Raw genomic sequence first — 72089 nt, forward strand, 5'->3', positions numbered from 1 at the left:
ACTTAACTATTTTTACTGCTTTGTATGATATTACATTAATAATACTTGAGTTTGTTCCTGTCTGGATTCATTTCATGTGCAAACTAGATTTACTCTTGTATTAACAAATATTTCAGTTTAAGATATCATCCTTCTAGTAGAATTTGGAAATATTACATTCTATTTAGTCCTGTTTTGTTGTAAATGAGTAGCTCCTGCAAACTAAAGGAGCCGTTTGAGGGATTCTTTTTTTTAAATCATGGATTTTTTCTAATCACCTTTGGCTTGCAAACAATGAGAGCGTCCCAGATGAGGGCCTCTAATATTCCATCTAACTAGGATTCCTTTGTTTCCTCTTTTAAAAAACCTTGAATTAAGATCCTCTGCATCTGACTGCAGTGGCCCAAACCGTGTGTGCTCTCAGTGACACGGTGCAGCCTTTCTCAAGGAAATCAGAGCCTGGCAGGTACTTCCTGAACATTGTAGGATGAAAGGGGGTTTGGAGAGATTCAATCCTAAGAAACCTACAGCAATGAACAGGGGGAAATGAAGCTGACTCGTTAATGGAAATTCCCCATACTTCCCCTTGGGATTTTGCATTGGGGATGATAGGTATTGTCTCCAAAGCCATGAGTCAATGTATTCCTCACAGCCAGCGGCTCCCTAATCTGCTCAGCCCTCCCTTGGCTATGAAGAGCTAATCTGGGGCTGATACATTTCTGTCTGGGATTTCCTGGACAGAAATGCATGCACATGTGCTGTCTAATGGCATGTAGAATAAACCTGATGTATCCGGGACTCGTCAAACTTATTGCACATGTGTGAATCAACCATACATTGTCTGCTGAATAAATCCAACATTTCCGAGAAAAGAAGTACAAGAGCTACGCATCTACTATGCAGATCCCCCGAATTTGGGATGTATGAAAGTTCATCCGACTCTACTGCACAGAAATTCCAACTGCACTGCCCTTTTAGTCAGAAATCCCAGAGGAAGGGCAAATCCAGCCGTTGAATTTTTTGTGAACAATGAAGAAAAGGATAAAAATTCTTTTCTCCATCTTGGTGACAAAAAAATTTGTGCTTGCAAATATCTAAGCCCTAGCTAATCCCAGTGTAACGCATCTTCCCATTCTGTTCCTCCTTTGGCTAATTACTGACAGATCCATGGTTTTGTTCATTAGAAGATGTCATATGGCTATTGTACAGTATTCTTTAGAGGTTTTATACACTCGGTTCAGTGGCTGTGTCTCATACTTGTAGCATCTCGGGGAAAATACTGTACCTCTCCAAGCCTCAGTTTCTCCATCTATAAAATGGGTATGGTGATGCCTACCATTGTTTGTAAAGTACTTGTACCACCAGTATGCAGCAGTGGTTCTCCTATTCTTACAGCCATCTAAGACTTTTAATTAAATTGTGGATGGTTTTAAGTAAGACTTGTGCTACCTCTGCAGATTGTGCCTCTGTAAGTCACTCACGCCCACACAATGCATTTTTTAAAAGCCCCAGAAAACTCGTGTTACCTTTGACCTATTCCTGTTTCTAAAACGCAAGACATGAAAGTCTAGAACATTAACATAGTGCGCGACCCTCTCTGAGTTGGCTTCAAAAATTTTGTATAGTCACAGCTATCTTCAAAAAGTCTTTTTCCTCCTTTGAAAAATGATCAAGTAGAAACAAAGGCTGTTTGGATGACAAATACCTCTCACTAAGAATAATTTAAACCAATGAAAATATTTATAAAATTAAGTAGTAGGTGAGTATAGTGAGTCTGTTGACTTTATGTAACTGGCTATTATTATATTAAATACAAGGCATACTGTTACTACAAATCCATTATCATTCAGTATGTGGCTTCTTGCTCAAAGCAGCTAATGCAGTTATGAAGCTTTAAAAAGGATTAGTGACTGTCCTGCCTTAGAAAAGAATTCTTTTCCCTTTATTTTACAAATTGTGATTTTATTTTCAAAGCCGAAACAAAGGAAAGGCTGTACTCTGGCAAGGAGACGCACTGCTTAAGGCTGACAGCTGGAGTACTGTATATAGGATGGCAGTTCTTGATTTGTCAGCATGTTGCTAGGGGTAGGGAAACTGAGAGTATAGTAAAGTGCCTATTGAGATATTCCTGTCTCTCATGGTACATATGCACACTCGCTCTTTCCCTCCTCTATCTATATTCACTGCAACTTCTACCAAAAAAAGAAATAATAAAATCCTCTTGTCAAACCCAGGAAGACACATCCTGTGCCTCCTTTCTCCTCTCTGCCTTTGTGCACAGGTCGAAAAAGTACCAGAATGAGGGGCAGCCCAGAAACCGAGTCTGCAGAAAAAGTCAGACCGGCGTCCCGGGATGTGGGAAGAGTGAGCCAAGCAGCGCTCCCGGGGGGCAGCATGAAAGGCGGGGGGCGGTCAGCGGCTGACATGGCCGGGGGCGCTGAGAACTACCCTCTCGCCTTACTTCAAAGGCAGCTCTGTATCTGTGTGGGGAGCCATAGCGGGGCATGGAACCTTAGAGCTGCTTGGAGTTGGTGCAGGTAGAAAACGCAGAGGGCACGTATTCACCATGAATTCTTCCAATTTCTCCTGAGTGCCTGGTACAGGCAAAAGGAAATGAAAATTTGCCCAATTAGCTCTTTCCATGTACAATTACCTGGTTTACATACTTGAATTAAAATAATTACATGCCTAAAGCAGCCATCCAGCTTCACACACATTTGCAATACTCCATTGAGTTCCTAATTTCTCTTGAAAATCCACCTTTGATGATGAATGTCTAAAACCATTTTGGTGTCTGACGCAGCAGAATAGATTATGGAGCTTTTCTTACACTATATAAAATGACCACATTTACCATTACCTCTCAACATTTGCTAAAGGTATTTATATAAATCTACATACACAACAGCAGAGGACACAGCATTACCAGTTTGCGCATTTTTCTAAACTTCTGTGTGCTGCGTTAAAGGCTTTCGTTCAGCACGCAGCCTGATAAAGATACAGCCTCTGAAAGAAGCTGGTCTGTGCTGCTCCTGCAGCCCAGGCAGGAAGTCTGCAGCAGGAAGCGTTTTTTCACTCTTATGGTTTATAGTGTCACCAGAAGTCCTTGATAAAGCCATGGTTACATCTGTTGGGCGAGGATTTTGTCAGCACCAAAAGCTGTTATTAGGAGACCTGGGAGAGAGGTCTGCTTCTCAACAATATTAATTGCTAGTTATTGCAATATACTTCAGACAAACATGCTGCTTTTTTTCCTGTAAATATGCAGGTACATGTACTCTCCAATTATTATATATACTCTATACTCAATGTCCTGCTTTCCTAATCACAGAAACAAGCTATCTTCTCCCAAACTCTGTTATTAGAAACTTCGTTATTATAAAGCTATAATATCTTCTAACTTTGGAAGAACAGTCTCCTATCAAACAAGTCACATATAAAAAATTTTCTATTTAATCCGTGGTAACACCATTTCAGATGAATAAACCGAAAGGGGTTTACATTTCAATTCTACTCGTCATCTCATTTCTGATGGTTTAGTTTTTGCATTTACTTCCACAAAACAGGTCTCCTTCCTCTTTGTCTAATGTCAGTAGTTTAAGTTCAAAATGTCCTCAGTTGCACGTGTTACTGTGAGGCTTCACAGTGGATTGTCTGAAAACAGGGGTTTTAACTGTAGAAAAATTTCCAATTTTGTTAATTGCTTTTTTAAAAGACCTCTCAAAAGCTTCAATATGAAGTAATAGATAATTTCTTTTGAGGAAGAAAGAAAAAGTCATACAGGAAATACTGTAACAATGGCAAAAATGAAGCAAAAATCTGATGATTTACTTTGAATAATATCCTGACACAAACAGACCGCAGGGAAGGTATTACTCTGTCCCACATACAATACTTCCATTGTAGCAAAACACCGATCTCAAATTTTGAATTTCCACATGTGAGTGGAAATCCTGCTTGTTGACGGGCAGACTTTGGGGGGCTGCTGTGTCCATAAGCCAGCCTGCCCATCACCGCGGGATAAGGCTTCATGGAATAGCAGGTTTTAAAACCAAAACTCCTCTCAAGCACGCTAAAATGCAGCGAAGTCACAGCTGCTGGAAATTACTGTAGCTCCATTAAAGGCGATGGTGTGATATTGATATGGACCAGCTGAAGCTCTGCTCTGAGCAGCCCTAGCCCTGTCACCCCACTGCATCCCAGCAGTGAGGGAGGACTGGCAGGGAAGGTAAGCAGGAATTCAGCATTTTTTTACATATATTGGAATTTGGCAGGTTTTCCGATACCGGCTGGCTCTCGAGAGTTGTCTGTATCAGAGCCGGAGTATTGGCAAGGTATTGACAAAGCTTCCCTTGGGGGATGGTTTGGGGAATTTTGGCGCGATGCAGCACGGCAGGAGCTGTGGAAGCTGCGCAAAGAGCCTGCGCTTTGGGCTTGGTTTTGAAAGTTACTTGAAAGCTTCTTAGATCTGGGAAGTGTGGGTTTTTCTGTTCCCCCCTCCCCCAGAACATAGATGGCAAATGTTCATCACCTGTTTATCAGAGCACCGACTGCCTCGTCTTGCACAGTTGCAAGGACGTTATTTTTGCAAGAAGAGGGAAGCAGAAAAATGTAAATCAAATAAACATAACAAATGTAAGGGCAGGGATCAGGTTACCAGTCAGTTGTGAAAGGGGGGGGGGGTGTGGAGCTAATGTGTTTTGAAGTAAAATGATATCTTCTTATGGTGTCGGAACAATAATTCCCCAAACGGGGAAGCACATTCACTGTGTGTGTAAGAACACGCGAGGCAGCTCTCGCTCAGATCAAGGAATACTTGTTCTCATTAACCAGCATTAGAAACCAGTGAGATCTGGCAACATACCATGCCTTTGTCAACTGTCATGCTAATACCTCATTTTAAACAATTGCTTGTCTTTTTTCTTTTTTTCTCTTTTTTTTTTTTATAACCTTTCAAATGCACATTTTTGTCATACCAGCTCTATGGCACTCACAATACTTAGAAGACTCAGATTTTCCTTCCTGCATCTCTGATAGAAGGAGGAAGTGCTGATGAAGGTACAATAGGAAGAAACAAATAATGATAACAAAGAGCCATGCTTAGGGAATTCTTTTTGTTATCAGGTTAGGAAGAAGAAGGAAAAAAAAATGTTGCAACCCTCCAAGAATGGTAATACCACTTCAGGATTGATCAATATTAGCTTTCTATTTATAGAGCACCTTTCATTCTGAGGCTGTGCGGTGTTTATAAATTAATAAACACATGCAAGAATCCCATCATCCATTATTAATGTATCAGCACTTTCAGTTTATGAGAGACAATTATTATTTTTAGCACTGTGAAAGTTTTGGAAAGAATCAAAAAATTACTTTTTGTATCCCATTCTCTCTGCCCTACAATTCGGGCAGTTAAGTGCTGCAGCAGCACTACAGCCCAGTGCGAGGACATACTCTAAGGCAAATACTTTTGCAAAAGGATGTCTCAAAAAATTAACTGAACTCACCACGTTGTTCTAAGAGATTGCACCTGACAGAGTCTGGGGTAATCTTCCCTAAAAACCTTTACAAAATGAATTCTTCCTTAACTCTGAATTAATGTGCACAGATATCTTCAGTCTCTCTCCTACCTTAAGGGAGACAATTTTGTTTCCTTGCCCATGGGTCAGTTCTTGAAGATCTGCCTCCACAGCACAGTTATGGGCAGCAGTAACTGCCACCCTTTAAGGCAGTTTTGATCTTTGAATGCACTTGGAATATGCCATAAAAAGTAAAGGAATTAATCTAGAGGTGGCTCCTTCAGTCTGGGAACATCTTGTGAAACTCCGAGAGGTACTTCCATTGTTTTGATGATGTGCCCTGTTGCAAATATTACTGGTGTGCCTGAAATTTCAATGCAATTTAAGATCAAAACAAAGAAGAGACAAACTTCTTTAATGGAACGCAAAATGGAAAATGACCCCCAAAAGGAGAAGTGGAGAAAAAGCTGACATTTGAATTGCACCTACAGCATAGCACAAGTGTCAGAACTGAAATGTGGCCGTAAAACTCTTGTTTTACAGACTTGTGAACTCTGTAAAATCTTGGATTTTTGGTGTAGATCAATTTATTTTGTAACAAGTGTGAACAGAGCTCACCAACGGAGTGAGGAAAGTTGTATTACCAAATACAGAATTTAAACGTCATCATATCAAAATAATGCATTTAGGCTTCAATTTTAGAATCAGTTCAGTGTTCACCGACCTCTGCATGTGTGAGTTGTCTGCTCAGGGTTGGGCATTTAATATCAGACTTTTTTTTAATTTTAGAATGAACGGTGCCAGGGGCTAATTAGCATGGGTGAATATGCTCTTATTTGGCCATATCCAAGCAATGGAAAGAAGCAGTTTATAGACTGAGAGTGACAAGACTGGAAGCTCAAACGAATCAAGGAAAGGAGAGGATTAACAGCCAGTCCCTAGATCCGACTCTTGATATTCGGAGCAAAGGCCATGTGATACCGGCAAGGACAACTTGGAAAGTTACAACAAAAGTTTAGGGCTCTGGTGCTGATAACTGAGCCATTCTGGGCAGAGGGTATGACTTCATTATCTTCAGTTTGTTTATCTACTCAAGCAGCCTTTTTTACATCATTTCTATTTCACCGATGAATTTGTTTCCATTCACTGCACAGCATAAACGTATGGAGGGCTGAAGTTTGTTTCTGTTTTCTGTCCCGAGGAAGGGCTTGTGTGCCTGAAGGCTCTCCTCTCTCTTCCCACTACATCTAATAAAAGGTACTACTTCTCCATGTAAATCTTTCTTCTCTTTCTATCACCACAGTAGCAACAACGCTGCGGTTACTGCTATTGTGATATATTCCACCAAACAGCTAACGTGAGCTTGAGTAAATAACAGTCAGATCCCACAGATCTTTCACCCTGTGAGTTATAAGAAAAGAGAACATACACATCATGGTGTGCCGTCATTCTGAAAAGGATCCATTTGCAGAACAAAGTACAGGAACAGAACTGTAGGTTTCGAGCAAAGTGAGCTTCGAGAAAGGGATATATTTTCTTTGAGAAATCTACATGCTATTGAACAAGCTCCTGTTTACATGTCTTTTCCTACCCTACGTGTACTGTGATAAGTAAAAAGAAAAGACATGTCACGCTTCAAGTCTGTTAAAGTTCACACACAGCGAAAACAAAACAAAATCAAGGTCAAATAGAAAATCTTTAATAGCTGTACTGTCAACGTGCCTCGCAGGGCTTGAGATCTATGAGTTTATACAGACAGGATGTATAAAACAGTGAAAGAAAAACCCTGCAATTTCTTCCTCATTATAAAAATAAACTGCTCTATGTTAAATGTGCAGCTTAGAAAGTAACTAAACCTTCACGTTTTAGCTGAGCACAAAAATACCTACGAATGCATTTTTAAAGAATGCAGCACTTTGGTCTAGAATGCAAGGGGGGATGTGGGGGGGGGGGTGGTGGTGGAAAAAAAAAAGAAGAGCTGCTGTTGATGAGCGGGAGGCTGGTAACTGAATCTGGGCTGAGGAGATAGTCCCTGCTGCAGCAGCCGGGCACATTCTTGGGGGGGGAGGGCGCGGGAGCCTTCTGCATGGCCACTGCACCCAGCCGCTCCATGGATTATCTGATGTTGCAAGAACCTGATTGCTTGCTGCTTTCTCATCGCCCTCTCATCTGTGTCTTCATTTAGTAAATCGAATCATGTGAGCACGTTAGGCAAATCTGAGACCGTGTCTAACGACCAGCGCCTCTGCAGCAGGCGTTTCCTGTAAACACACCAGGGCCCGCGCCGCTGCGGGGGCAAAAACAGGAGAATCATCTGACATGATGGGATTTTCTCTTGCTCGTTGCTGAAATAATGCTGAAAGAAGTAATTTGTGCAAAGGGGAAATTCGAAAACAAGCCACAAAACACTGATAAAGCCTGCTCGTAAGAGATTCACTGTTCTCTAGTCTGGCTCATCTGAACGTCGCACAAACAATTTATTAACAATTTTGTAAGCAAAGAAGCAAAATGATCCTGATTTTACAAAGAGAAATTGTGCAGAAATTAAGACTGTAAGATTTTATGTTCCAATTCATGGCCTAGATGCCCCAAATAATTTTAAAGAGGACTTCTAAAATTTGCTCTCTAACTTTGAGCCATTATGTTACACTCTGATCGTGGTTTCAAGCTTATCTCCTTGGAAGCTAAAACACTGTGTATTTACTGTATTTATCTCTTCATGCCAGTGAACGGAGAATGTCATGTAATGACTTGACTGCTAGAGCAGGGGCTTAAAAAAAAAAAAAAAAACAACAACAAAAAAACCCCAAAAACCTGCCAAATTTTGTGAGCCCTGTGAGAGAGAAGACTTGCCCAAGATCATGCAGGAAGTCTGTGGCAGAGCTGGGACTGAGCCCAGATCCCTTAAATCCCATTTGTGCCTTAACCACAGGACAGGCCAGATTTAATAACTGCCTGAATACGAATCTAAAGTGAGAGAGCCCCTGTGCAAAAAGAATAAATCCTGGCCGATCTCCCGCTGCCTGGTATAGATGGGGTATTTTGCTGCTCAGGTCAGTTGTCGGAGACAAACATCCACACCAGCCCTCGAAAGACTTCACGTTTAGGTAAAGGCTTCCTGTGGCCCCATCAGCTCTGTTTCCATTCTGACAGCGAGGGTGTTCTCATGCGCACGATGCAGAAGAGCAGGCCTTGAGCCAGTTCGCCAGTTCGTTAAGACTTTTAGTATGGATTTTTACATAAAGTAAAGGCACCTAATGTAATTTAAAAGAACTTATAAATTTAAGTACATTAGGAGTTTGGGGACTGGAACTAAACTTTTCAGCTTTTGGCAATGTTATTTTAGGTTTTTTTCTGTTGTTATGGAGGAGATTATCACAATTTTGGGCATGCTGCCTGGTTCCAAAGTCTACTTTGGGGCTAGGTTTAATATTGCGAGACTGTGTAGCAACATATAGTGCAGAACAGTAAACACGGGTCTGTCAGTCTTTCCTGTGCATTTGTTGTAGAAGTTTGTACTTCATCCACAATACACAGATTGCCTTTCTGGAGAAGCTTCAGCAGCAAATGTCCTCAACACAAGGCAAAACAGAGGGAGAAGAAAATATAAGATTTATTTTCACAAGTTGGCCCTTGACTCGTATCAAACATTTCCAGTGTCGTGAGCATAAATCACAGAGGTCATTGTGCCTAATCTGTAAAAATAAATTGGATGTTTTCATTTTGGTCATGTAATGTGACATTATACGATGCATTTTGAGAAAAAAAAAAAAAAAAAAAAAGAAGAAAAGTCTTAAGATATTCTGAGCCTCTCATTTTTTCCCAAAACAGTCTTTTTATTATGTTTTCCGCAGAGGTACCGTATCTCAGTGGATAAAAACCATACGGCTTCTATATTCTCTGCTAAATCATGTTTACAGTCATCCAGAGTCCTGGCCCCAGTGAAACACTCCTTGTGATCAAGAAGGTCAGTATATTTCACCTGAAAAGTACAATCTTAAAAAGGGGTAAAAAAAAGTGAAAGCGGGGGAGGGGGGGAAGTAATGGGCTTTGGTATGTCGTGAGAACAAGAAACATTGCAAAACTCGACTCTGCAAGTCTTTTAGGAGACAGTTAAGAGCAAAAGCACAAGTTGAATATTTTTAAAAGTTTGTGGGCCCTGAAGGGTTTTTTTTTCAAGATTTCAATATAATGACTTTCAAAATGCTAAAATAAATAAGACAATAAAAAGATTGATTTTTTTAACGGTCATGATGTTTCAGAGAGTCATGTGACTCAGGACCTAGGGTGTAGCAAACCTGGGAACTCCCACACCCATTTTCAGCAAAATTCTGCTTTGTTCTTCTCCCATGCTGCCATTTGCAGATAATCGATACTTAAACTAATGCAGCAAGTCCCACTGAAGGGAACGGGCCTGCTCCTGTGCTTAAATTTGGGAGTGTTTGTGGGATCAGGTTTGGTCACATAGTACACATTAGCGTGCAGCAAGTTACAAAGAAACGTGAAGCCCTTGCAATAGAGTGGAATATTTTGCATGTGTGTACAAACACCTGGCTCCGATACATCATACTGCAAAAAAAAAAAAAAAAATAATCACACTTAAAAAAAACCCAGTTGAAATTGCTCATGGTGAGACAAGCCCTACATCAGTTTCCTCCTGTATCAATTCAAAACTCTTGGAGCAGTGGGAAGACCAAGACCTAACGCCTGAAATCCTGTAAAGAAGCAGAGTAAGGCAAAATCCCGCGGTCATGGTTGACACACCTGATTCACACAGAGGTTTTTTAACTCTCGGGGAACTAGTGAGGATGCACCATCTACCTATGTGCCCAGTTGAAGGGCCAGGTCTTCAACATATGTATTTTAAAAGTTTAACCTTATCAGTTTTGACCTTCTTTTCATTGAAAGAATTTGCTTCAAGTTACTGTGAGGCAAAATTGGAATTTGCCAATAAAGATATTTCATCTTCCAGAATTACCTGGTGAGTAAGTGTATTACCACATTCTGTAATGTTTTTGATTAATCTTTATTTGCCATGTAAGTGACCTAAATTTCAACCTGAGTTGCGTTGCTCATCTTAGACTGGGAGAACATTTTGAGAAAACTTTAAAAACCACATTAAAACCCCCCACACACATTTTAGTTGCAATTATTTCAGAAATGTCCTCCATTCAGGCAGGATGATTTTTATACTGAAGCAAATAAGCCCCTGGGTGTGATCTAAACCCAGTGATGTAAACTAAACTGACTTTAACAGGTCTCCATGTGTCTTTGGGGGAAAAACAAGAGGAGAGACCACATGGAAACTCACCTCTTTTTTATCCCATTTACTGGGAGAAGGTGCTAACCTCAGAGTCTAGCAGCGATTAAGCACTTTGCTAACAGTATTACAGATTGCATTTAACTCCTGAAAAGCTCCTCAGTTCCAAGTGGAATACTTCAAAAAGTATTTTAGGTCTTTGGCTGCTGCATTTAATTCCACATAGAGTCCGCACCTCCAGAGCAGTAAAGCTATGCCAGAACAGCCCAGCGCTTATGACTGTCAAAAGAAATGCAAAATACATGAATCCTTGGCCTCTTTTGGGTCGTTTCTGCCGCGAATTTCCATCTTTCTGCCCCATTTCCCTCCTCACACGAGGCAGCATCTCCGCGTGACCGGCTGGGCGGAGGTCAGAGGTCATCGGGGCTCCCAAAAGCAGGAAAGCGGTGGTTCGGGCCGCCTTACCCAACGATCCACCAGAGGAACCCGATGGAGGGCACTCAGGAGGGGCGCTGCTTTTATTTATTTGCAAAGACGCAGCTGTAGGGTCAACCCGGACCGATCCGGCCCGTAAGGTCCCCTGTGCTTTATGTCAGGGCGATACAAGGCTTTATACAAGCGTCCTCCGCGCCGTTTTGTTATTCAGGGCGATAACCATCGCCTCAAATCGCGACAGACAAAGGCCGCCGGGCCCTAACCGGATTCCCGCGCTCCCTCCTCACACCGCGGCGGCACAAAGGGAACGATCTCGCCGCGGCCTTCGCCTTCACCGCCCGCCAGGCCCAGGGACGAGCCGCCACCGGGCCGAACGGCCGGTCTCCGGCCGCCCCGGGACTCGCTCCTCAGGCCGGGGCCCGACCGCGCCGCCCCTCGCCTCGCCTCACGGGTCGGCCGCCCCGCCCCACGCCGGGGGAGGCGTGGCCTGCGCGAGAGGAGGGCGTGGCCTGCGCGCGAGGGGGGGGGGTGAAGGGGGCGTGGCCGAAGGCAGGGGGCTGCCCCAGAAACAGCTGCCGCGCGAGCCGTTTACAAACAGTGCCCCGAGCGCCAGCGCCGCCGAGTCCGGGCTCCGGCGGCACCGCGGGCGGCCGCCCCCGCTCCCCTCCTCCCTCTGCCCCCGCCTCAGGATGCCGGCCGGGGAGGCGGCTCAGGCACAGGTGAGGGGAGGGCTGGGGGTCAGCTTCCAGGGGGTCCGGCCCCCCCTCCCCTTCTACTTCCCCACCCTCCTCCTCCATACACCTGAGGGAGGCGCAGCCCCCGTCCCCTCAGCCGTGAGGGGCCGGTTGTGCGACTGACCGTGGGGGGGTCGGTCTCTTCTGGGCCGTTTGAAGGGGATCTGGGGGGTACATCCCACTTTTGAGGGGAGGGGTGCTCAGCGCCCCCCTTCAGAGCAGGGCCGCCCACCCCTGTCCCGCCGCGGCCGCCCCTGGGGGAGAGGAGGAGGAGGAGGAGGAGGAAGGGCAGGTGTGTGGGGGGACGCGGCTGCGGGCGGGGGGCAGGAAGGAAGGGGGCCAGGTGTGCGGGCAACCGGGGCCGTCTCATCCTCGCCCCCTCCTGGGGCGGCAGGTAACCAGCCCCTCCCGCCGCCCCCTCCCCGGGGGCCGGCCGGCCCCGCCGCCTGGGGCGGGCCGGTCGGCCAGAGGCAGCGGCGGGCGCGGAGGAAGAGGAGCTCTTCCCTCCCTCCCTCCCACCCCTCAACTTCTGCCTGTCCCCGATTTTCCTCCTCCTGCCCGGGATCGCCTCCCCCTCCCCTGCTTCCCTCCCACCCCCCCGCGCAAGTAGGTGTCTCAAACTTCCATTGTATACCTGGGAATTAGCTCCTCAATACTCCAGGCGTCCAGCCTGGATTTTGGGGTGTTTTTTTGCCGGGTGTGTGTGGGGGGGTGGAGCGGGAAGAGACTATTTCTTTGTGAGTCAAAGATGTTCCTGGAAGAAGGATTTGTAGTAAGTGGCTCATGGGGCGGAGGGGGGGGGGGGGCTGTTAATGAAAAGTTTATTGATCCGTTTTGCGAGTTTTTGTTTCGTTTACCTTTGTCTTCTAAAGACTAAACTCTTTCTGATAATTTCTTTATCATCGTGTTTCTCCCTTTTTTTTTTTTTTTTTTTGTTAAAGGGGAATAGGAAGTTTAGAAAATAAATAAATAAGCCTCAACTGACTTCTTAAGCAACAAAAGACGTTGCCAGGCGAGGACAATAAAATTCTAGAATATCTAGAGATTGAATTTCATTCCTGTTCCCTGATACCCACTGGACTTTCTGTTTCTGGGTGTGGGGTTTTTTTTTTTGTGTTTTTTTTTTGTTTATTTGTTTCCCACACAGAAAACCTCCAGCCAAAGTAAGGTCTGTATGTACTCTAATGAGCCATCCCATAAAATGTGCTGTGTGACTCCCAGTAAGTATTTGAATTGAAGTATAATAGTTTTGAAGTGGTGGTGAACAAAAATCTTTATGTTAGGTTATTGATCTGCTGATGAAAGGCGTTTGAATTTGAAAAGGGTTTAGTTTAGGGTTTTTGTGTCTGTAAAGGTTTTTTAAGGCAACATTTTTTTTTTCATTTCTGAAATGACCTTGAGAGCTTTAAAACTACATCAGTTTCTACCAGTGGGTTTGAGGGGGAGGCAGTAGCAGAAGGATCTAGTGAAAATCGAAAATAGAAATAGGAACTGAAGTAGATGCAGTGAAATGTTTTCTTATAGAAGTATGTGAAAAGGGAAGTTTTTGTAAGAATGTGTGAAAAAGAAAAAGAGGGAAATAACGCAGTTTCAGATGCAAGGAGAGAGAGGGAGCATATCATTCTTCACATTTTATTAGGCCCTGAAATGCAGGAGTGATACGATCTGGAAGACACAGAAATAAAACGCCTAACTACAAGTTGAATAGCAGGCATTGACTTGCTGACCAATGCTTACATGCTTGTTGGTTGGTGGGGGCTGGTTTTGTGTCTGCAAAGGTATCGGAGCACAGTGCTGTGACAATGGCTTGCAAATGCTTTAACGCCATGTTTTATTGCTCTTAGGAGCTCTTATTAACTGTAGGTTTGGGAATACGACTAATACTTTAATTTGCGATGTCCACACTAAAGTTTAAGCGTTTCCTTGGATAATATAAAAGGACAGTTTCAAATAAGTAGGATAAACTGCATTCTTTGGCAGAGGGGGAGGGAAGAGGGGAAGGGTGGAGGAGGTATTTTTTTTTCTTCCCCTTTACTAGTTCTGTAACTGAGTCAATATTTTAAGATCTGTAGCAGGAATGTGGCTTTGTGATCACTAATTCTGTAACTTATTTTTTTAATGAGCAATGTAGTAATTCTCTGCTAAATATTTGCATTTTATATCTCACCACTCGGTCTTGAAAGCAGTATGAGTTTTCAAGTTTTGTCTTTAAGTTTTTTTGGATGATGAATATGAAAAAAAAAAAACTTTAGAAATATGGTTATTACAGTGATTATTGATTGGCTTGGCCTACAGCCAAGGAACTCTTCTGCATGCACCAGAGTTGCTGATTTATATTCTATAGATTTTTTTTTTTTATATGTTAACTCTTTTGAATCGTTTAACAGTATATCTAGCTATTTAAGAACAGTAGATCAGTTTTTAGTTAAGGTTGTTCAATTATGTCTTCATCGCTTTGGAGTTGGTTGAATGACTTGACATGAGATTAAGCACAACAAAAGAAAAGGCAGGGGAACAACAGCTGCCTTCCAGTACCAGAGCACTAGTATTCTTAGCAGTTAAGCATTTTACCTTTTAGTATTACGTGGTGTCAGGTTTAAATGTTAGTATTTCTATTCCTGTTTACAAGAACCTTAGGCATTCTGATAAAACATCAGACACTCGAATCCTGGATCTTCGTGTTTTGGGGTTGGTTGTTTCTTGCATTTTTAAGAAAATTATCTTAAGATCTGTTACTGAGGAGTGAATTGATCTCATTAACTTTTCAGACAAAAGTAACAAACAGTCACCACTAGTTTGTACTTGTTTAGTTACTGTGTGGTAAGAACTTTAAGGTGTGTCCTTAATGGCAACTGACGATTCTTGCTGCGAAGCCTTGTTTATTTTAGGTAGATGTTTTATACAGAATTTCCAGTGGGACAAATTGCTACACTGACTGCACTTATTCTTTCTGAAGACTGGCTGTAAGCATAAGAGAATAATTTTGCCACGCTGCAATCAGTATGTATTTTAAAATTGAAGCCATTAAGTTTTGCTGTGTATTTTGAGGCTTTTCCTACTTCCTTTGTTTAAACATTCTTAAACTGTGCATATCATATATGAATTTAAAACATTCATGTGGCACTATTGGGGCCGAATTTAAATTTAAAATGAATACCTATGTCCTGGTTGATCAAAATAGAAAAAACATTTCTTTAAATAAGTGTATGTTTTCTGGTTTTGAATGTGGTAAGAAGGCTATATTTGTATCTTGTAAACAAAGTTTCATATTAAGTAGTCTTTGGAGAATGGCTTCTAGGCTTTGGATGAGAGGATTTTTTTTCCTTTTTTTTCATTTTAAGTGAATAACGCTTTTTGGTTTTGCTTTGTTTTAGTAAGGGTGGTCAGTCGAGATTGAGGGAAGGGGCTAGAAAGAGGAAGATAATAAACTTTAGCACCTTTTATCAGACTGTCTTACACAAAAGGTTACTTCATTTTGGTTTCCCCTTTCATTAGATCCCACTCAAAAATTCCCTTTTGAGCACTTATTTCTTATCTTCAGAATGTATCTTCTTGTTACTACCCTATCAACATAGTTCTAAATGAAAATAGAATATTATATTTTATGTGAACAAAGTGCTAAGTTATTACAGTGATCGGGGGAAATAATTTTAAAAGGGAACTGTGGGTTTCACTTGGACTTTCAAAACTGTGATTACATTAAACCTTTAGTTACAAAAATCTGAGAGTTTGTAATTAAGAAGTTCTGGGGAAATGTTAAGTACATTTTAACTTCCCTTTGTTCTTTGGGACTTTTTGTTGTCCCAGGTCTTTCTAACCTGAATCTTGATTGGGAATTCATTGTCCTAGTAAAAGATTCCATACACTGTATATGTAAATACCCTCCCTCTTTCCTGTGTTATGAAATGCTGTAACTACCGCTGGCATATGGAAAGAACAGCCCCCCCCCTTCCCTAAGGTAAAATGGGCTAAGCTTTCTTTTCTTTGCAAGAAGCTGAAAGAAGAGTTTGACCTTTGAACTCGCCCTCACACTTCCACACTGCTTTCAGGATGATTAAATAACCAAGGATATTTGCCTGTGTCTTATGCTTATTTATCTCACTTAAAATGTTCTAATACTTAACTGTTGAGGTATTGTCTTTAAATATAGCAAGACAGTACATTTCAGTTACAGCAGGGCTGCCATTTGCCAGCTCAGCCCTCTTATTTTTGAGACTCTTGATTTAGAACGTCAGCGTTCCAATCCGATACTCTTTCCACATCTCATAACTACATTAATTTCAACCTACTATTTACTTTTTATGGACTTTGGGTCATTTCTGATGACCTTTGACACCCCCCCCCCCCCCCTTTTTAAGGTGACTTTAGAACAAAAAAGTTTTTCTTTCCGGTGCATTAATATGATCAGGGGATTCTGCTGACTACTGTATGCATGCTTTTAGAGAGATGTGACTCATACCACAAGAGATTTGCAACTGAATACAAAAGTAAGGAAAAGGATATGACCAAGCTATGTAAGATTCTCAAGATGTGTTGTATTTTAGGAGTAAAAAAACTAAACACACTTTTCCAGCCTAAACTTACCTAGGTTTTTGTGCCCCTCCAAACAGAGAGCTACTCTCAAAACAATTTGCTTTTAGAAATCAACTTTTTTTTTTTTTTCCTAGTGAAATTCCTGAATAATCTTGTTTTGTTGCTGATGAAAACCTATTTATGCCAGTCCTGGGTGTATGTCAGTGAGGGAAAAAGTACTAAAATGTCTACTGTTATAATCATATGACTTTGGTCAGAGAATAGTTTATCACAAATCTAGCTCTTCTGAGTCTTCCTAATTTTTTTTTTTTTTTAAAGGGCAGCCACAAGAGAAGTGATATCATAAGAACAGACTTTCCATTTCAAAGTAAAACGATGTATGTGGTAGGGGAAAAAAGAGTTACAAATCAAAAACATAGGTGACAAACTTGTTTTGAAATATAATGTCTTTGAGTTCATTGCAGAAGATGGAATTGGTTATCAGACTGCCTTGTGAATTTCAAATGAAAGTACAAGAGGAAATGTGGTTATAATATGCAGGAAAATCTATGTAGATCAGTGTGACTTAAAGGTTTGAGCAGAAATCCATCCAAGTATAAGTGAATAATTGACTGGATGGTGATTTTCTATGTGCTAAAGATTTTATGTAACGAAAAGTATCAAAGTCTGTGTTTGTTTATGCGCAATGGCTACACTTGCATTTTTCAGTGTAATAAAGTGAGTACAGTTTACCTCTGACATAAACTACATCAGGGAAATTAAAGGCCCTTGTGTTTTGCTTCCACTTTATCAAGATAGTTGAGAACTAGCTGGGTGAAATCCTTGGGGTTACGTCAGCCTCTCTTTTGGTACACAGGTAGGAAGAAGCAAATTAGAGGTATTCCCAAAGACTGTGATGTTTAGTACTTTGTAAGGAAAATGGATGTAAAGGTGCTCTGGAGAAGCCACGATTTCTGTTTAGCTGTAATCTTTGTTTCTAATATTTTTTTTTTTCCTTATGGTATTAAAATTTGTATACGAAACTGCTGCCTGTTTGAAAGGTCAGTTTCTTTGGGTGCTAACTTTCCTTTCTGGGATGGTTTGGCACTGTGAAGCCCAGTATGTTGGACTGCATCATCACATACATCCCTTTGGTCCACTAGTGTGAGATAATGTAATGCTGGGCAATTAAAAAGTTTAGTCTCCATCAGTCTCTGGGTCTCTGGAAGATCTCCCACCTGCACGGAAGAAAGGAGGCAGCTATTTGAAGTGTCTATTTCTAGCACTTTTCTATTTTAGTATCTTCAGATGTTAGTCCAGGGGATGACTTAAGTAGAAATAAATGCCTTTTCCTTGGACTGTGTACCTTTTTCCATCCTTCAAGACTGATTTTTGCAAATACATGATTGTGGATTTTTTTGAAAGTGACAACTTCAAAGTCAGTGCTCTGCAGAGGGGAGGGTAAGAAGTTGCTGCTTTTTTTTCCAAGGTACAGGGGTTTGAGCTGGTTTTGGGTAAGGGTTAGATTCAGAGTTGAAATCAGGTGAGAGCACTAGGGAAGATTAATGACCTTAACAAAGTGAACTCTTTGGAAGTGACTACTTCTCTCAAATTCGGGAATAGTGAAAACCTCTTTTCCTGTTATTTCACCTATGCTGCCCAAAGGGATGCAACTTGCCTTTAATTGCTATGGAAGAACTCCTGGCTCTTGAGTAATAAGGAATTAAGTCTAATTTGGTAAACTCTGAATTCACCACTTCTTTGTAGTTGTGGCCGCTGGAGAGACCTAACATCCTTCTGCCAAGAAGTAAAAAAAAAAAAAAAGTCAAATTTGCTTTTAAGGTCTCTGAAAATACCTTCTTTCAAATGAAAACCAAGCCTAAACATATAAGTCAGTCCATGTAAGGTGAGACTGACTCAACAATAAAAATGTATCACTCATTCCACCAAGAGAGTCTTTACCTGCCATGGAGAGAACAATAAACTGTTTTGTAAAGTAAGGGGTCATTGCCAGTTTAAGTGCGTGTACCTTCTTGATTTAATGAAGTTGCATCATCTTATAGCAGTGGTGAAATGTGTCCCAGACTTATTTAAAATAGGATTGCTCTTGTGTCTCTCGGCCTTTCTACAACAGGTATTGACCACTTCGTATTGTGTAAAGTACACTTTGGTTTTGTGGTTCCTGAGAAATTCTCTCCTAATCAGAGGGGAAAAAAGGGAAAAAAAATCTGGCTGTTAGAGCAGTCCTTCTGAACTTTAAAAGTCAATACTTATTTGTAGCACTTCCTCCTTTAATGCCAAGAATTAGTCTCTTTTATATTTGCTCTTGCTCAGTGGAGGAAAAACATGTGCAAAATGATGCAAGCTTATATGTTCTCTGCTTTAAAAGGAATAATTACATCTTTTGATAGAAGAGGCATTCAGTTCACTGAGGAGACACATTCAGCTCATCCATCCTCTGCCAAAACACTGTTAGACATATAGCCTTAAAGAAAAAGGGACTCCACAGGAAAAGGTTTTTTAGAGAAAGGATATCCTTTGTTTCTATTAGTATAGATGTCTGAAACGGGGGGAGGGAGTTTTCCTAATATTGTTCATTATTAACTACTAGTTATTTTCCACTGGTGATTAAAATCCTGTTTGCTAGGCTTCAGGGGGAAAATGACTTGCATGTATGTCTGTCTTATCTGACTACAAAAGAGCTTTCAATGCAAACTCTAAAGTGTTTGTGGAGAAATGCCTGGATAATAACATTTCTGCATTCTAATATATATATGTCTCTGTTTCTTCAGTTCTGTTTTTATGAATTGTCTAGTATCATTGCATTGGGAAGCTCTGTAGTGCTGTTAAAGTGACTGTAACAGGAAAACAGAGTAGCCTCTCTCTTAGAGAGGATAAAAAGATAAGCCATGAAAACCCCTTTAAGAGTTTAAGTTTAGGATAACTTTGAAAACTTCAAGCCTGAAGGATGAAGACTAACAAGGGGGCTTAAGTTTGCAGATTTAGGGAGTGGAAATTCCAATTTAGGGTCATCTTTTATGTTCTCTTTTCAACCTGAACTGTCTTCGTTTTGATCTTTCCTGCAACTGAAACAAACAACTCTCTTCCTCCCCTTCCTCCCCCTAAATCTCCATTTCCTTTAAAGGTACTCATATTAGTTCTTTATCAGACTGAACTGTTAAACTATATTTAAAAACATTTTTGTACTTGAACACTTGGTACAAAAGCATGTGTGGATGAGAAACAATGTTAGGTGCACTCACGTGCTCCTGCATTAACAAAGAAATACACTGGGATGTTGTGTTAACATGATTTACTGTTAAAAGATAGAAGGGAGTAGCTCTTCCCTTCCCTAGAAAGCAATAGAATGCACAGTAATGAATGGTAAGTTACTGGCTTAATGTAATATTATGAAGAAAAGCTGACTCTTCTGCAAAGTAATGTTTTATCTGTGCTGACTTTTATAGCTTTCCAGTCTTTTAACTGAAGTCATAGGCAGATGGACAGTTGTGCTCTTTCAGAAATAAGGTCACAGTCTATGCAGCAAATAGTGTGTTGTCTTCCTGAGATTTAGGGGCTACTCTTCCCTCAAATTGGGGTAGGAAAGACATTTTTGTTCAATAAAGGAAAGCACGTTATTGCGTGAGGTGTGACATGTATGTGTTTCTTCTTAAATGGAGTAAGGAAGTTATGTGGCTGCCAGAAAAACCATAATACCTGTAGAAACAAACTAGAAATTTCTTGCTATGGATATTTGGAAATCTGACTAATGGTTTGGAGCAATTGGTGAATTAGAACATCACAATGACACTTTGCTTCCCTTTCTGACTAAACATGGGAGCCTGTGAAAGCCACAGCACACCGTTACTGCTGAGACAGTGGGGCCATTGTCAGTGATGGCTTCTGCGAACACAACAGACGCAACCTAGGAGACTATAGGTACTATCTCCAGAGTTTGGAGCTCTTGCATACTGTTAGCAACTACTTAGGGATGGTATTTCTGCTTAATATCCTGTGTGTGTACTAGGTGTGGTGCAACTGGCTTAACTTTATGCAATTATATATGTATATTTAAAAAAAAAAAGAGCTCTAAATCATGAAGTTCAACCTTGTCTCAGGGTTTTTCTTGATAATTTGAAGTTATATTTATTTATGCACGAGCTACTCTGCCTATACCTCAATATAGATGTGCCCAGGCAAAATAGATAAAAACTACCTCATGGACATTATTACTTTTGGTCTCAATGAGGAATAACTAATGTTAACTGGTTGGTTTTATTTATGTTCATTAGATAGAGCTAAAAGAACTATTCTGAACTTTTAGATTGAAATAAAAAAAAAGGTGCTTAAATAACTTGTGGTTTCCAATAAGCAATCAGCAGTATAAAAGCTATTTCATTTGCAGTGCCAAAGAGTGGCAACCCGTACTGAGGTATAAACATACCAAAAGATGTAAAATAAGTTTTAATATCCTGAGACTTCTTGACATGAGGAAAACTGAAGATTTTTTTTTAAGTGGAATTGAGTTCCATGGAAGTTTCTCAAGTCAAATTGACACAGTAATAATTAAGGTAGTTAATATGCAGCAGCTGGTGCTCTGAGTTTTTGCTTTCTCATTCTTTGCTGGCCCTGGATTATGGAAGACTTAAAACCTTGTGGAACCTTACTAGGATAGTGGAAGAAACTCTGGTCATCTATCAAAAAGTGATAGCTTTGCTACTGGCTTTGAATGTAAGGATCTGCTAACAGTTTGTTAAAGTAGTAATGTCTGAGTACATATCTTTTAGTATACAGAAAAGTAACTAAGTATCATATACTTAGTTTGTAACTCTTCTAGTTTTCTCACTTTTTTTTTTTTAAAAAGTGTTCCAGCAACTAGGTCAACTTCTGTAATTGTTCCAGCTTGCTTTTTACAGTTTAACAATAGTTTTGCTAGCACAAAATTAGCAAGGTGTAGTTGTTTTTCCTGGTACTAACTATGCAACTTTTATTCCCAGTGCTCTGTGGTGTTTAAAATGGGAAATTCAATGGTTAGACTTTGCTATTCTCCGAAAGGTGTGTCTAGAGTTTTTATTACATATTCATGGCAATTTTGAAATGCAGGAAGTAGAAATGCAATAAAATTACTATTGATAGGTCATTTCCCGAAGAAATTTTTGAGACTGTAATACGTCATCTTTTGGTTGTGTAATTTAATAAAAATAAATTAAACTTCTCTACAGGCACCTAATTAAAATTTTCTCTGTTTTAATAATCCATTTATATGCAACAGCTTTTTGGTGTGGTTCTTAGGTTGTCTGGCAAGTGCAATGAAAACAAGATGTTCTCATCTGTCCAGTTCAATATTTATGTATGTTTTGTGGTGTTTATAAATATAATGGGTATTGCTGCAAACCTGTTGAAATATTTGACTGAAGGCCATACAGCCAAATATGACTTGGTTGTGAACTGAAGTTTGCTAAATACCCAGGCTCTGGAGTATTGGAAGAATAAAGTACAGTAGATGGCATCCTGCAGTTGAGAAGAATTTGCCACTTCTGGAGAGACCATTCTAGGAAATGTCTGGGTGGTCTGAGCAAGACGGGTTCCTCCTGACCTGCTCATTCACCTCCAGGCAGCTGCAGCAAGCACTGGAAGAAGTGAGCCCTGGCCTGTGGTCCAAGACGTTTTCACATGGCTAGGGGAGTCAGAAGTCAAGATTTCTTGACTTGCTTTATTGTGAGGAGGGATAGTCATTCTTTATTTTCAACCTTGAGTTTATCTGTAGCAAATGTATCACTTTTCAGCTATTGGAGGGAAGGATTTCCTGTTTTGTTCTGTTCCTTTACTTAATATCTCTGACTGATACTGGTGTGTTGTGTCTGTTCTTTTGTCTTTTGACAGTAAAAGACAACAGAGGAAACCCCAGGTCCAGCATTTTTTTGTTGAGCTAATATACATACCTTCTGCCACTAATAGTTACAGTGCTCATCAAAACTGCAGGTTGTCCACTTTCCCAAGGAAGCAATAGTACAGAATTAAGGCAACTCTTGGACACTTCTGCTGCTGCCTACAGGGTTTTGAATAACAGGAATGTAATTAATCAGCATTTTTGGTCCTCAGATCCAAGGCATAATATCTTCACTAGGAAGAAAGGTTTTGTTAATAATGGATAAAATCCTAGTATAGATATTTGGTTTGTAGCTTTAGCATGTGTTAGCTTGTCTAAACAGAGTGTAAAATCATGCCTACTTGTAAAAGCCATATATCTAATCAGTGAAGTGTATAATCACCAGATATAAAAGTAAGACTAGAGCTTTGCAGCTCACCTTCTGACTCCATTAGTAATATCTTTTTTCTTCTCATTTTAAATATAGTTCTGTCTAGTTGCATCTGTATTTTTCTTCAGAAATGCTACCTGCATTTTTTTTTTTCAGTCTATAGGTACTATCTCCTGTATATGATGGTATATCCAAGAACAATAGTAGCTTGAACTGCAGCTAGGCATTTCAGATTCCTAAAACAGGAATATCTTGCTCTGCTTTGCAATGCTGCCTAGAGGATGAACTGTGGCCAGTTCTTCAAAAGTGTTCAGATCCTCTAATTAAAAATAGTGAAAGCTTGAAAAGCATTCAGCAGCTAATGCAGGTTGGTGGAGGTGTGTGAAGTACTTTGAAGAGCCAGGGAGGAAGAAGTCTCCAAACGACTTGTTCAAACCAATTGATACCTAAAACAATTTGGATCCAAACTCCTGTTAAACTCCTCTTGTGATCCTTGTGTTAAAGTTATATGCTCTTTATTTACATGTGTGGTTGTGAGGACAGGTTTAGTTTTTTAGACAGCTGAGTAATGTCTGCTTTTGTACACTTAAATGAGATGAGATTGAAACCCATTTTCAAAGGGCTTACCAGAGAAGATGTTATTGATTGATTGAGGTGGATTTTTCACACATCAGTGACCAACCTAGAGCCTTCCCAAAGATTTAATCTATGCCTGTCCCTTATTCTAATAAATCTTTAAGCATGTGGTTTGAGTAGAACCGTGTGTGGTGGTCCCTGTTACGAGGGTGTTTCTTCTATACTCATCCCATCCCAGAACGCTGTGGAAAATAGGAGACTGTGCGTTTCTGCTGGTTTTCTTCTGTTTTCTCTCTACAGTGACTTGTTGCTCTGTTATGTATATATTGTAATGCCACAAATTGGGGAGCCTACTAAAGCGTAATCGTCTTTTTCTGTATTTGTAGACAGTAGCAAGGAAATAGTTGATGATGAATCTCAGCAATTCAGTATGTGGGACTTTAGGCACTCTAGCGTCTGGCTCTGCGTATGCCAGAAATGCCTCTGGCCGCCTTACAGGATGATTTTTACACTGTGGCTCTGAAGATAAACTTTTATCTTCCCTGGATATTCATTATAGGTGTTCAGGAGTCTTTCAAAGGTGATGTTCATTTTTGGCTTCCAAATAAATTATTTTCAGGCAGATAGTCACCATTTATGCACATGAGCTTTGCCACAGCATGTTATCCTGCTGTGTAAAAAAATACCTCTAAAAACTACAGCAGAAATAGAACAAAATAGCAAGTTGAAACATGAAGTAAGACATGTGAACCACCACCCTTTGATATGTTTTCCTTATGTTTTACAAAAGGGAAGGCTTTTTGAATACTTCAGCTTCAAACTTTTGTTATAGCTTCTCCACCTGCCTATAGGTGCTGAGTGAAAGCCAGAAAGTCAGAACTCAATGGAGAAGGTAGAAAGGCAAAAGCAAAGGTGGCAACAGAAGCAATTCAGAAATGTTGCACCATAGACTGAACCTGCCTATTACAAAAGATTTTTGAGTCATTATGCAGAGAGGAAGTGTTAATCATGGCAGTGATAAAACTGAAAATGGGCATAAGGGGTGTAGTTAGAAAAGAGGGTTTGGCTGAAGAAAATCCATGTTTTGTAGCTGTCAGCCAGTGGCTTGTCCCCTCTTACACTCTCTACCCTACCCCCTAAGATTCCTCCCTTTGTGTTTAACTTAGCATATGATGAGTCTTTGGCCCATTCCTGAAACAACTTGGGTTTAAAAAGCTAGAATATTCTTGGATGTTAGAATTGATTATCATCTAGACCTGGATTAGAGGACTGAACAAAGAAGACACTAGGTTCTGGAGATGTAGCAAAAAAATGGAAGGCAAGCAACTGCCAAAAACAATTTTATTCTGTATTAGCTTTCTGGTGGGTTTTTTTACCTATCTTCATTAGGGTCCAGGATCTTGTTGTCTGCGTGATGGTGGAAAAGGAGCTGCTAACTTTTCAAATTAAAACCGAAGAGTATTCTCAGGGCCAGGTGGTATTGCAGTGAGTGGATGAAGTGTTTGAGATAGATCTATTACTCCTAGCAACGTGTTGTCATGTTTCCTTTCCCAGGTAGTTATCTTGCCTGGGCTTGACTGTTATGTGGTAGGTAAAGGTATCCAATATAGTTGAAGGCATCGTATCAAACCTTGGGTCTATAGATAGAGAGAGTTGCCTTTTTGCTTCAGCTGGTTAAAGGTCCTGCCCCATTAACCTCAATGGCTGATAGACATACTGGTTCTGCCAGCAGGTGACCTTACAGGAGAGTTATCTGCAAACATGTTTGGGCCACTGAACTGTATGAACAGTTAAAGTTCTAGTGACTGAGTCCTACTGAAATGGTTTAAGGTTTAATGGCTTAAGACAACCTTTTTCTGTCTAGCACACCTCAGCTGCATACATCGCCACATCTTTACCTGCTATAGCTTCTTGTCATGGAAATCTCTGTAGCCTTAACTATTACAGGGTTGTGTTTGAATTGTTACCCGTTCATTAGGTGAAATGAAACAAATGTTTCCATTTTTTTTTCCCAAATAAAAGCAAGGCAGAAGTGGAAGTTGAGATGAATTTTAAAATCCTACTTTGCCCATATGTCTTCTGCTAGAAGAGCAGCAGAGCATACTGTGTTCTGAGACATACTAATTCAAGTAATGTGAATCACTGGCCAGCTGTCTTTTATGAAATAATTTGTGAAAGTTTGAGTTAAAGTTTGAATGCATTCTTTTCATCAGATATTCATGTATTTGGAAATGTGCTTCATGTCAAAATGATTGCTCTTCAACTTATATGGTCTTTTTTTCACACCCAAATTTGATCAAGCAGAGTCCTGAACTCCACAATACTGTAATTTGCCAGCCCAAAGACTGGTGGCCATTAGTTGCTGCTAGCAGACATTATAACTCTTACAGACTTAGAGATTTAAATTAGAATTGTGAATAACTGTATTACAACCCCTTTTAATCTTGCAGAATCTTAAACCTTCCCTTTTGAGTATAATCAATAAAGAACACTTTTTGTTGCGTGCAATTTGAAATTAGAAGCATTTCCTTTTTAAGTGTCATAGTTGGCCTTGTGGATGATTTTAAATACTAAAATATTGTTCAAGAAACAGTATCATTAGTTTATTTCAAACTTTGAGATGATCTAATTGTACCAAACCCAAATTTTGTCAGAGAGGATGTAAATCTGTGTATGATAGTAAAAGCTTTGAGTAGTGGTATTGCTGAATAGTTCTTAATACAGAGATTTGGTCTGATGCTTACTGTGTACCAGAACTATGAAAGCTAATTCCAAGCTGTCTAGTCTTTGGCGGGGGTGGGGGGGGAACCGACAAACTTGCTCAACAGCTTTTAGAGAACAAACAAGTGAAATTTTACTGTGCCTCTAAACACTGGTTTCACAGGTTTGAGGAAAGGCTTGCTGCATTTAGTTGTTATGAATTCGGTAGTGTATGTATTGGAATTTGGTTTCAGCAGCTTTATGCAACTGGGTAATACTTAGTTCAGAATAGGTAGCAGACAAAGTATTGCTTTTCTATGGCAATCTTAATACAGAAGCCCAGGTACAGAGATGTAGAGATGTTCAAGACCATCCTATTTCAACTGTGGTAGGTAGAAGAGTGACCAGACAGCCTTCTAGCTGTCCTTCATTGGCTATTTATTAGATGTATACCATCTGTGTTCAAAAGCATTTGATAGTTCTCTAGCCCTAATGTTTTCATTATTTGGGAGACAATATTTTTTTTGTTTTGAAAAGACTGACGTGACTATTTTCTCTCTTCTCCAGGTGCTGGAGTTCTTTGTGGCACTGAACTTGTCCTTTAGTGTATTTTGCCCAACGCAACTATTTGAAAAGTTTATACAAAAAAACTGAGTGCAACTGACTGTTTCTACAGACTTGAAGAAATAGTTCAAAAAAACCTCATTCTGTCACTGAGAGAACCGATGGATACACTAGCAGTGATGTGTGAACGCAGATAAAAATGAAAAATAATTTTTTGCTTGTGGAAATTTTTTTTTCTGGCAGAGCTCTTTTAGCAGACTTGTAAGCACATGTTGGAGTACTTTACAAGTGTCCTTATTGTGATCAGTGAGCATCCCCAAAGAACTGAAACCTTACATTAAAACACGTAATAGGGAACAGAACGTAGGAAACATGCCAACTCAGCCTCTCTTGGCATACATGGATGGACCGGATGGAATAGCCAGTACCGTTGGTGCACAGATGGAGAATAATGATGCCTCAATGACAATAAAAGGAACAAACACAATTTCTTACAAAAGCTTGCAAGAAAAGTTTCTCATGCAAGCTGAGGGATGCATGCCTCTGGACTGCATGTTTTGTGATGAGACTTTTAAACATCCTGAAGAACTTGGTAAGCACGTTTTAACTCAGCATAGGCCCACTCTTTGTGAACCAGCTGTCCTGCGTGTTGAAGCAGAGTATCTTAGTCCTCTAGATAAATGTCAAGTAAGAACAAACTTGCCTTCACCAGACAATGAAAAGGACAGTGAAGAACTTAGTTGTGAAGTTTGTGGACAGACGTTTGATGAGGCTTTTGATGTTGAGGCACACATGAAAAAGCATAAAGATTCTTTCATGTATTGGTGTAATGTATGTGGAAGAAGATTTAAAGAGCCGTGGTTCCTCAAAAATCACATGAGAACGCATACTGGAAAGCCTGGTTCTAGAAACAAGCATCAACAAGGTTCTGAAAGTCCCATAACAATAAATGAGGTGGTGCAGGAGCATGTAACTGAAAATGTAACGTCACCTTACAAAATTTGTATGGTTTGTGGTTTCCTATTTCTCAATAAAGAGACTCTAATTGAGCACAGTAAAGTGCACACCAAAGAATCAGTACCCAGTGCTGAAAGCCCCCAAGTGACTGCTGAACCTAATGCAGAAGAAACGTCTCAAAGAGAGGAATTTTTGCGATTTTTGAACTTAAGACCAAACTTGGTTCCAGAAAATGACAAATCACAAAAGCCTGTGAAATGGATAGCTGAACTAGATCCTTTCAACACATATCAAGCATGGCAGCTGGCTACCAAAGGCAAAGTTGCAGTTGGCCATGGCCAAATTAAAGAACCTGGGCAAGAAGGAAGTACAGACAATGATGATTCATCTTCTGATAAAGAAGAACTCGGTGAAATTTGGAATGCAAATAAAGGTAGCCATACTGAAACTACAGGGAAGTCAAAAGTAAATAAAAACAGCAGTTATACAGGGAATGGTAACTTATCCCAAGACAAATTGAAACATCCCAGTGGTGAAGTGCCTTCTATGGAGATGGATTCTAAATTGTCTCAGAACAAAGAGAAACCAACACACTGTTCAGAGTGTGGTAAAGCCTTCAGAACATACCACCAGCTAGTCCTTCATTCCAGAGTACATAAGAGAGACAGGCGGACTGATGGAGAGACTTCAGCTGCCTCGAGGACGTGCTGTGCTGATATAATGTCAAGTCTGGATGAAAATGGAGCAGCAGAACGAATAGAAGGAGGCTCTGAAGATGGGTCTGAAGATGGGCTTCCAGAAACACTTAATTTAGGTGAGTAGCATTTTGAGCACGTAAGCTTGAAATAGCTGTTACTGTATTGTTTAGGAACTTGTTAAAGCTGAAGAATGTACCTTGCCTTTCTCAGTTATCTTTTCAAAACTTGGCCAGAGGTATGAAATGTTATGGTGGGGAAGGGGAAAAGAGGAAAAAATGAGAGGGAAAGAAGGGTTCTGACACCACCATTTTGACACCTTTGAAGTTGTGTTGGGCCTTCTTGCAGTTATGATTTGGGTTACTGGAATCATTAAAATAACTTTAATAACAATCAGTCTAGGAAAAGTCACTGCTTGCTTACACTGCTCCTCCAGCTCCCCCATACCTGCAATAGCAAGATGCTTAGTTTTACTGGATGCTCTTGAGTGTTGCACGTTTTTGTCCAGCACATGTTGTTACAAGTAGTATTTCTGAAGAAATCATTGCAGATTTCCTGCATCTTGTAATGCTCAATACCGGCAGCTGTTAAGATCCTGAGAAGTAAAGAATAATTCTAAACCTTTACTATCAAACTGTGGGTTATATGTTTCTTTTGCACAGTATGTAAATGGAAAGGCTAAATGTTAGAACCAGCAATTTTAAATTAGTTGTGTAAGGACATGCATGCAGGCTATTAGTACTTGGACAACATGTATGTAAGAGTGGTGTATATTTATCTCCTCTTCCTTGAAGGGTTGCTAAAAGTTCTCTTTGACAGAGTAGATGGGCTCCAGATTACATGGGGTTATTCTGCATTTTACTGTGACTTAGAAAAACAAGTGATGCTGAATGATTCCTTAATTGAAAAAGATAGCATGTCTGGGGGCAAAAAGGAATAGCAAAAAGTCTTGCAGCTAATCTACACTCTTGTGTGTGAAATGCTTTGGGTCTGCATTTAAAGAACAGACACTTGCATAATCTCAAGAAAAGACACAACGTACAGAATGTCCTGGCACACACAACTGACTTTTCCATTTCTGGTAATGTGCAGCCCTTTATTTTGCCTCCAGTAACAAAGGAATGGAATTATTACCTAATGTTAACTTGCTTGTTTTGTTTCTCAGTGTCTTATCCTAAACTACACCAGCTTTCATTGTGAGATGCTGAGTCACGCTTATTGAGACATTATCTGTTTGTTTAAAACAGCTATGGCTTGGCTTAGCCACAGTTTAGCCATACTTAGCGTTTCTAGTATAGAAGCTTTCCAACACATAGGAACTTCAGAGACCAGTTTTAAGCTATCTATTATGGATCTAACATTCTAGTCAAGAAGAATGTCTCCTTCCTTCTCTTCCCACTGTAGATTTCTAGTCAGCTTTGACTTGAATATTTTACTGAAGTTGTCTTGATGTTTTTTTCAATTCAACCTGACAAAGAAATCCTGTTGATTTGAATGGTGTATTGTGTGTAAGCTTTCTCCCCTTTCTTGTTAGACATTATGCTGTACTTGCCGCCCTCCAGTGGTCACTACTGCTGACTACACTTGAGCAGAACCAGTTTTTAATCTATGAATTTGTTCCTTGAATATATTTCACAGAATAGCAACCCCTATCACTTTCCTACTCCCTTGTTTGTAGTAAAAGGAGGTTACTCATTAGATCTGAGGATGTTGTTATATGGGCACAACACTCCATTGATTAGCACAGAAATAGTAATATTATTACAATTAAAAAGAAAATATATCTTCCTCCCTGCCTTCCTTTCCCAAAACACCTTCCTGCATTTTGCCATGGTGCTCAGGGCAGGTTTACAGTCTGAGTCATCACGCTTAGTAACTCAAGCACTCCCTTTAATAAGAGAATACAGTTTATAACTTGTATGAATTTTTGAGATGGGCCGTTCTCTATCAAGTTTGTGTAGGTTAGTAAAGATAACTTCTTTTTACTTCTTTGAGACCTAATTTTGCACCTTGTTTGTTCTCTGGGGCTTCCTCGTTACAGTCACTAACCACAGTGTTATTTGACGCAGACAGAAACCTTTTTAACTCTCGCTCTTTGATTGCTAAGTGTGCAGCAGTACACAACAAAAGGTGCTTGTAGACTGTAGGAGTTGACAGCAGTTCATCATTCTGTGTTTTTCCTTGAAAAAGACAGTTAAGATAGTTATGTAGAGTTTTAAATGAGACTCCAAATTTGCATTTGCTCTTCATAATGTAGCTATATTTTCTCCCAAAGATAAAAATGAAGATGGTTTGGAAAGAACAAAAGTTAAAAACCTTGGAGCCTCCAGAGAATGCAGCTATTGTGGAAAGTATTTTCGCTCAAATTATTACCTCAATATTCATCTCAGAACTCATACAGGTAAATGGGCTTCACCTTTGTGGGGGGGAAAGGAAGTCTGCTGAATCCAGTTGGATGGAATGTTAAGTTTTTTCTAATGCTAAAAAAAATATTCCAATTGAAATGTCTTAGAAGGAATTATCTGCCTGAGTGTAAATCTTTTTTGAATAGTACTAATTACATTAAGTACTATTAGGAATAAAATATATTTTAAAACTTTAATTCTTTCTGCTTTTAGAAGCCTAGCAAAAAGTTGGTGGGTGGTTTTGTTGTTGTGTTTTAGTTTTGGGATTGGTGGGTTTTTTTGAGGGTGGATTTTTTTTTTGTCTTATTTTTCAGTTCAACTTTTAGTTTTCCACAGCTAGGCAAACTCTTTCTACTCCTGTTAATGTATGTCCCTGTTTCTTTTGAAACAGTGCTATTTATAGATGAACTGTAGCATTGGTGTTGTTGAATAGCATACTTGTGGCGTGATCAAGGACTACAAATTGTTGGAGTTGACCCCCAGCTATACTTCTTGCTTATCTCTGCCAAACATATTGTCAGCTCCCATCTCCATACATAGCCAATGTGTGGAAAATATCTTCATTGTAGCCAGAAGATGTCACTGTAGTTAGTAAAAGCAGTAAGATGTAGCTGTTTAAATGATTTAGATGAGTTTTTAGAGTTATGAGTATGTGGAAGGGGAAAGAAAAATCTATTTTACTGTTTTGTGGTCTGTTATTCCCTTGTCTTTAATTGTATTCAAGACTTCAAATCAAATTGTATCAAACTTATTTACTGATAAAACTGTGTTTCAGGTGAAAAACCATACAAATGTGAATTCTGTGAGTACGCAGCTGCACAGAAAACTTCCCTGAGGTATCATTTAGAGAGGCATCACAAGGACAAGCAAGCTGATAGTGCAGCAGATGTGAAAAGTGACAACAAAGTTTCATTACAGAGTCAGGAGACGGAGCTCTTGCTGGCTGCTGATGGTGCTCAAGAAACCAAAAATTTGAAGAGGCTTTTTGACTGTGCCAAAGATGCTGGGGGTTGCCCACCTGCCAAGCAGCAAAAGGAAGTTCTGTCCTTGAACAATGCAATGGGCAGCACAGTCCTTTTAAAAATGAAAAATAATTCTAGGGAACCAAACAAAGGTTCCGTTTGTAACAATTCAAATAAAATACATGAGAATGTGTCCACTCCTTACCTGGAAAAACTAAAAGCTGAGAAGGAAACAAAGGAAGCTCAGCCTAGTGTTCCTCATAAAAGAGAGAGAGGGGCATCTGTGGCATCAGAGGGAGATGACGTCCAGTATGTTTGTGCTATAAAGGATGGAAAAAATGTGAATGATGTGCGAGAGTGCACTGAAAGCTACAAACACAAGCCTATGGTGGACTCTCAAGAAAAGCCCTTGAACTTATCTGTTGGGACTTCACAAGAATGTTCAGTGGTTTCAACTCGAGGCCCACTAGCACCCAGCACCTGTCCATTTTGTACTTACAGAACGTTTTACCCTGAAGTCCTAATGATGCACCAGAGGCTGATGCACAAATACAATCCTGACACCGTTAACAAGAATGGCTGTAGAAGCAAGGCTCTAGCTAAAGCCAGACGCACTGGATGCCCTCCAGCTCTGCTTGGTAAAGATGTGCTTCCTCTGTCTTTTAATTCTAAAAAGAGTAAGGCTTCCCCATCTACACAGCAAAAACTGTTGCAAACAGGAAAAGCTAAACAAAGTCACCCTCCACAGAACAAAGTCCCTCTCTATTCAGTGACTGACTCAAGCAGCACAGCCCCAAGTAACCTCAAGTTTCATAAACAGCAAAGTAATATTGGAGCTCAGGCAAATAACTATAGACAACCTCAGCAAGAAGTGCACTCCGGTTCCAGTATCTCTCCAGTACTGGACAGAGTAAAAAGATCTGAATCTAAAGTAAAAGCTCTGGGTGTCACAGTGTCTCAGTCTGGTGTGGTGAGCAGCAGTATGAATGGGGCTCTCGACTCTCACCTAAATGAATCTGCCTGGTCTTGTCATCGAGGAAGAGACTATCTTTGTAGTAAATCTGTGAGCAATGTAAATCTAGACTATGGTGAAACATCTTCTAAGAGAATGAAAACTAATCTGTTAGCCGTTGAACATATTGACTCTCCAATGGCTAATTACAGAAGATATGATATGAGCAGATCTCGTGTTGCAAACAGATATGCAAATCTGCTACCTCAGGAATGTTCTCGCACCAAACCTGCATCCTCTGTTTTGCCAACCAAACAAGGGCTTCTGAATTCAGATGATGTTGATCCTTCCAATGTATTGACTGTTCTCAAACCTTATGAGCCATATAGCTCTGGATCGCTTTACAGTTCTTGTGGATCTAGCAATGGCCAAGTAACCAGCTCTACAGTAGAAGGTATTGTATCTCCTTCCTAGTTAAATGTCTTGCACCATTACAAAGGAAGGTGAATGAAATATAAATAAGTGTGTACTCACTTTGAAATGGAGGAAATAAAGCTGTACTTAGTATTTCACCAAGTCCAGTCAATGCTTGGATTTTAAATTTAAAATCCAAGCTCAGCAAGTTCCTGGTGTGGGGAGTTAGGTTTGAATTTTAAAGAGGGATTTAAAGTTCCTCAAGTTCCGTCCTCCCCCCTGCTACAGGTCTCCAATAGCAAACATGTATTGTTTGCTCATCAGAGCACTCCAGACATGCTAACTAATACAGGATATGGAATGAGCCTTTCTGCTTAATACACAAGAAGTCTTGGACCATCTGGAATACTAATAAAACCTCTTACCAAAAAATCCCAAACTGTTGTGGGTGATTGTTCCCTTCAGTTGCAGAAAACGATGTATTAAAAATCATAGAACTAAGATTTAAATCTTATAACTGTTCTTCAATAGGTTTTTATAATGTCAGGTTTTTAGTAGGAACAGAATACTTTGTTAAATCAAGGCAACATATTTCTGCTATTCTAATTATGGTGTCTCATTGCACTAAGTAGTAATGCTTAGTGGAAAATTCTGGGCCTAGCAGAGATAAATGTTTTGTGATGTAGTTGGAAAACTTTTGGTACCTTTATGAAATACATGCTTTCTGTGTTTTGTTCTTAGTCAACATCTTCAAAACTTAGCAGGAGGCCAAGATTAAAAGGTGCTAGGTGATATTTAAGCAGTTGTCTGACTATTTGTAGAAGATGGTATTTATGACTCAGCTGAGGTCAGTATGGACTTAGCTATAAATATAGAACTTTGCATTTGGAAATGAAGATCCTATTATAAAAATGAATTGTGTATGTGTTGTGTAGTCTTAAAGTCCCTGCTAAGTTCTTAGACTCTGAATATACCCATTCTCTGGAAGCAGCAAGATTATTCTTCTGAAGTAGTCTAGGTTCATAACAAGCAGGGGTGTGTTACCTTAGGTCAGAGTGAACTGCGAAGTACTAAATCTGCATTTAGTTATGTGGCAAAAAAAATATTTGCTGCATTCTGGGTTTTGTTTGCTTGTTTTAACGTTGTGGGCTTCATAAATATTCAGGCTTGCTAGTGGGCTATGGAAGGATGAAGGAAAGCATTACAGTTCTGTTTCCAGTTGGGATAGGGAGTGGATAAAGGAAAAGCCAGCACCACAGTTGACTCACTGAAGTGGTTGTGAAATGGAGCTAATTCCTGGTTTCATGAGGAGCGTTGTCTGTGTACTGTGAATTGCTGTAAGGAATGTAAAATGGGCACTAGGTTATGCATAGAATGCAGAGGGACAGGCAGAAGGACAAATATTATTGCTGTCTTTTGATTCCTACTGATCTGAGAGCAGGAAATAACATACAGGTATTTTCTGAGCACAGAAGTCATTCATGCAGTTGTGAAATGTACAGTGCTCTGCAAGGCTTTTTTTTTTTTTTTTTAAATTAATGGCTGATAGCAGCTAAGAGCTTCATGTGTGATCTCAGCATTTGGTGGAGGATGTGACTGTCCTTAAGGACTGTTAATTTGCACTGACCGAATGACTTTGTTCTTTATGACATTGCTATCTGTTGAGCAGATAGAACATTCAGGGATGCTCTTGATGTTGTATAAAAACATATATATTTTCATGAACACGGGAAGGGGAAAGTTAAAGTCTTGCAGCTTCAACCAGCTAGACAAGAGAAACCTGTACCACAAGGACTAGATGGTGGGCAGTGTCTTGCTCCTTTCCAACACTACGGTACATTTTGGATAGGGAAATTGTTTTATTTTGCCAGTAGTCTCAGTGAGGTTGGCCTATTGAAATGGCAGTTAATGCAATGTTATTTTTGAACAATGACTTCACTGGAATCCACCTTGTTCTTCTTTTGAAAGCTCCACCTGTCTGCCAGAGAAATCTGTGGTAGGCTTTTCTTCCTCTTCTTTGGTACAAGCCCGGAGACAGTAGCCTGTAGTCAAGAACTTATACTGTTTCTTGTTATTTAGAGCTCTCAAAACTATGGCTGCAACTAATTTGGTGGTATTGTTATCATGGAAATAAAGATTTCACTGTTTGTTACACAGTGCTGTCTCAGGGCAAGAAAAGCAACTTTTTATGGCTCTTACCTACATTGGAAAGACTTGTGAAATAAGACACACACACACAACCCCCCCCGTGGGTTTTCTTAGCAATTTCAATAAAAGCCCTGTGCAATAAAATGTAGGCTTTTAAGGCTAATTTCCTAGTTTTCTGACCATGCTGCTCAGAAGTACCCAACCCAAACCTTGACAGCTGTTTGAGAGGGTGGTGGATAGCAGGCAGGCAAACTTCTCACTATTAGGGATTTAATGCGGGTGGAGACAGTAAAGATGAAAATTTTTGCAAATTATTTTTTTTGTTAAAAAGCTGAAGTGCAACTGTTTGTCTAATAGCTGTAACTCCTCAGAGATGTACTCTGTAAGATATCATACAAAGAGTACTGCAGGTGGAGACCTGCAGGTCTCTGTAGTCTTTTTATTGAACTCTGCTGATATTATAAAACACGATGTCAAAACCTTTTTCGAGGGCCTGTGTGCCTTGTGGCAACGTTATTTAGGTCCTATGAACATGTTATGTCGCATGTTAAATGCTGGATCAAGTTGTCATGAGAATATGTTCCACTTGGCAAACTTGATTAAAGCATGATGCCTTCCGTTATTGCTTGTAAGCTCTGCCATTCTGTGTTGCCCTGAAGAGACAGAAACATTCTGAAACCACTCAGTTTGTGTTATTTTCAAATTAGTTGCCTTTGCAATGGCAACATGCTATCAAGGATAACCTGTTGGCTGATTGATCTGGCAGAGGCTGCAAATTAAAGACAATTGCTCATGACACACTCCAATGGCTTCGTAGATTCTGCTGAAATATTAATTTAGCTTTGCCATTTTAATTTAATTAAAGCTTGCTAGGTTTTTTCAATGCTGCATTTAAAGCTTTCATGGAATATGGATGGCAGTTGGGCTTTTTGTATCCTGTGGGAGTAATGATTCTTGACTTTTTTTCTTAATTTTATGATGTGTTTTTAACTGCTTGCTTAAGCTAATAAGACTTAATATGGAACAGGCATTGATTTCACATATATAAATCATAATTAATGGTCTCAGATAAACATGAAATTACCTGTATACTAGACTGAAAGTTGCTTAACAAAGGTCTACAAGTAAATGTACATTAACACTCTTTAAAGTGTCAGAATTGCTATATAATCTATGATGGCAATAATGTAGTATACCTGTTTTTCCTCTCAAATACTTATATTCAAAAATTCACTTTTCAAACAAATATGTTAAGTGGATATGTAGGCATTATGCTGTAGAATGTACTGCAGCACTAAAATCTCCTTGAGAGAGAGTGAAGAGTGGTGAGTTAAGCAAAGATATTTCTTTCTTGCAAATAAAATGAGCAAAATCTGGAGAGATGGACATCGCATGAATACAGCTTAGAACAAAGTTGTTTAATATTTGTCATTCTTGCATTTACTCTGGATACTGAATTTCATATAATCTTTTAACAGGACTTAGGGCTGTCTTGGGCCCTGCTCATGAGATGATTTGTGATAGCATTTGTGATAGAATGTGTGGCATTCTGAGATTCTGGATGCTGATGTAGACTTGATCACAATTGACAAACTGAGTGCTTCAATTAGCAGGAAATAAGTCTAACTCTTCTAAATTTGTTTTTGTCAGGAAAGAGATCAGTGTCATACCAACACTTATCTAGCAGTGTGCTACAAAAGCGAAGTTATGAAAGTTTCATTGGTAACGCACACTTTCGACCAAGTGACAAGAAGAATTGATCGTTTACTTCAAGAAACGGTAAACAAACCTTTTGAACTAATTGTTACTTAAATGTTGCATCATGTACTCATCACATCAAAGGTTGCTGCCTACTATGATGAGACGTTATGAAAGTCTGAACCAGAACAGCTGAAAATACAAACTCCCCATCTCTTAAGAAGTGAATGAAATACTGGTGTAGCAGCATTAATTCTTTTGAGCACCACTAACGGCTTGCATAAAAAGTACATAGATGCTCCTTTTCTAAAAGAAATGGAAGGGCTCACAATACATGAATATATTAATTAGTTATAATACCAATGAGAAGTGTTCAACGAAAGGGCTTTCCCTTTAAGTCAGCACATGGGGATGGGGAAACACTGTGGAGAAGCAGAAATGAGACAAGGTGCCTGTTATCGCAGCTCCTGAATTCTATGAGAGGTTATCTTGGTCAGTCCTTCCTGAAAATGTAGATGTTACTCATTTTACAACTTCTGAAGATTGTGAGGATTACCTCAAACAAGAAGACTCTTTTTTTTTTTTTGTGGATTATTTCATAGGGAAGTAAGGATTTCCTGATAGTTCTTTGACAGTTTATCTTTGTATACTGGAGAGGTTGTTCCATATAGTTCTTCCTTTGTTTGACTTGAGGGGTGGGTGTCTCTTAAGGAAACAGGTCAAGTGAAAAGAATTAGCCTGGTCTTCTGAATTCCTGTGCTTCATTTCTTCAGTGCTGTAGCTGTATCTCAGAACTTAACCACCCCATTGTGTTTGCAACATTCTTAGCTGCTAAGGAGATAAGTACTCTATAAGACTATAAATAAATATATCTGTATGCTTTTTTCAAACCCAGAGCTACAGATAGTTTTCCTCATTCAAGTTTAAGGAGATACGTCTTGAATGCTATAGTGCCTCGACCAGCATGTACTTTTTTTATGGAAAGATTGTACATATCTGGGAGCAGAGCTGTCTGACATCTAGTTGACAGCTTTTACAATACTTTGCTTGCTTTCTTGATATTCTTCTAATCTTACTGTTTTTATAGTCCCTCTAATAAGCGTATTTTTGTCTAGTTCTGCTTTTTTAAGCTAACTCAATTTCCTGCTTGTATTTCTTCTTGGGGCTTGAGTATCTTCAAAAGTAGACTTGATTGCCAGCTTTTACTTGGCAAACAGAAGACACAGGCCTTATATGGCAATAGCAATTTCTAAATACACATGCAAGGGTGCAGAAGAAATTCCCTTTATGTTTTAAAGATACTCCTCACAACAACAAAAAAAGTTGTACTATTTTAGAGTTGTATATCACAGAACTATTTTTTTTTTCTTTTTTTCCCCTAGGTCTAAGGACACAAGTACATGTTTTATGGAGTTATACCTGCAGTTCATCCCTTGAGGAAAAATGAATGGTGAAAGCTACTGAACTAAGCTGTGATTGTACTGTATATAAAAACACTACAGTTTTATAATACTGGTTCTGTTAACATTTTGTACCAAATAGCCATAAAAAGTAGTCTAAACAATTGGGTTATGAAGGTGTGTGGAGAATGTATATCTTGACATTGACTTTTGAGTATTTTTCATTAGAATTGACCAAATATTAGGTAGGAATTATATTTTTACATACTTGAGCGCTGCTGAAGAGTTTCTCTTTGAAAGAATATATATTCATTGCACCTCAGGTAAACTGTAGATACTGAAGTTGAAATCCTGTTGGCTTAATGCTCCTTTTTCATAAAGTTGAAAGTTTCTCATCTGTTTTTTTTCTGTTGAACCATGTTAGTTTTTAAAAACAGCTTCCAAATAAATTGTCTGAAAGTGTCCAGTTCATAAATGTCGTGAACATCAAAGCAACGGTGCTGACATTATGCTGATCCACCTTGTGTATGTTAGGACCATAACATGTTGGAGTGATGTGTTTCCCTGGGGTTGTTTCCAGCATATTTTTAAATGCAAGGATGAGGCAATACTTGACATTTGGATTTTGGTGTGGCGTTCCTGAAATACGGTTGGATTCTTCTCTTGATATTGGTTGCTGTTCTTCAGAGAAGCCTCTCAAACACCTCTACCGCCAAACAAACTTCTACAGCAGAAAATACCCAGGACTTGCGTGAGAAACGATACTAATCTAAATGTTTCAAATGTTTAGTTTTGTACTAAACTCAATACAGTTACGTTTAGAGGAAAACTACTTTGCACCTTTGTCCAAACTGTAAAGTCACAAGCAGACAGACTTGCAATACGAGTATGGGATCTACAGACTTCAAAAGGGATGTGGCGATGGTGTAGCTGCTTGACTGTGCTTGGAAGCTTCTTGATGTCGAGTTTTAGCATCTACTAGGTGTCTGAAATAAGTGAGAAATAGCCTGTAAATGGGAGAATATCTCCTTTTATTTTTTTTGTAAAGACAACAAGAGTTTTTTCTAACGCACACGCAGTTTAATTTTTGTAAAGGGAAGATGGCCAGTTACCAGCCAGTAAAGCAGAATTGTTGCATATTTGGACTTGCATTCCTAATTGCTTCTCATCAAGCCTGTAGTTAAGAGTTAATTTCTTCTGTACCTGGCTTTGACTTCCATATATTTTAGTAAAACAAAAAATGAAAAATTTTGCACTGTTCATTTTGCTCTCTTCCCTCATACAGCAAATGTAAAATAGCAAAACCTAGAAACTCTTGTTTTTTCATTATGCAACTTGAGATGTTCCAGTTGTATGTCTTAGTTCCTGTATATGGGACCTATTTTTAATGTCTCTGTAAACTGGCGATGTATTGAAGTGCTGTGTATCAGGAAATTGTACACTATTTACCTTTTTTCCTGTTCATAAGCTGAGCCATATGTACATAATCTAGATTTTTGTTTTCCTAGTTTTGCACTTTTATAGCCTATTTTTTGAAGATGAATTCACTTGGAAAATGGTTAATCTATTTTTTTGCGTGATCTTTCAATGAGTCTTATAGAATGCATGCTGTAACTATCATCTGTGTACCTTACGGGGTTCTGTGATTTAAATGTACAGGGCGGTTTTTAAGATACTTCAGCAAACAGACCTAAGACTTGTTTGTTTTTAATCTTCCTTCATGCTGGTACAGTTTCCCTCAAGGCTTTTTTTGGTAGGTATCTTGGGGTTGGAGTGGAAAAATGGACATGAAGACTCTATTTCCTGGCAGCACAGCCCTGTACTTCAGAATACACTTTGCCCATCAGTATTAACTATTGGGATACTACTGGTTTTGTATGTTTCTTTGGAAATAACAGTGCATATATAGAGGTACAAATTGTTGATTTTTTTTTTGTTTGTTTATGTATTTATTTCATTCCATTTTGTTTTATTTTAATTGTCAAAACCGGAAGTCGTCAAGCAGTAGACACACATTACTCATTTAATTTATGATATATTTCACTTTAGTTGAGTATATTATTACATGTGGATGTAAATATAGACTTGGTGTTTTGCAAAACTGGTTTCTGTGTCTTGCTTTTAAAGCTTAAAATGAGTTGCCTGGAATTTTGTATTCACTTGACCTCTTGTCGTACTCTCATGGCTGGGGGAGGGGGAGAAGGAGAACCTGCTGATAACCAAACCCAAATTCATCCTCTGTTCAGTTCCTTATATGAAAAATACCGAGTCACTTCCCAGAAAAGCTGTCTGTGAGGCTTAGGAGGAAAACTTCAAATAATGAAGAAACTTTTCTTCTCTCTGTTTCTCTCTTTCAATTTCCTTCAAGAAAGGAAATTGAGTTATTGTATCCCTTCTTTGTGGTAATAATGAGGGGAGCATGGAAATATTTTTTTTTTTTTTTTTTTTTTTGGTGAGGCTTCAGAATTTGTATGGGCTTAAATGGTTTTTGAAACCAGATATGTTTTGAAAAATTTCTAGGTCTGATGTGTGCCTGGAACTCAGCTGAGGTGTCAGACCTCACCAACATCTGTGGAAGGTGGCTAGAAAAGACTTGTCAAAGACAAGTCACCCTTGAGAGAAAGGGAGCTCATCAGCTGAGATCCTCAATGCAAACCAACTGCATTTAAGGGCACCTAGACATGCCCACAGCCTCATGGGCATCACAGGTTCAGCGTCTGGTTCCTGTGTTTGGCTGGCATTTGTTGCCAGGATAAGGTTTGTAGAAGTAGGTTGGACAACTTTATGGACTTGAGTAAAAGCATTGCTTTTGGGGAGGGGAAAAGCTTTGAAGTGGGAGCTTAAGAACAGAAGGAGGTGGGGTGCGTGTTTGTCACTTGCTCTGCAAAGTGCCCTCAGTGCAGAGAGGTCTTGGAGTTGTGCTGCCAAAGATGTTCAGCTGGGTTTAGGGTAAGGTGAGTCCAGAAATCGCTGTGCTGCGCTGAATGATGAGGTGGTTAGACAGGGTACAAGAAGTAAGTGTGAGCTTTGCAAGTCATCTTTGCTATTACCCCTGGCTTTCCTTTAGTGCGGCTTAGGAGTGCTAAGGGTCCTTCTTTTTGCCTTTAGTAGCTTTGGATAAGCTCGACTGAGAGACAATAGATGTGTGTTCCTGTGACTTTAGGTGTCAGATGCCTATGTTGCCATACCGATTTTTGAGCTATGCAAGCTGTTGAATTAAAGTCAAATTAAAGAGCAAACCTCAGTAACTGACTGAGAAGGAGGTGTTAAAGATACGGAACCAGTACAAGGATGTTCAACTGAAGGTTGAAAGGTCTTTTTGGCTTTAATTCTCCTGCCTCTTCAAACAGTGTGGGATTTTGGGGGTGGGTTTTTTAAGTTGCCGCCATGTCTGTTTTCTCCTATAATTGGTTTCTCAGTTGTGAGCTATGTTAATACTGCTAAGACTTTTCCCTCCACTATTCCTTTGAGATAACTGGTATTCCCAGCCCCGGTTGGGTTCATTTGAAAGGTTGACACTGTCTTCGGGGAAAGACCAAAAACAAATGGAGCCAGTGAGTAAAGCCAGGGTGGCTTTCCGCTGTTGTTGGTGATAAAGCTGCTTCAGTTGCGGGGTTGGTGGGACGTGCTCCTGACTCTGTGGTCTGCTGTGGTTCCCCCCCCTCATGCCAATGAAGCCCTGCGGTAACTGGTTTGCAGAATAACCTGCAGAGTGCCAGGGTCTGTCTGTGGTCTCCAAGCAGAGGATCGGAGGACTTCAGCCACTGTCTGACACGCTGGAAGGCACAACTACAATAAAGGGTTCTCTAACTGTTCAGCTCAGCTTTATAAACACTTGATTGAGCGATCTTCCTCCTACGCTTTTAATGAATTGCCCGTTAAGATACATAGTCAGGCTGCTGTATGGCTTCAAATTATGAAGAAATAGCACACATTTTCTATTATGGGGAAGATCTAATATTAAATCACAAAACAGTTTCTTCTTCCCCTTTGTGAAAGAGGAAAATATGCAAGTGTGTTACTGAGCAGATTTCTCTCTTCATTTGCACACACTTAAGAAAAGTGCATTTAATTAGGATTAGCAAGTCTCTAAATTGCAGATGGTTCTCAGGGGAAAAAATAGTTATGAGTGCATTCATGACATTAAAATCAGTACATTTAATTCAATTTCATCTTAATATTAATTCATAACATCTAAAGTAGTAGTTCCTACAGAAGATATTCATATGACTTAGGATTACTGGGGAAAATTAGAGCTATCCTTTCCAAACATGCTACAGCGTGATTGCCATGTGTAATTATGCAGATTGAGTAACTACATGCTAATTACAAGAGTGCCCATTTTGACATGGATTGTTATCTGTAGCAAGGGTCGGTTATACGACAGGCCGTTTTATTTAGTTTGGAATTGCTATTGGTAGGTACCGAGTCCAGTGTTGGGCCATATGTGAAATCTTGTGAAAGTCAGTAGCTGTCAGCAGCCCTTGGTGTCTGAGTCCAGAGACAGGCTGCTGGGTCCAGCGTGGTGTTACAAAACAAGAAGTTCTGTGTTGTTTCACACTTTTCAGAGTGCCATGTTTGCCTCCCTTCTGACCGCAAATCTGTAAGTATGCCATCTCTTTCTTTATGGTGTTAAATGTAAAGGTGTGGTGTCTTCCCACACCACCCGGTCCTAATTTTATTATTGGCTGTAGTTGAACTGAGCCCGATCTGCTTAGGGAGATACAGCAGCTTTATGTTCCTTCTGTATATATTTGTATGAAAGCAAAGTATCATACTTAGCTCTGGACCAAGCTGGATCTTTCTGCAGGATAAAGATGCTTGGAAGTGGGGATCTCTGGATGTTGGTAATACCTCTCCCTCTTTAGCTGTTTCCTCCCTTTGTTTCCACTGAGGTTATCCCTGGCTCCCTACATGCAAAATATCATCACTGGTGGCTTCCAGGCTGAGCTGGGCTTTGCAGCCTCCAGGAGTCCATCACTTCTCTTGTTTAACACTTCACTTCTCGATTTCCGTAAACCAGGGAAAGGTGGTTACCTCCAGGCTGTGATGGAGCACTTCTCAAAAGAGGCATCACCTCTCCACTTGCTCTTATTAACGGTAGGAGCTTTCGGGTGGCTCTCAGCAGCATCTTGATCAAGAGATGGTGCGGAAAAGTCAAATCACAGCACTGCGTTTCCTCCTCCTAGTGATCGCTCAGAGTGTGTTTGGGCATTAGATGGCAGTGTTAGCAAAGGAGAGCCACCAGGAGCAAGCCCTGACGGAGCAGCTCGGAATGCTGAAGGTGCTATATATCTTAAGGCCAAGTTTACTTTAGATTCCTAAATTAATTAGCAATTGCATAACATAAAGCAGATAAAAATAAAACAAACACAGAGCTGCCCCAGACTAGACCGTACATGCAGAAAGATGGTGACCTATTTAAATAAATTTTGTGTAGCAGAAATCACAGTGTAACCAGAAAACTTCACCGACAAGTGAGATGAACCAAAGGAAATCTGTAGATACAGAAACATTATCTCCAATTTTCTCTTCTTGCCCTATCAATATTTACTGAAATGTGTTGCTACAGAGCAGATCTAGTGTGCGGTTTAGCTGCTGGCTACCATTATTTTTGACTGCTCAAGATTTTATGATTAATTAAATGATGCATTTTATAATGTGGTGCACATCACAATGAGACAGAGATTTCTCTGTGTGAAGCTTAGGTACAAAACTATTTGCATGAGCAAATCCGGTCTAATAAATAATTATGGAACACTTTGGCATTTAAAACTCATTTTACACATATAAAATGTTTTCATTAATCCTGTCTGAAAGTCATGACCTAATTACTGATTTTTTTGTCTTGTTGAATAATTACTTGCAAAGAACCTTTCCACGATTTCATCCCTCCATCTTTGGTGCAGTTTATTGGATCAAGTGGTAAATACTGAACGGGAGGAGCCTGTGTTACCTGTGCGAGCCGAGGAAACAACGGACTTCTTGGTTTTCTGATAATTCTGGAAAATCATGAATTAGTTTTCACTTAAAGCACAAAATGCTCCCTCTCATCAAATAAAAAAGTTCACATTTTGTCATGAAATGTGTTATTTCGGTTTAGGGTACTTCTGAATTTTTAATATATGCATGTATGTTCTCAAAAGTCTAATTAAGCATTGCTAAATAAAGTAATTCTGAGCAATCCAAATGAAATTTTAATGTCAAAGTTGAGCATAAATAGTTCGGGAAAAGAGAAGATCAGAACAACTGAGTGAAATTATAATTAATTCTGAAATACATTTTCACCAAACTTGCTTTCTTTCCCTCCTGTGCTCTTCCAGCTGCCTCTTCCCAAAACCTCCAGGAACATCCCAGCTTTTCAGCCAGGGCCAAGGTGTTCCCTGCATCTGCCTCCAAAGTTAAAGGAGGAGAAATGGCTCTGTGCTTCAGTTGTCCTTACTGTCCAGGTAAGCTATTTTACAGGGTCAATTTTTTGGTAAACGTTAGTGCAAATAACACCTTAACGGAAACACCTTCCCAGTTTGCGTCTCAGTGTCAGTGCCGTGCGCTCGCTCCGTGCGTTCCACAAAGTCAGCTCGGGATTCGTAATTTCTGCTTCTATTTTGATTCACCTTCAGCGCTGTGTTTGGGTTTGTGCTCCTTGTCTCCCTCCCTCTGCCTGAGGTTAAAAGGTAATTGAACTCAACATTTCTATTCAAATTGGGTCTTGTAAAAGTCTCTTTTAGCAGAATTTAAATCTGGGCTTTTGACATTTTGACAGAATCTGCTTTCAGGTTGAAAAATTTCTTTCCCGATAAGAATTTTGGTTGTTTTCCTGTTTGACTCCAAAAGCCTGAGCTGATCATCTTTAAAGCATTAGCCCAATTGCTTACAGATGGACTTTTTTATATATATATTAAAAAAAAAGTGATTTCCCCCTTCGCTAGCCTAGCATTATTGCTGCTTTCCTAAGCTCAGGGGCATCTCATTTTGTTAATTTAACCTGAGTGCGTGCTGGGATGAGTCTAGCCAGAACTATTGATATTTCATTAGTTACTTTAGAAAAACAAGCAAACAAAATTCTAAAACACTTGTAATGCTGTTCAGTTCTTGTCAACTAAATGGGAATACTTGGCTGTCCTGGTAGGATAAATGTTTTGGATTTAGTTTTGGTTCTGGCTTTTTGGTTTTTTTCCTTGTCAGTCATTTTTGGCACTGGAATTATAGAGCCCGGTCTCGGGACAGCTTAATCCCACCGGAATTGAGCCACGCCGCTGACCTGCACGCTCCAAAAGCCGGATTCAGTGAATTTAGTTGTGAAGGCTTTAAAAATAAAGATCAGTGATAGTCTACCAGCAAAAAAGACTTCTTGGTGGAGAGCCAGCTCCAGTAACTGAGGAGCTGTAGCTACACTTGCGTCATTATAAACGGAAGTTCAGTATTAATGTAAAACTGGCATCAATTTTTTGAAAAAAGAAACTTCATATTTAAAGTATATTTCTCTGGGCAATGTTTCTTTTATGTAATTTAATGTTTCCTTTGCAATAGCACCTGAAACGTCCAGGCCTTGCAGCCCTGTTGTGTCTGGTCACTGGAAGAACAACCACTAGGCCAGAGTCCCCCCAGCATTTCAAAGGCAGCGTCCATCGCCACATCTATACAAAGTCCCTAAGTGCGTTACATCCATAAAAGCACTGTTTCACCAGCAAAAGTATGTCTTGTCGGTATATATAAATATGTTGTAAATACCGGTCAAGTGACAGTGCCATTGCAGTAGATGTTTCCAGTGTGTAGGCAGTCTGTCTTTCCCAAATGCCCTTGTTAGTGCTGAGGTTGATCTGATCGTCTCTCCAAGAAGCCTCCTCCCCCCTCACTACGGCCATTTAGACACGTGATGCACTGAATATTTTAGGAAATCAGGTGTATTTTGCAGGACAACCAGAGGAGGCATCAAAGGGCTTAGCCTGCATTACTGTTTGGGCTACAGAAAACTCTGCTGAAGTCCTAAATTTTACAAAATGGAGTGGTCTGGACCTTGCTCCATGGTTTTTCGGGTACCGCACAGCCCTTGAGCAGCAGGGAGCTGGGAACCTACCAAGAGCTCTTGTCCCCTTTTGTGTCTCTTCACCTACCACTGGATCCTCCTATTGACGGAATTCCATACTTTCTTCTCCTGCTTATCATCGATGGTGCCACGTGTGCTGCTGACCACCAAAACCAGGGCACGTGAGCAGACATCACTTGAGGAGGGCCCTGGTCAGTCCTTGTGTACATGTAGGCTAAATCTGGCAGTTTTTTGGTTAATTCTACCTGCTGTGCTAAAAGGCTGGCCCTGTGCAGGACTGCCAAGACCAGCACTCTCCCGCTGCCTGTGTGCACAGGGGCATGGAGGAGGAGAGGATCCCCCAGGTCCCTGCCCCTGGGAGGGATAAGCACACGCAGCCAGGGGTGCTGTATCCCGGGAAGATCCCTATCATCATCCTCATGGCCTCGACTCCTTCCTGTGAAAGACCTTCCCAGTAGTGGGGAGCAACTTTACACAACCTGAACTTTTATACTCTGGTTTGGATTGTTTTTCTCATGGTATTTGTTACTTCTCTTTCCATGAAGACTGTTTCCTTTGCTGTCCTCAGCCTGACGTCTGGAGCCCAGTTAAAAGCTCCATTTGCTCCAGAATTGTCTCTGAACTGGGGCTGAGGAGTCCATGTGAGCCAGGAACAGATGCCAAGGGTATGTAGGGTTGCCTTTTGTTCCTCCAAACTTTTGTTTTCCCGACCATAAATATTCCTAATGAAGGGCCCTGACATGAGCCTCTCCAGCCACTGTGTTGGGTGCTCAGAAGCCCCAGCCAAACTCAGGAACGTAGGGCATCGGCCACGTGCAAACTCCTGGGAAAGCTCAGCCCATGCCTGGTGCAAGCTACGGTCCCATGTGGAGGTGTCCGCAGCCCAGGTACCCCCATGGCGGGGAGTGAGGTGGTGAGTGGGGCTCTCAGAGTCAGAGAATCCCATTTCTGGTGTGGCAAACCCCAGCCCCTGGTCCCAGGTTCTCCCCTCCTGCCTCCCTCAGGCCTGGTGATGTCCCACCTGAAGTCCTTCGTACCATGACCTTGGTGCCCTCCTGAAGCTAATCAATCTCTCCTCAGTACCCAGACATCACTGTCAGATCAGCTATTTGAATTGTAAAACATTCAGCAAAAGTAGAAGGTAGACAGAATTGAATTTATTCCTGAATTGTTGAATAATGTAATATTCGTGTTGTACATAAAAGAATCACAAACGACCCAGCCTGATTTTCCTACGAAAACATTTAACTTTTATTAAATCAAGACAGTTTTAAGGAGCAGCAAAAAATGAAAGCAAAAACAACAATTGAACCAGCTTTCAAAGTTGCCCTGTAGCCAAAACATCCATCTGAGAAGCTGAAGGGTTGATTTTATTTGTTTGTTTGTTCTTCTGTTGGAGTGTATCACCAATAATTAAAAAAGAAAAAGAAAAAGAAGAGAGATGCAAGTTCAAACCCTTGGAATAAATTAGAGCAGTCTCTTAAGCCTGCTGAAAGCTGCCTACAGCTGGTTTGGCCGTCTCCACCGCCGCGGGAACGTCGCAGCATGGGCAGGCACTGGGTCCTGTCCTGTCCACCTGGCTGGACCTGGGGCTCTGGGATGGAGGGGATGCGGCTCCTTGTGGACACGGTCCCAGCCCCGCAGCCTCGCGGGGTGGTGTGGGCAGTGCTGTGCGAGGGCAGGAGGTGACCACATGCTCAAGTGGTGCGTGTATTGCTGCTTTGGGGAGTCATTGAAATACTTGGGGTCAGCGCCTGTGCGCCTCGCAGGTGAGACTCCCTTCAGGCCAGGATTTGGCCCCGCACCTATAAAACATGCCTAAACCATTAACTATTCTTCCCAGGAAAGTGGCAGAGGACCCTGCGTGCTGGAGTTAAGTCAGAAAGGCTAGACAAAGCCCTGGGGAGTGGTCTGCGGGGAACAAACCTGTATTGGCAGACAGCAAGATAAATTGGATGATCTAATAGTCCTTTTCCATCTCTAAGTTTTATGATTCATTTGTTATTTTAGCCATCTATATATATTTTTTATTTTACCCTAGAGGGGTTTCTTGAAATGTGTGCAATATATTCCTTAGAAAAAAAAAAAAAAAATCACTAAAAAAAAGTCAGTGTTGCAGGATCCAAGGCACTGGCTTGTAAGTGTGCTCGCTAACAAACTACCCGGCGTGTAGAAGTTGAAGGGTGGCTGGTACAGGTCAGCCGTGGGGCTGTGTTGGGTGTGGGACAGTCACACCAAGGAGTTGGAGGGGGGCCAGGAGGGTGTGGAGCCTTTTGCTGGCTTTGGCTCTGCTGAAGAAGGGATGGGTGGTGGCCCCTGGCCTCCATGCCAGGCTGGAGAGATCCCAAAGGGGGGGCTTGGGAAAGGCAGGAGATTTGGAGAAAATCTGAGGAGAAGGGTGATGGTGGGGTGGGTGGGGACAAATCCAACACTTCCCTCCCCTCTCTTTCAGTGACCAGATGGTGCATGGGGGGACAGACAGGCTGGGAAGGATTCTCTGCCCTCGGGACGGTGGCTGCTGGAGATGGACTCTGCCGCTCATCCCACGTTTTATCATGGCAAGGAGGAGCAGCAGCAATTAACCACAGCTAACAGGTGATACTGTGCCCATCAAAATTTAACGAGTACGAGTCTCGGGAATCTCTGCCACTGAGAGCTTTGACTCATTGGCAGTAAATAACCCACTGCGGCTGGGGCGGCAGCGGCGTGTGACACACGGCCCCGCACGGGGGGACACCACGTTACGGGGGACAAGGGAGTGCTTGGGGAAAGTAAGTGTTAACCAGAGCCATCCGTCTGAGGTGGAGCACTGGAGAGAAGGGTATTTGGTATCTCAATCATGCCTGGTTTATGGCTAGCGAGCCTTGAATTTGTGTGACAGCAGCCCAATGCCTCGCTGTAGATTACACCATAAATAACCCAGGCATGGAGTGGTCAGAGGAGCCAGATGAGGGAGAGAAAAAGAGCTGTAGAAACAAATGCAGGGTGGTGTAGCTGGATTTTTTTTTTTCTTTTTCTTATTTTAAGTGATTATTATTTAAGGGAAGGGAGGCTGCTAGAAATCGTTTGTGAGTTTTACTGAAACAGGCACATTCCTTTGGTTTTTTTTACTCCCACAGCCTCTCCAGGTCAGTATTTTTCTTTCTCTGCAGAGAAAGAAAGGAAAAAAAAAAAAAGAAAGAAAGAAAAGAAAAGAAAAAACCCACACAAAAATCAATCCATCAAATGTCATTACAGATTTATTAAGCCTGATGTAGAAAGACTTTTAACAGTAACATCTTCAGAAAGCATAAAAAGAGCACTTCTGTTCAGTCTTGTGCTTTGAAAATCTAAATATATTTTTATCATATAAATAATTCTTTTCATGTTTTAAGTGCATCTGTTTTTTTTTTCCTTTTCAAATTTCCATTTTACAATTGGCCAAAACTGAAGTCTGCATTGACTGAAATGAAGCCATTTGCAAAGCTAATGATGTTGTGAAGCATGTCTATGGTGAACCATATCAGCTAGATTTCAGAAAGGTAGTTCAATGAGTGCAGCATTAAAATGAGGGACAGCCTCCAGCAAAATCATAATTGAACACACCCAAGTCCTTAATGTCTGCAGTTGGGTTTCCTGATGCAAATTACGATAACATTTCAGATGTGAGCAGTCGCTTTCCAATAGCTGCAGTGGAAAAGAGACATTTTATGCCACAAAGGAAAGAATTACCATGTTTAAAAATGTAAATAATATATGTATAGAAACCTTTTTTATGGAAATGAGGCATTCAGGATTATGTGAACAGTTTGGGCTATTTTTTTTCCCTTTAAACACAACAGATAAAGATGTGTGATCTATTATTCAGGGCTTTAATTACAGTTCTAAAACTGCAGTGATTTTATTAAAAAAAAATCCCTGGGCATAAAAAGTAATGTTTTCTGTGGTAAAGTTGAGGGATTATTTTTTTTTTTACAACGTATTTACTATGGTAAAAATACAGAACAAAAAAATCACCATTAATAGATTTCAATGCTGCAAAATCATACACAGAAATACATCTTAAATGCACTGGAATACAGTCATCTTCCTGTAAATCTGAAAAGGCCTTAGATAAATAGGTTTGACCTGATTTAAATTTAATGAGATACATAGTCCTGATTGTTAATAATTGGTTTGGGGGAACCCAAAACAATAAAAGCAGTAATCTCCTCTAGTATAAATTATACGAATTTATTTAGCAATCAACCAAAGAAAAAAAATGCCATTAACATTATCAATTTGTTTAGTTTAAGTTAGTTTTAATAAGCAAATAATTTGAAGCAAAATTGCCAGCTAGGCTTTGAGAAAGACAGTAAATACTGGGAAGATGCATATCTGTGATGAAGCTTTACGGCCACTAGGTGGTACGGTCCTCCCAGCAGAAAGGGCTTTTTCCATTGTAAGGACCATTCATAATCATCAAAACCAAGTGAAACATGGTTTTGATTAAAACAGCCTGTTGGCTCAATAATCTTAGTAATTTTAAAAACATCCTTAATGTGGAAGAAGAACACTGCAATGTCAGAAATGGCCTTGGGGCCCATTATAAACAGCAACAAAATAAATAAGGAGGAGAAATGAGAGGTCATGAAAACAAAATTAAGCTAATGTTTCAAATTTTGACAATTATGAATTGTTCCTCCAAGAAGACATTAAAAAAAAAAATTCAGGCACTATTAGATAAAATACAAAGAGAATAATTGTACATGTATGAGTTTCCCATGGGACTAAGCATGCTTTAAAAGCAAAACTTGACTTAGATTTCCCCTCTTCCCCCCGCCCCCCCTTTATAGCCAGCAATTGGGCAGGTCTCATGCAAACACAGACTTGCTTCTCAGAGTTCCTCCAAAAACTCATCTCTAATTCCTTTAGGAACCATTAAAAGATGATGACCAAGAAAACAAACAAACAAAAATTACAAGCATATTTTCTCTACCAAAAAAAAAATAATATCCCCCATTATGGACCAATTTTTTGTAGGAAACCAAAACAAGCAAATATAACAAAATCTGTGTTCATAACATGGCAATATAGTTACTATATACAAATATGTACAGTATAAAAATGCATCAAAGGCGTAACTTTTCATCCAAACAAGCTGCAGTGCACAATGAAAAGCAGCTTGGCCCCCCCCTCCACTCTAAGTATACAGGCAATATATTCTATACAGCATGCACTTGTTACAAAATTAGTGCATAAGCACTGAAACATTCTACAGATAAAGTCACCGTGAGTCCTCTCGGAAAGAAGTCCCATTTGCGTTGTTAATATAAAAAATGTGTTTAATCTTTCCTTTTTGCGATTTGTAGTATATACATTTTTTTTTAAAGAGAAATGACCCTTTTGATTATTTTTTTATTTATTTATTTAAAACAAAATTCTAGACCTAACACCACGGGTCACGGATGTAACCTGAAGATGCTGCCAATAACAAACTTACTACATACCACAAGCGCTGGGGCAGAGCAAAACCGTCAAATTTACTGTTATGGCCAACTATGCTCTATTATTTAAAATGGGGGTGGATCTGATGATTCGTGCTGACACATTCCAGATAATAAAACCAAAACAAATGTACAGAAAAAAAAAAAAATCCAACAAAGGATTAATAAGTGGTGCCTGAGCACTAGACAAAAGGGCATATTGTACCAGAGACATACGACAGTGAAGTACCCTGAGCCAAATAAGAACTGTTTAGCTTGTCAGCTTTTGCAACCTGTATTGCACATTCCAGCATTTGCTGTGTTATAAAGCCAAAATACTGCATTGTACATCCTGAAGATATCTGCTGCTTCGCTTGGTGCCAACAGTGCCCAGCTGTTACTTCAGCCACAGACTCGTTTCCTGTTCATAGACACACACACACACACAGTGTGCCAGTGTGCGCACAGATATACGAATGTATATAGGGGGTAGGTATCTGTATATAGCTGCATATCTACCTAGATATATACAGATATGTGTTTTTAGAATGTTACGGGGCCTAGTCAGTAAGTGAAAACATTGCCCATATAAATATTCAGTGTTTGAGACAATCGCATGGCTGTGTAAGTGCTGTGAGTACATCCCTCACCTGGGGCTGGTGCCCGTGCGGGGATGTGGGTTGCAAGGGAAAGCATTCCTTGCATTTAATGTAGCTGCGTTTTTGCAAGATGTTATTTTCATTTTCTTTTTAAAATATTGATTTTTTTTTTTTTCCCTGCTATCTCATCTAGGAAGTTTAATGAAAGAATTTGTTGTCTTTACTCAGATCAAAAAAGAAAAAAAAAAAGTTTGCTTAGCTAGATGGTATGAACTCGAGTGGAGATGTACGACCTGCCAGGATTAGTATTTAATCTGTTGTCTCAAACAGGGCTTTTTACAAAGGCCTGAAGACATTTCATGAGCTGAGAGTGATGACGAACTGGAAGCTTATTACTCTGCAGTTTAGTCCAGTGGTACAGCTATTTCACTTTTAAAAATACTCTCAAAGAAAATGTACAGACACTTTGGTTCAAGAAACAACAGTGTCATCTTAAACTTTATCTACGCTTCACGTTTTTGCCAGCATAGTTAAAACAAAAAATGGCCACTCGTGTAGACTGAAGAATACCGGGATAAAAGTGCTTGCACTGGTATAAAAGTGGTCCAGCAAAGCAAAATAAGCTGTACCAGTATAAAGTGCTTTATAGCGATACAACTGTTTTTACATTAGGACTTTTACCAGCATAGACGCATCAATAACAAAGTTTTGCAATCACTTCCCTGACATAACTATAAAACTTCTGAAGTGCAGGCTGTGCCTTAGATTTAATCTGCACGAAGCTAGAGACTGTTTGCTGACGTTCTCTTCAACACCATCTACACATGTGAGGAGCCCAAGGTTAGGACCGTGAGGACAGTATTTGGAGCTGCGTAGGCAGAGGGTAAATATACCGAATTTGAAGGAGTAGCTCTGGATTTACACCAGAATAGCTGAATTCAGAATCTGGCTTCTGGTTTTTAGAAGTTGGTATAAATAAAGCTGAAGACTGAATTGAGGAGGGAGGCGGTGGCAGGGAAGATTAGGATCCTGCTGGCGGGACCAGCGCACACCTTCTCCCCGGCATGTGTTCATTTGCGAAGGTATGTTGGCTTCTGTTATCACTGTAAACCCACTATTTTTAATTTTTTTATTCTTTTGCTTTCCTTCAGGAGCCAATTGGAGAATAATAATCCTAAATTCTGTGTGCTTATGTGAAGTCAACCACTGCAGGAAATAATTAAGAATAGAAGAAAAAGGAAAATCCAGGAAGCATTTCTCTCTGGAATCACCACCAAGTGGCTCATCCAGGGCCATCGATATTGACTTCAGATTCTGATAAATTTGGTCCTCAGATTGGTGAAATGTGAATTGAAACCTGCCTTTAGATGCATATAATTTATTCTTTAGTTAAAAGTTTCAAAACTTTATGTTCACTGTGGTCCAATCTGTCACATATAAATAAGGCTCAGTTTATACCTACCAATGCCCAGCTCAAGCTCTTCAGCACCGTTACTGAAAGGAGTCCTTAGTTTTAGCAAAATTCAATAACCTCTTGCTATCACTTTCAACCGAGGACAGAGGTTTGGCAAAAAGGAAAGTTGCAACCTGTGGGATAAATTGTGAGGGGGAGCAGGAAAACCAGGCCAGTGAGACCACAGTGTCACTGACCCTGTTGCAACTTTGAAATCCAACGGGAAGCTGGTCTGAGGTCTCCTCTTGGGTGGCCAGTAACCAGGAATTACAACTCTATGTAGCTCCTAAACATAGCTTCCTAGGAGCAAAACTAATATGTCCGGTTATAGTGTAAGAAGGTGGGCACACACCAGTAGCACTTTTTCAAAATATATAGAGGTGGTTATATTGGTGCTCTTGCTTGGGGACAGATGGCCTCTAAAGCCTGCTGTAATTGCAACATATTGATCTGGAATCTGTGATCAATACTGTCTTTATAGAGAGAGTTTTAAATATAAATTGCATCGTATATCTGTTTGCGGCGACAAAAGCCCTGTGTGATGGAGATCCACCTCCACTTAGCCAAGGCGCTTTCTCCAGCCTGAGAGCTCCGACAGCAAGTGGAGAGGGGACAGGGACGGTGGCCTCAGCCCAGCCTGGCCTTGGGCACTGAAGAGTCATTTCTTCACTGGGAAGAAACCTCTGCCAAAAATTGCCTTGCCATCTTCCATTCCCTTGTGTTTTCTCAACAGGTTTGATTGCAGGATGATACTCACAGTGAGATCAAAGGGAGGGCTGACTGGAGTGGCTGTGCCTGAGCCAGGGCAGCGCCTTCACAGGAGGATCAGCCCGTTAGTAATTAGCAGAGAGCAACACTGTCAAAATCACATCTCCCCTTGGTAGCTCTCACCCAGAGGCTGCCCCGGGCCAAAACTGTGTGACTTTTGTTTTTTTCCGATCACCCAGGGCAGCTTGTTTCCCGGGCAAAGCCTTCACGGATGTTTCCCAGTGGGAATGTCCCCTTCTATTTTAGGAACTGAACTGTGGGTATAAATTAATAAATATGGCACTTTATCAAAACAAGATTAAGGAAAGAAAAAAGACTAAAAATTAGGGAAACAATCCTTGCCATCTGAACGTGAGAGAGTTGACTCAATAGCCTGTAAAATTGGCTTGGAAGGCTTCAACTCCTATTGTGTTAATATATAATTTTATTGATTTTTAAAATGACTTCTTATATCCTCCATAATCTCTAAAAAAGCTAGGGAGGGCAGTCTTGTAAATACTTTTACAAGTAGGTAATAAAACCCATGATAAGTTGCATTGACAAGTAATTACTGGGCAGGTTTGTTAGCAGATTCTCCAAGATTTTTTTTAAACCAACAATTATTATTGTACTAATGACAGCCATTTTTAAAGTTAAGTGTCCTTCTCCCTCTCAGCTTAAATAATAAGAGCCTGGAAAAAAGACCTGAGACTGATCCGCTGAAATTCTTATATATTAGGCTCCAAAGAGATGCTAATTACGTCTCCCCCTTTTAAAACAGAACTTTTTTTTTTTTTTTTTAAGGTGATATGGCTTATTTTGACATAGATGGTGGTGGGAAGGGAGCTACTGTTTCTGAATAAATCTCTCAAAGCAGTGTGTAAGGGTAACAATTCTTACTGCTTTATTGCAGTGCAAGAGCATAAACAGCTTGGATATGTGGTGTATCAATATGCCACTTGTTAATAAGCAAGGACATGAATCATAAATATTCGGCTGTTTGATCACCAGGCTTTTAATTAATGTTTTGATGATCTCCAATAAGAATAAAAGTCAGAACGATAGATATTGAGTAGATACGACAGAGAAAAGATGCAATGATTTTCTGTGTTACCTGATTTATATGACAGATAAACTATCAACTCATCCAGTTTCATACAGAGAAAGAGAGAGAAGCGACGTACATTTTCTTTTTTTATATCATATTGTAAAAAAATAAAAAAATCACTTAATTCAAATGTGTACCTAAAATGTTCCCAGAGGACAGCGATGCAGGCAAAACAATCAAGGTTTAGCAGTGTGTAATAAAGGTTTGTGGCCAGATTTTAAATTAAGTAGCTGTTTCCACACTTGCCTGTGCTGAAGCAAAGGTTCCTGAGCAAAACATGCTGCTGGGCCGGCCAGACCTCCCTGGGGGGACTGGCCCTCCCAAAACCTTGAGAGAGGTTTTCAGCTCTGGGGTCCAAGGTACTGGCATGGCTGGTGGGGCTGGGGCAGCTGGTGGTGGGATCATGTTTCCTGTTGTCACCATGAGCCCTCTGCTCACCTGCAATGGGGCATCAGAGACACTTCTGTTCTGCAAACCCAAGCAGCAGACACCCCAAGGAGGCCCAGCCCTGGATGCCACAGGCTGGCTGGGGCCGTAGGGCCAACCTCTTGCGGGAAGAGGGCTCCTTGCTCCTGGTACCGGCCCATTTTGGCACCTCTGAGGCTTGGCCATGGCTGCAAGCGGCAAAATGTAGGGCATGGAGGGATTCTACCCAAGCAGATGGCAAATCGCCCAGCTGGAACGGGGTGCAGGATCCGGGTGGTCATAAGTTGGGGAGTACTTCACCTGTTGGATGCCACAATAAGCCAAATATTTTTTTAGAGCATCCAAAAGCTTGGGGAAAGCAGCGGGGCTGGGGATACGCATGTGGTTTCTCCCAAGTGGCATTTTACGGCAGTGCTTGCTGCCTTTGGGTCTGTGCCGCAGGACCCACCTTGTGCAACTTCACTTAATAACTCTGAACAGGGCTGTGCAATTTAACAGCTTCTGAGGAGCTCAATGCTAATGCATTGATTTTGCTTTAATAGAATTTTGTTGTCAATGGCCGGTGCTCAGCACGGTGCAGGCTTCAATCTTAACCCATCTGAAGGCTCTGCTCGTTTCCAGTTGAGCTCCGTTCATTTCCAGTTGAATAGGTTAAGCAAAGACAGACCTCACTGTTCTCAATTCACTTTATGATCCTCCCATCATAAAAAATAATATCAGCACCTTGCTTTTCATGTCAGAACTACATTTGAGCTGCTATTCCCTATGCCCATGAGTAAATCCCATAAAAGCCGCCCCGTTGTACTGTCGCTATTTTTCCTTGTGGATGATTGATTGATGGATGAGTGCTGACACTTCAATGAAGCTATTTCGACTGCCATCTCAATCCGATGATGTGAGGGGTATATTTTCTGTCCATGCCTCATTACTTCAGAATGACATTCCTGGAACTTCATTTACTTTTTCCCTCCTTCCCTCAAGCGCCATATTTTTTCCCATCTAGGTTATGCATGCCATAAAAAAAGCAATTTGCTATTATATGTGGCATAAGGGCAACACTTTCCCTAGGAGGTAAATAAGAAGGGCCTTTTTTTCTCCTCCATGTTGAGTTTAGGGATCATGTCAAAATTTCCCAAACAATGCCAAAACAGGCCCTTCTGCACAAGCCACGGGGAATGCAGTAAACATATTTAGTCTGATTTTGTGAATGCTGCACTTCAATTATATCCTTGAACTTCTAAAATAAAACAATAGTTAAAGACACCCGAAAGCCCTCTCTTATTTGAGAGAGATCCTCTTCTCAACTTATGCCTAGCATACTTTGAATACTTCATTTGCAACGGAGTAGCGATTTACAACTTGATCCAGACTTATTTTTCCTTGGAGAATACAGGGAGTTCATCGTTAAATGCAGAGATGGATTTTTCTACTGGAGGCTGCTTTCGCTGGGAGGAAGTGCTCAGCGAGGGTAAACAGGGCTGTGCCTGGTTTTCCAAGCAGTGCACGGGGTAACGTGAGACTCGCGACATTAGCATATCCTGGAAGATTTTGTGAGTTGACTTGGGACCCGATTTTAATCTGTGTAATACAGTATTCCCGTTAATAATAATGTATAATTAAGACATCCGTTAAAAATCCATAACGTTAATTTAATGGAGAAAATCTAATACAGTTCTATTGGAATTTTTACGTTAAATTAACTTTAACGGGCTTTTAATGGATGTCTTAATTAGATCTCATTATTAACGTGAATTTTCCACAAATTAAAATTGGGACCTCAAAGTTTTAATGAAAAAAGTTACAAGCACAAATTTGAAATTGCCATCTTGGTAGCCCCCTTCTCCCCACGTCTCGGTTGACTTGAAGGCAGTCGGGCTGTGCAGCCCATCCCCGCCGGCAGCACGTGCCAAGCCGGACAGAGAGCGCGAAGACCAGATTCTGATCTCATTTACGGTGGCATAAATCCAATGTAACTCCACTGACTGCAACCGAGAGATTTAGATTTACACTCACCTAACTGAGAAAGGAATTCTACTTTTATTCTTTTATATCTATATATAGATATTTATATAGTGATATTTATATATAGATATACCTATATTTATATAATGTTCAATAATCTAACAATAGTACTTTTGTTTAAAAATCACTCCATCGCATATGTCTCGTCATAAACCATAATGGAGATTTAAATATATATATATATCTGAGGAATAAAACAAACTGAAAACAATCCATTTTAAACAAATCTTTGGCAGCAACATGGTTAAGCATAACTATTTGAACAACTTGCACAGAAGATTAACATTGTTCAGAGGTTTTTTGGCTCAGAATCTGTTTTAACTTAATAATTCTTGTACTTACTGTGATGTATTGATCCCTAGTGCAATGACTGGATTGGGCAACCCAGGTGCAACAGTAATAGCTGCACAGAATAGAAACATTTCCTTTAGACAAACTATCCCAAAGGGGTTATAAATAGGAAATGGACATTACCATGAAAAGTAAAGCTTCCAATGTGACTGCATCTTGTGTAGCACACTTGGACATTAAACTATGAAGAATTTTTTTTTTCCTGTCAAGTGTTACAAATTGACGAAATAAGTACATCAATGTTCTCAGTCATTATCTTACTTCAGTGGCACTTTGTTTTAGTGACAGCAAAAAGGGACAGTGGAGACCAGACAGCCCCAGTGCAGTTTATCAATGAAAATCTAATATTGTCCATAAGCAGGGGAGTGGAAATCAATACTTCATTACCAAATTGTTAGTGAGGATGAAGAAGAATAGCGGGAGTTTTTTGGCAGTCTTCTCGGTCCAGGTTGTTGTGAGTTCAATGTCAGGATCGGAGTGACGCGCAGAGACAGGCTGGGTGCGGGAAGCCTGGGCTGGAGAGCTGGAACTAAGGCATTCGTCCTGCAAGCAGAATAATAATAACAACTATCGTTACCAAGTTTCCGATCACCATTCCAGATTTTATTGAATATATACTTCTATCAATTAAAATTTTGGGAAATGAGTCAGCTTTGCCATAGGCTCACAAAGAGCAAGGACACAGAAGTGTGAATAAAAAAATTCAGATTCTTACATCTGAAACTGTGCAGGGATTAATGGGTAAACTCCAACTGATGCTGTGGCTCTGCCCGGTCCACTGAGTGTGTTACTCTGCATCTCTGCTTTTCCCTCATGTTGATTAAAGCTAGACAATATGATAAACCTCATTCTACAACCAGCCAAGATTATACCCTAAAATCCTCAGGGTGATTTGGATATCTCGATATTCACATGGTGTTAATTACTGCCCTATTGCTGTCTTACTTCTGGTCATTAAAGCACCTCCCCTCCCCGGCACTAAAAGCCGCCGTTCTTCCACTGGGCCTTTTCCATTCTGCAGCTACTAAAAGTGCTAAGTGACTCAAGTTGTGAAGTTACTTCTACATAGAGACAGAAGGTGCTTGTTCAACTTAATTTCAGGATGTGGGTTTAAAAGTTCAGCCTGAAGTTGAGTTCTGTTTTGCTTATAACCTGGGAAAAAGATACTGAGAAAAGCAGTAGAAAAAAACAACTGGAAAAATAGGGTGAGAAATGAGGCAGGCAATAAGTAGAGTGAAAGTCAATCTGCAGAGAGCACAGAGCAAAAAAGACCAGCAGCAGGCAAAGAGAAATATGTTACTGAAAAATATATTATCTGTTCAAGGCCACGGACATTTCAGCAAACACAACTCAAATCCTGCGGTGTGTCTCCTGTGTTCTGGCTAAATCAACTGGAAACTCAGTAGTAGCTTTATTTAAAGTAAAATAAACTCAGCTTTTAAAAAAAATCCATATGAAAACAAAAAGGTACATTGACTTCATGCTATTTAGTTTATGATTTGGTTTGTTTTACAATATCTTCACCTTTCCAGTTTTCACAGTGATGCTGAGTTTTGCATTGGCAACCCAAACCTGCTATGGAGAAATTGTTGGAAGGGAAGAAGAGGTTTTGGCAGCTGAATGTGGAGACTTTTGGCAACTGAAGATGCACGGAAGTCAGTTTGAAATTGTGGTGAATACCTTAGATTGTTATTCCCACTTAAAAGATATTAAAAGCAATCCACGTTGACACTTTAAAATGTTGTCTTTAGGTTTGAGAGGTAATGCTCCAGAGCAACTCACACTTTGCAAAGCTATTATTTTTCACTGCAATAGGACAAAGCTGTGTCAGTTTACACCTTGTTCAAATTTTAAAGAAATCCAGAAGCCTTACTATTGTAATGCCTAGAGCTGAAACACAGTAATACCATGAGCTGGCTCTGCTTCTGTGGCCAAGTTCTCAGCTGCAGAATCAGCCTCTGCAAATGGTCCAAATGCAGACTGCGGAGATGGCACAGGCCTTTAACTTTACCTTTCTGAGTAGATTTTTGCAGCCCTCACCAGGATGGAAAGCTACCTGTGGCATGCCAAGTCCTGCCTTGGATCACATCAAGCTCTGTAGCAGCTCTGACATGCAGAGCATCTGCTTAACTCATGGGTGTGGGACACAGACACTGTGGGCTGGACCCACATAGGCCAATATGAGTGGCAGTGGTGAAACGGCTGAATGCCAGAGCAATAACTCTTGATTAATTCAACTCTGCCTCCAGAATGTCGTTAGGACAATTAAGCAGCATGTAGCATTAAATCTGGGAAGGAGTCTTGGTTTGAAGCAAAGTAACTGTAGAGTATTGGTTCCCTGACAGTGGGAAATATTTATCAAGGGTTTGGATTGGAAAACTGAAAAGCCAAACTCCTGCCTCCTTTTCTTTTGATTCATTGTGAGGAAGGCCCTTGTATTAGACCAGCCATAAAATTCCTGGTTGCTCCCAGGTCACAAGGGGAGCAGGCACATAGCAACATTGAGGACATTGTTAACCCTTGGCAGAGCTCTTCAGAGGCACATCAGTTGGGGTGCAGGTCCATGAGAAACTTTTCTGGCAACAAACCCATTTCAGAAGGTCTCACCCCTTCCTACCATTTCCACCCCATGGTATGATACAACCCTCAGCTGCCTCCCTACAACCATCTGTGGGTCTGCACCACCCCAGCCAAAAATGGGATCCACCCTTAATGTGTCTCACAAGGGGCCCCACAAACATTTCCAACAGAGTTCCCAGTGCAGGTCTGGGACTGCACAGCCAGCAGGGAAGGGTGGAAACCTCTCTTCGACTGATTTTGCTGCTGGAGGAAAGATAAGATGGAACAAGGCACCTGGGAGCTAGAGGGGATTCTCTGCACTGCTGCGTGCATGCAGGCAGTTTTAGTTTAGCACTGCTATAAAAGCCATTTGTGACAATTGCATAAACTTTTGAGGCTCAGTGTCCATCTACTTGACTAATGGTAACATCCATGCATAACTAAAATCAATAGGGACTTGGCATTGATTTCAATGGGATAAGTACTTCACCCCTAGGTCTTTTGCCCAACCAGAGTCTCCATCCTTGGGTTTGTTTTTTTTTCGCATTGATACCACTGCAGGCTGGGACAGGACTTTGGGAAATTAATTAGTGTGAGCTCTGATCAATAAGGGTCATAGTTTATGTATTTCATTATCAAGTCTCTAAGAGATTCAGGGAGTATGTAGAGAGCTTGTCACCCACAGTCTAGGGCATAGCAGTTTGGACGTTCAAACAGCACTTGATGGGTAAAGTTTGTTGCTTCCTGGGCATTTGCTGAAATGTAGTTCAACACATACCATAAAGAAAACTCTGTAATTTAAATTATGTTATGAAAATATAGTTGAGGACGTTCACTATGCTGATGTCTTGTACAGCATATGTGAAATATCAGTTGCAGATACTGTAGTTTTGCTTTTATTTAGCATTAATTATCAAGCCATCAACAGATGTAAGAAGCTGTATCTATTTTAATGCGTATGTGTCAGGACTCAGAATTCCTTCTAGCAATCACCTTCCCACTCCTTATCCATGGTACAGCTTCCCTCTCCTCATTCAAATCTTGCCGTAAAAACACAGCTGTGAAATCTTTGAAATAGGAACTCTCAAACATGTCTACAATCTGAGACAGCTGTCAACTACATGTCAACAGCTAATCGCGCCCGTGTCCGGCCTCGGTGGGCTGGCACCGCGCTGCTCAGCTCTGCTCCCTGGCCCCCGCAGGGCTCCTGGTTCGTGAGAGCAGCCGTGAGCTCACTCTGCCTTTCCCGCACACACATGCCAAATCCCACACTCTTGTTTACTCTCTCTAGTCTCCCTTTTCCCCTTTCTTCATGACCAAAAGCCACACTAACCGAATGACGCAGCTCCCTGCGGACACGGGGTGTCCCATCACCGGGTGGTGTTCAAGTCCTTCGCTTGGGGATTGCTGTCCCTGTTTGCTTTTTGGGTTCTGCAGGAGAACACCGACCACTTCAGCAGCACGGTCTGAAATGTGATGGTACTCTAGAGCCAGGCAGATGACAGAAGGTTCATGTGTGTATAATTGGGGGTTTTTTTGTGTGTTTCCAGATCTTTGCTAATATCATTTTATCATCTTCTATTAGTGTAATGGGATAACAAAAATGACAATATGTATCTGTGATCCACCCACCAAAGTCCACGGGAGTCTATGGATCAAAACCTTTTCATGCTACAGCTGTACCTACAGTAATAAATTGCAGGACTCTTAAAAGGCCAAATAGAAAGACATAGACAGTCCCTTTGTGGTTACCAAACACGTTATCTCTAGATGTCATTTTTGACCTACTTTTGCTAGATTTTTACAGCAGCAGAAAATCTGTTCCTTAAAGAATCATGCTCACGTGCATAATACCTAGATAGGGAGAAAAAGCAAATCTGGATATATTTTATTTCATTTAGGACTCCTCTCACCATGAATTACAATATTATAGACTCTAAATGCCTTCTCGTTACCCATAATTATAACTAAAATTATATCAATCTAAACAGTAACTACTCAAATGATTCATCCTGATTGTAAGGAGCATGCTCTCTTAAGTTATGCCTGCCCATCCATTTTAAAGCCTTGCGGCAGAAATAGCTTTCCAGAAGGTCATTTAACAGCACATTAAATAAATAAATAGAACATATTTGTTTCAGAAAACACACTCTAGTAGGGTGGGAAAGCATTTGGGGAGAGGTAAGAATAACTCTCATGAAAACTAATACTTTCAGCTCTTTGTTCTTGCTGAGGGTGCAGTACCCACCCAAACACCTGCAAAGGCTCCACGTGATGCCAGCAGGAGAAGGTCCCTACAGTTCTTCATACTGAAGGGTGCTGTGACAAGAAGCTGCACTGTCACTGCCCAGAAGTCGCAGTCAGCTGCCCAGCAGCCAGCAGCAGAGCTCAGTGAGAGGAGGACACATCAACACAACCCACCACGGTCACCAGCAGGTCCCTGAGCCTCTCCTGCCCCTGCAGAAGGCACCGGACTTTGGGCATTCAACCTGAGCCATCAGCTGCAGGGAGGGGGGAGGGTGAAAAATGGTCTCCTTTATTGTAAAAGTAAAACATATTTTTGTCCCGTGATCTAAGCTTATGGGAACGTGGGACAAGATAATGGAAAAGAAATGTGGGCTCTAGCTCAGATGTTCCTGGGGTGTGTCTTCCTAAATACAGAACTATCTGACTGCTGTAACACCCAGGTAGTGGAATTTAGAGACCTCATTGCCTGGGATGATGGAAACTACATTTAATATAAACGTGAGGTCATTGAGTTGCATTTATCTCAGAAAACTCTTTGTTGAAGATACTTTGCTGAGAGACTAAGGCCAAGGCCAGATAAAAGACCTCTGGATTTCAGCAGCAAGGTCATGAGAGCAAGCATCTGCAGCTGGTGCAAAGCACCTTATCTGCGGGAGGTCAGTGAAGTTGTGCTGATTTACCTCAGCTGGCCTGGCCCAACAGTTTGGGGGTACAAAAGAAGAATCTCCTTAAAATCTGCCCAAAATCCCAATAACCTTTCATGTTCTGAGTTTCTTCTTTTCAGAAACTTCTGTTGTTCGTGCATGTAGTTTTGTACGACTTAGATCTCTTAGCTGTGATCCTGGTTGAGCAAAACTCTTAAGCATATGCCTATTTGTATTGTGCAGAGTGCAGTGAACACAGTGCCCCATCTCTGCCAGGAGCCGGGGACTCATGGTACCAAACACTGTGTCTGGGCTGCGCAGATACAGCAACGCTGACATTTTAGGGGCATATCTGTGCGGGCATGTCTTTGCAGGCACATCTGTGGACCAATCCTGCCACCTGAGACATGTAAAAATTCTTCTGCATATATATTACATTTTCTGTGCAAATATAAATACAATGTACAAAAATAAATATATTTTTATATGTAAGTATATATATGAATTTCTAGACAAAAAGCAGCCCAATCAGAGCTACTGAAAATGTGCGGCAGTGCCCAGCTCACTAGGGTTACTCGACATCCCTGAACAAATACAGTTAGATCCTCCAAATCCACCTGAACAACATGGCTCGTGAAAACGCTGACATCTGTTAGCCTGAGCAGCTCCCCAGAGGGCAGGCAGTTTCTTCTGTGAATGACTAGAAAAAGATCCGGGAGTATTTTAAAAGCAAGAATGATGAGACACATCCCCAAAAGACAGGGGCAAATGAAAGATGCGGTGAGGGCGGAGGTGAGCGCTGCTGGCTGAAGCAGCCCCTTCCTCCCTCCGCACGCAACCACTCACCGGTGCCGAATGTGCAGTGGCATAGGTCGGGGGGCTATTTCAGCTGAGAAAAATCAGAAAGAAGAATTTATTTATTTTCCTGATAGTTTGGGCAGTCCAGGCTTTGCTGCCCAGCTAAGGCAACGATGAGGGTGTAGGGAGGGTGCAGGAGGGGCAACCAGCATTGCTGCCAGAAGCTGCTTCCTTCCGAGGCAGCCAGGAGAGGATGGGAAGAGAGCAGGATGGGTGCTAATACCCATTTCCCACCCCCAGAGATCTGGTGTGCATAGCTTTAGGCAAATCATTTCACCTCCCCGCGTGCCTCAGCTGTTTTGCTGATAGATGGAATCAGATGAAAAATTGGGGGCTGCGTCTCCCTGTGTCTGCAGAGAGATGTGATGAAATCCTGGGCTGGTGGGATTTGTCCCACTTGCGTTGAGAAAGGCCAAGATTTCACCCCTGATCTCAGCTTGGGCCTCAAGGTGACATGGGATACACACATGTTCAGTAACAAAGAGGAGCACACATGATATCTAACAGGCACAAAGAAACATCCTGACATTTGACTGGTCCCTCCTAATCTCTTATGCACGCAACCAAAGCCCAGTAGAGGGGTATCTGGAACGGACACAGGCTTGTAAAGAAAAAAATAAATGAGAAAGCATTTATTTTTTGTTTTTTTTTTTTTTTTCCTATAAATAAAGTATAGTCATCAAATCACAATGTATTTGAGAGCACATGTTATTGACAGCCTATTCTTGGAGAAAAAAAAATGTGGATTTTTTTGGCAAAGTTTCTCTATTTGCTAAAGATTAAATTGTTCATTGTACAGGGCACCATCTGCCCTTGGAGAGAGATTTAGTTGATGGCAGCTGCAACCAAAGTGTGGAAGATATAGCTGAATTTCTGGTTTCTTTTCAACTAGCAACTGTCATTACAGGTCACATGCAAACTGTGTCATTTTCTGTGACAAGCAGGTTCTGTAAAGTTGGGTGCTTGCTACATTTTAAAATGCCACCTGTATAGATCCCAGAAGAGAAATAGCTTTTGTAACACACCTTGAAAAAAGTGAATTTAGAGCAGATAAGACAAAGCAAGGACACTGGCGGTGGGTTCAAGTCCCAGATTTACATGGATGGATGTCAGGACGTACTGGTGGGTCACTCAAAGCTGCATTTCTCCAACTGATTTAGGCACTTAAAAAGGCCAAATTGTCATCTGCAAGTGTTTACTCAAGTGTTGCATGATTCCTCAATTGCCTTCCTGTTTCCCTTGTGAAGTAATTCCTGGTTATGTTAAACTCCACATTTTTTTCAAATCTGAAGATAATTTCTTAGTCATCAAACTAGAGGTTATTGTGAGTGGGTTTTCTCCCAACCCCACCTATTGAGCTATAGCATTAAAATGTCTAGATTTATGGTGAGACAGTAAAGGATACCTGAGAGTGGAGAGATGCTGAACCTGTCTCTGCATTCAGAGGTGTTTTGATATTACACAAAACTTGTCAGTGGCTAAAGTGAACCCCTCCAGGAAGGAATTTGTGCCTCTTCCCTCCCTCCTGAGCACGGTAACTCTTCTGCAGGAGAATTTTGTTCCCTTTCTCCGCTGAACAAAATGGGAGGGGAGAAGTTAAGAGCACAATGGTACATTTTATTAGGACTAAGAAACAAAGCAAAACAAAAAAGCAAACTCAAACCTCTTTCCTTTCATCCCTGCCTTGCTATGAAAGTGCCTTCATATCTCCAGGCTTGCTGACAATATTTCAGGATGGTACATCACACACCGTCTCCTCTGGAACAGCAGACATTGTCAGTGCTGTGAGACAACTACTCTCTGGATTGTACTTCACAAAGATCCTGTATAAAGCATTTCTATAGAAAAAAAGATTTTTGAAATTTGTGAGTCTCTCAGCCTTTCAGACAAGGATGAGCTCTGGTTAATTTTCTTCTGATGATTTCCACATTTTCTGCAAGAAAAACAACAGCTACTATTGCCTTAAGACAGTCTGAACTAGTTGTAACATGCCTAGATGTAATATTTTTTTTCATGTGAAAGAATTTGCAGGATATAAATTTGTTCTCAAGTTCATTCTGTTCAGTTTAACTTTTTGCTCTTCTATCACATTTTGTCATGGTAGAATGGGATCATGTTTTGAAACAGAAACTGCTGCTGCTGGTAAATCTTTAACAAACTTGGTGTGATTAAATCATCTATGGTTTTGGATAAAAAGATTTTTTTTTTTTTTTAATGGGTAGAGGCTTTGCCTTTCCAGAAAAAATATTGTTTATCATTCCAGGTGTCAGCACATCTTTCCGATTGCTCTGCGATGTGCCCCGACCATCCCAGCCACACCTCCCCGGGAAGGCTCACGCTTCCCGTGTCTCCAGCTGCAGAACAGAAGCACACTCAGCTCTTGCCTTTACTTAGGCAGATGCACCTATTTCCACCTGAGATTCGCCTGAGCTCAAGTGCCTCCAGGATTAGGGCCTTTAAAGAAACACCCAGAAAAAGCGCTTAAAATCTAAGTCTATGCCTGTTTGAAGAAAGCATTAATCAGTAGGAGAGGAGGGCTGCTTATGTGAACTAGCGTGCAATATGCTGGTTTCTTCTTTCTTTGTGAGGAAGCACTTAAAACACAAATTCCCACCTTAAAAACCAAACCTGTGCGCTCAGTGAGAGCTACAAGTAAATCACCTACTCTGTGGTGCCAGAACCGCACATGCTCTTTTGCTGCTGATTTATCTACAAAATATATCACATGCCAGTTACTTGAATTAGGATCATGGGGAGAAGGGAATCATTAGAGAGTAGAAGAAACTCTAACGCATAAAGAAAACTTCTCCGTTTGTCTCCTCCACGATGCCTGTTTTATTTCCTCTTCATGCGCTGACAGTACTGATGAGGCAACGGATGCCGTAATCCTGAGCAATTGCTTTTGGGGGTAGCATCATTAGGGTTGCAAATGTTTGATACAGCAACAGCTTTGAATTTCCAGGCAGGCCCTTTTCCCCGGCCGTTGCAATGCATTTAGTGGTTCTAGTAGGTGAATGGCACAGCCCGGATCAGGTATTTCAATCCTGGTGCTGTTTCCTTTGATATCAGAGTGCCTTGAAAAGCCAGGTAAATTAGACTCGGAGAAAGGGACACTGCATCTTTGAGTAATGAGGTTGGGAAACAGGGAACACATTTTCCACTAGCTCATGTCTCACTGTATGGCATTCCGATTTCGTGACACTTCATAATAAATCATTGCTTATCACTCACATGGGAACATAACATGGTTCAAGTTAAGATTCGTTAGTGATTGTAAAGAAGAAACATGAATTGCTCTATATCACGGCTTTCTGATCATCTTTCTGTCCACTGCGAGCATTTTTTTTTATCGTAATATTTACAGTAACTGTTGTTTAAAGCATAAATAAAAAGGAAAAGAAAGAGCAGAAAATATGAATAATGAAAATAAATTTATTTGTCTTATTCATGTGTTTATGTAAACATTTGGCAATTGCTTTGCACAGCAGCTTGTATTCAGTGTCACAGACTGCGGCACCAACATAAGTTTCTAAAGCTGGGATTTTAAATATATATATGTATGTACGTATATAAAAAAACCTAAATGTCAATACATTCATTTTCTGGAGAAGAAGGTTCTAGCAGGCACATGCAGTGCCAATTTCCTTTGTCTACTGCAGGAAGAACAGTTTGATCCCATCCTGCAGTTCTGTCGCTCCCTGGGGCCGTTGGAAATCTGGTGGCATCAGCCTGGAGATGAGGCAAAGGCTGAACCAGCTGCTCCTGGGGTGAACCTGAGCTGCTCCTTGTCACCCTGCTCCTTAGACCCTGAGTCCATCACAGGCTGTAGGAAACAGGGCTTCCTGTCCAGTACGAGGGATACCTGAGAGAGGGGACATCCTTCCTTCAGCCTCTGTCCCTGCAACAGTCTCAGGGATGGCAAAATGTGAGCTTAAATGGGACAGGTGCTGTGGATGTATTTGGCTGTATATCCAGGCAGTTCACTGCCTTCTCTGACCTTCAAGAGATGGATTTTTTTTTTGTGCACTGTAGTTCACATCTTTTTCCATCAGCAATTTAGGGAGAGGGGTGAAAAGCTTATGGGTTTCCAAATGACATCAGTAGTGCTTTAGGGGAACAGTAAGTTTATAAGACCTACTAACTGAAAAAACGGGAGCTTCCTAAAATAAAGAATTGCCACACATACGCAGAAAATTTTCACCAAAAATAAAAAAAATAAATCTATTTCTTCCCTTGTGTTACAAATAGTTTTACTTTAATTTGTTTTCTTTACCTTTTGGGTTTGATTGTGGGAGGTACCTAAAACTCTGGGATAACCCGAGAGAAATCAGATAAGGTAAATATTTGCTGCAACTATGGCTTTGATTATTCCCCCTTCAGTAATTTGCTATTTACTATATTAATCAACTATATAACGTGTCATTTCTACTGCTCCCTGGCTGAATAATTTCCAAAACTACAAACAGCTTTCAAGATAGTTGCCAGACAGGCGCAAATTAATACCTTCAGAAATTCTTCCTAGAAACATTCCCATGAACAGAATTTTTCACACCCTACATTTGTGTAAAGGAAATAGAGTCAGGTTTTAAAAAAGCTGAATTATTACTTTAGAAAAATTCTTGCATATATTTCTTTCTGGTTTTATTCCACTAGAATATTGATTTTTTTAAATCAAAAATAGAAAATGTAAAATATTTACCTTTGCTAGAATAAGTGGCCTTGTGAAAGAAGGTGGCAGTGGAATTAATAGTATGTAGTTAACTGTTTGCAAGATTAGGAGCTTAATTTAGTAATTACAGAAAAAGAGGGACTCGATCATCTTTTACTGAGGCAAATAAATGCCTTGATTTGTGGGACAACTTGTCTGAGTAAAATGGCATGTGACCAAGGGACCGTAAATTCAGTTGCCTGATCCATCTGATCTCTCTCCCTGACACTCCAAATGGTGAGTATCTGTGGCTGTATTGGCTGTTGCCTTTGATCTCCAGCACACTCTCTCGTAAACTCAATTTTGCTTCTTGTGTTCATGGTCTAGGTCTTTGCAAGGCTTTCCCTTGTGCTCAGTAAATCCCCAAACCATATACAATAAGTGTATTATGCACAAAAATGCAAAATCCCCAAATACCAAGTTTCTAAGAGAAAAAGATCTGTTCTGGTAAAGTACAACATTAGATGCATTTATTATACCTTACTTTTCACCTACTACCAAGAGATGATTACATACAAGAATTAAACCCCCCAAGTCTTGACCAAGGAAAAAGACATAGTTTTTCTAACATATATGATACAGACTCTTAATCTGCTCTCACTTGAAGTGGTATAGTGAATGGGATTATTGTCCATTTATTTTGGCTTACACTAAACTGGAATTTTTGCCCCATAAGCTTCCTGTAATTTTTGTAAGTGGAACTGCCTTTGTCAGCATTCTTAATATTTCCCCATGGAAATGGTATTAAAAAGCAGCACATTTGCCCTACAATATCATGTTTTATCCATGAGAAATGAGGATTTATGGTAGATTTTTTGTTGTTGTTGTTCTCTTTTTCTATAGGAAAATGGCTTAATAACAACGTCAAACGGAGCCTGGAACGAGACGGTGTATCTCCAAAATGTTAATTCCATCGCAAACCATGCCTGGGTTAAAAACAGATATTGAAACAGGGGAATAAATATTTGACAATGCTGTTAAGGCAACTTTGCTAACGATTTTTGAACAACCTCCAACTGAGGTCTAAATGTCTGCAATATCCATAAACAACTCTATACTGTCCAATTAGGGAGACAAAGACATAGAGTCCTGTCAGGAAGATTTGCATGGCTAAGTGTCTGAGATCACAGAGACGATGAGGGATCGTTTGGAGTGATGGGGGATGCACAGAACGGATGACTATCATTACGATATTACAGAGGCTTACACCTTCCCAATTACTGGCAGGATTCATTAATTACTGCTGCATTTCCCTAATAGAATCCTCTCTCTTTGGCTTATCGCTACCTTCCCTCTGTCTACGTAAACCCACAACTCAGCAGTCGATCACCTATGAAAAATTAGACAGTGTAGCTTCCAGTGGCCTATTTAAAATGAAAAGGCAAGTGAATAAGAAATAAAGAACAGAAAAATAAGGGCTGTAATGCAGATATGTGGGAGCTACAGAGGCGGCATCAGATGGGTTTGGAATTCTCTTGCTATTGAACTGTTTGAGAAAAAAAAAAAAAATCAGTGGCAGCTGCAGCGAGAAGCATCATGGTGGGTTTAAAAGCACAATGAAAGCGTTTTACATAGACGTACATACACACACAAACTACAGGCAGATTGCAAAGTGACAATTACTTAAGGCCTGCTAGGCTGAAGTTTCACAACTAAGATTGGTGAATATTACAGGGGCTCAATGCTGTTGCAATCGACTTAGCCCCATTAAAGATAATGGTGTGAGCATTTCCATGCTGTCATCATGTTACTATCAACAGCATTATCAGTATCAACTGCTTTTACAATTATGCACAATGGTTCTTCCTGCACAAAGACTTAGCAACCACCAAACTCGTTTTCTTTTTAAATACACTGAAAAGAGCGTAGATTTCAATCCTTCATCTGTTCACAGATGAAACAACATTTCCAAATCATTACTGATAGCATTTTTTTCCTCCCATTCTAAGGATGGCCAACTGTTCTCAGCGATTTCTATTACATTTCCTACCTATTATTTCATGTAATGGCATTCCTTAAATTTTAAATTAGCTTTGAAGAATAAAAATAATTGAATTCCTGCTGTTTTGTGTACATAGAGGGTGACAGGAGCTAATGTGATAATTTAAACTGTAAATGAGTCTTCACTTTGTGTTCATTAATTACAGCTAATTACTGAATTACAAACCTTCTTGGTTCGGCACTGTTATGTATTCATGTAGCATGTTGGATTTCCAGCTGGTAGAAAACTGTTTTATAGACTTACAAGCTGACACACCAAGCTACCACTGAAACAATTCAGTTTGAAAAATAAAGGAAGGGTGGGGGGCGCATAACTGCTCTCGCTCTTTGAATTAAGTGAGTGATGAGAAACGGCGCTGCAAACTTGAACTTCAGGTGAGCGAGCACCTTGCCTACATAATTAGAAAACATACGCTGTATCTGGTAGGCAGAAACGCAATGATTTTGAGCTGCCACATCGGGTGAAGAGCGTGAGTCTGCTCTGCTCACACCTGTTTTACACCGGTGTTAATTCCCCGATTTAAGCAGAGTTACTCTCTTTATAGACGCATATCAGAGAGGCAGAAGTGCCTCCACAAATGGGGCCAGTGCTACTTGCACCAATTCTTCAGCTATATGCATGAACAGCAGGATGGTAATACAACACTGAACATCCAAGTAAATGTGCATTGTATTCCATATGCAAGTGCTTATTGTTCCTTGCTGAAG

At 40.5% G+C, this 72089-nt stretch overlaps 1 protein-coding gene across 1 annotated transcript; it reads left to right on the top strand.

The window, feature by feature from the left end:
* Positions 1 to 26908: 26908 nt before the first annotated feature.
* Positions 26909 to 40264, top strand: ZNF217 (zinc finger protein 217). Its single transcript, XM_074157368.1, has 5 exons — positions 26909 to 28307; positions 30464 to 30589; positions 31369 to 32961; positions 36720 to 36848; positions 38150 to 40264. The coding sequence occupies exons 1-4, from the start codon at positions 26909 to 26911 to the stop codon at positions 36827 to 36829; spliced, it is 3228 nt and encodes a 1075-aa protein (XP_074013469.1). The 3' UTR covers positions 36830 to 36848; positions 38150 to 40264.
* Positions 40265 to 72089: the final 31825 nt, after the last annotated feature.

The sequence above is a fragment of the Numenius arquata genome, chromosome 12, assembly GCF_964106895.1.
Source record: "Numenius arquata chromosome 12, bNumArq3.hap1.1, whole genome shotgun sequence".
NCBI classification, from domain to species: domain Eukaryota; kingdom Metazoa; phylum Chordata; class Aves; order Charadriiformes; family Scolopacidae; genus Numenius; species Numenius arquata.

What these genes read in the sequence shown, in the direction of transcription:
- ZNF217 (XM_074157368.1), top strand. Translation starts at nt 26,909, where the DNA reads ATGCCAACTCAGCCTCTCTTGGCATACATGGATGGACCGGATGGAATA. An exon ending in TCATCTCAGAACTCATACAG is followed by an intron (nt 30,590 to 31,368) that starts GTAAATGGGCTT and finishes ACTGTGTTTCAG; the next exon opens with GTGAAAAACCATACAAATGT. An exon ending in AACCAGCTCTACAGTAGAAG is followed by an intron (nt 32,962 to 36,719) that starts GTATTGTATCTC and finishes TGTTTTTGTCAG; the next exon opens with GAAAGAGATCAGTGTCATAC.